The sequence below is a fragment of the Trematomus bernacchii genome, unplaced genomic scaffold, assembly GCF_902827165.1.
Source record: "Trematomus bernacchii unplaced genomic scaffold, fTreBer1.1, whole genome shotgun sequence".
Classification (NCBI taxonomy): Eukaryota; Metazoa; Chordata; class Actinopteri; order Perciformes; family Nototheniidae; genus Trematomus; species Trematomus bernacchii.
Window position 1 is genome coordinate 1,752,564 of NW_022988098.1, and position 60,948 is coordinate 1,813,511.

Here is a 60,948-nt window from a genome sequence, read left to right on the forward strand (position 1 = left end):
CATCAATTGTGATCAAACCGTTTGAGACCCACTGAGATAACTTAGACTAAAGTGAACTATCTAAACACTCATAGTCCTTTACCTGTTGTGCACCGACAGAAATGTTATGGAAGTTTCATTTTCATGTTGATTTATGTTTGTTTTGTCACTCGTCATTTACCTGTCATTCCAGGCTTCCTGATTATCTACCTCTTGTGTGTCTCCCGCGCTCATCAGCACCAGCCCCGCTCCTGATTGTTTCCACCTGTGTCTTGTTGTCGTGTGTTTAAATTCCCAAGTCTCCCAGTGTTCATTGTCAGTTCGTCTTGTCTCATGCCTAGGTCAGATCTATGCTCTCCTTGATACCAAGATGTTTTTGTTCCTCACTACGTGAGCGATTTTCTTTTGTTCACTTTTTGTCATCTCATCAAGAGATTAGAAAGTGTTTATTTCTGTTCTTCTTTTGAAAATAAAGTATCTTACAAATACTTTACCTCTGTCTGCTGGGTCGTGCAATTGGGTCCTATACCTTGAGTTTCTGAGTTTGTAACATTACCTCACTGAGCTGTAGTTATCAGCCTCTGACTGGAGAGGACTCTCCCTCCACATTATTGTAGAAACATCTTCTTCTTATATCCGTTAGAGCAGCTAGCACCAGATTCTAATAACAACAGCGCCGGTACCGGTGCGCTCTTCTCTCTCTCCCTCGCTCGCTCACACACTCACTCGCCCTTTGGCTGTGAGCTGCGGGCGCCAACATCCCCCATTGTCATCACTTACAGTGCCCATCGTACAGGGCAAATGAAAAGTGTAACCGGGGGGAAAAGGGTGTTACATTTTCTTAATTATGAATATTGTTACATCAAGGCCGAAAATTAGGATGAGCACCAACAGTAAAAAAAAATGTGTTTCCCTCCCAGAGCTACCAGCGCAGCGCCTCCCCAGATCTGGTGCCCTAGTATAGGCGAACATCTATAACGCCAGTGCTACGGGCCGGCCCTGGGTGGGGTAGGTACGTTTGAGAAACCGGCTCGAGATATATTCCATGGAATGCTCTTAACATCCCGATAGCAATGAATATCTTAAGTGCTTTGACAAATAATCCATTAAAAAAATGTCATCTGTGGAAGCCGTAATACTGTAAAAAGCACGACCAATCATTTTAGCCGGCCCGGCTAAAATAACTGGATGGCCTGCCTGCCTGTCAGCCTTCCATCTGTGCACAAACTTATCTCGTGCCGTCATTGGTCATGTGCGTGTTCGTGTGTGTTGGAGGAGGGGCTCTGTAAGGAAGTGGCAGATTTTTTCCGGCTGTGTATTTTCAAATTCTAGCGCACTCGAGCTGGTTTCTCCAAAATTACCTACCCCACCTTTAATGTATTTGTTTATTCATACTTTGTATTAGCTTATAACATGAATGTGAAAAGTAACTAGCAACTAAAGCTGTCAAATAAAAGTAGTAAAAGTACAATATTGGTTTCCAAAACGTAAATAGTCTAGTAAAAGTAAATAGTAGTTTATAATGGAAATACCTCAAACTGTCCTCGAGTAAGGAGTACTTAATCACTTTAGAATATTGTTTCTGTACCATCAAATTGGAGACACAAGGTTTCATAATGTTAGACTGGAGCACTCTTTTGTTCACCAGTCAACCCTTAAAATTATGGAGCTTATCACAGATCAAATGAGAAAACATAGTCACTGTATTTTGTAATGTTATGTTAACTATATCCTTGTTGTTTGTCTCACATTTTAGTTTAGTTGCAAATAGAACTGATGTGAGGCCATACAATACACATTTCAGACTTGATCAGACAATGAAGTCTTTCCTATAAATAAGATTACTATGGTGCAGCTGGCCGTGTTCCACTGTGCCTTTACTAGTTGGCACAACATTTCAAGGATCCGTAGTGCTGTGCAGGCAGACAGAAGCTGAACAGTGACACATTTTCTATTATTGGACTGTGTACTGAGGCAGACAGGTTTTGAAATGGATTTGAAAAAAACAACCAAAAAACAGTCTGAAGTGCTGACTTTTTGTGCTAAGGGTTAGGGCCAGTGGCATCGCCTGGCCTGGGCATCCGGGGCTTTAGCCCCGAATGTTTTTTCTGTAGCCCCGGACAATTCTCCCTCAATAATATAATACATTAACCGTGCTTTACGTGAACCTCATCATGACACGAGAGGACGGCAGCACTGTAATTTCCCGTGTTCAGTGAATGCAACAGAGGCATGACACCAGACCAATCAGAGAGTTGCATGGAAATAAACGTGTGCTTGTGTCATAGAGTGGCGAAGTCACGCCCATCTACTTCCGCCCCATGGGACCTTATTTCGGAAAAATAATGTATTGAAGTCAATGGAGAGAGAAAACGTATCTTTCGATCCCGTTTGAATTGTGCCATGAATTACACATATGATGTTTGTCAATCTTAAAAAATAATTTTCATGTCAAAAAAGTCACAGTTTGTCGTAAAACTGTTGAAATATAAGACTATGAAAAATACGCAACTAGAAAGACTACAAATCCCAGAGTCGCGTAAGTGATGTCACAATAGCTAAGATCAGCGCCATATAGATATAATCTATCTATATGGCGCTGGCTAAGATAAGATAACTTTAACAAGATGCCTGTGTGCTTAGTACCAGGTTGTTATCATACCAGCAATGGGTCTTGCTCATTCTTTCGCTTCCCGTCTGATGAAAGGACTAGGAGTGTCTGGATCAAGCTAGCTAGTAGCTAGCACGTTAGTTAGCATTACAGCCGTGTCATTTTTATTAGCCTTAACATGAAGTAACATGAAGTAACCCAACATGTTAAACAGTAAGAGTAGTAGTCATATTTCGTGAACCCTTTGAATAGTACTGTCACCGGTGTGATCATTCTATAATACACAATTTAAGCCCGGGGGAGAAATGCTAACGCTAACGCTAGCGATCTTCTCTACTTCATGCTATCTGCACAAATGGTTGACATTAAACATTAAAACGACCAGGCAGTTCAGAGAGAATCAAAGGCAGGCAGGCAGCTTTGCATGACATTCTTCAGGACGTGTTTCATTGTGGTGATAGTGAGGGTAGTCAATCGTTTTGTTGACAGTAGTGACGGCCATCTTGGTGACGTGTGTTGTTCTGTGAGACCAGAGACGTAGTTCATTGAGCGTTTCACACAAACAAATGTGTTACTTCACAGTTTTACGACACATTTTTTTTTTTTTGACTTGCAAAATTATCTTTTAAATTGACAAACATCATATGTGTAATTCGTGGCACAATTCAAACGGGATCGAAAGATAATCTTTCTCTCTCCATTGACTTCAATACATAATTTTTCCGAAATAAGGTCCCATGGAGGTCCACCGGAAGGGGAGGGACTTCGCCACTCTATTCAAGCTCGGCTCTGTGTGTGTGTGGCAATAGCGCATTTAGTGTGATAGAGAGAGAGAGAGGGAGAGAGGGGGAGGGAGGGACCGGTGCCAGCAGGGACCGTGTTGTTAGCATCTGGTTAGCTAGCTGCGCTAACGGACATAAGGAGCTGTTTGTTCCACAACAAGCTGGAGGAGAGTCCTCTCCTCTCAGACTGAGAGACTCAGGTGAGCTAAAGGACTCTCTGAGTGTTTAGATACTTAACTTTAGTCTAAGTTATCTCAGTGGGTCTCAAACGGTTTGGTCACAAATTATTCAAAAGATTATTTCCGCGGCACACCTTCATATGATCATTATAGTTATAAAAAAAATAAGAGAATAAAAGAAAAACAGTTATGAAATACTATATGGCAGTAAAACAAGAATAGAGTTTAAAAGGGGAGTGATTAGTAAAATATCCATTAGCCGCGTTCACACCAAGTACTTTCCTGTACTTAGTTCCGGCACTAAGAGCCCCGGCGCTTTTAACCCCAGGGCACTTAGTACAGATCGCGTTCACACCGGAGTACTTTTCCCTGAGGGAAGATTACGCAAATGAGCCGCTGACGTCATTTCTTCTTCTTCTGCTTTGGGTTTACTGGCAGGTCACAAACCACTTCACGGCGAGTACAGTAGGTGGCGGTATGCACCTTAAAGTTGTTTGCAATCCGCTGCAAAACAAGAGAAGAAGAAGAAAAACTTCCCGCGTATACTGCGACGCCCACCCACTCGCTGTACATTAGGCGTCTGTTGTTTACCTTCCGACCTCAGACATGATGGAGATGGAGTCGACTGAAGTTGTGCTGTTTGTGCTCATGTTATACAGCTTTGTAACTGAGTTAATGCAGCCTGAGCAACTTGCGTACAATAACAAAACAAGCCGAGCACGAGTGGTGGTGGAGAACGCTTTTGGCAGACTGAAGGGCAGGTGGCGGTGCTTGATGAAAAGAAACTACTGCAAGATGGACAAGATCACAATCCAGGTGGCAGCATGTTGCATATTACATAACCTTTGTGAAAGTAATGAGTACAGGGACGAATGGACTGCCTTACCGGCGACCCAGCTTTATGAGGCATCTGAACAGCGTGTAAATTGTAAACATTTTGACAATAAAGATGATCTTTTGTACAGTGCTTTTGTTTCTCTTTTATTTTCCAGTCAAGACAGGCAACATTACAATAGTGTACAGTGTGGCAATATAATAACAATAAACTGTGCCAGGTGTGTTGTATGCACAGTAAATAGGCTCAGCAGCAAACCCACCGTTATTATTTATCTTAAAAAAATAAAATAATACTTTATTCCGAGTGTTCTTGCTTTTCTCTTTGGAAGTCATCACATAACGGCATTGTAATATACGGTTCGGCTGCATTAAATATTAAACATCTGCCGTAGTTCTTTATTTATAGAGCCCTGATGAGAAGACTTCTGGACAAACATAAGAAGTGCCGCCGAAACTGAATATGTGACGTGAATCTTAAATATATCAACAATTACACAACATCTTACATTTATTTTCACAAAATACATCTCCTTGCAGTATCAACATTAATTCTATTATACTATACTATTTAACTGAATTTTATTACGGTGTAAAAAAGATTTTGTGTTTTATATTAGATTTCTTGTTTTTTATATTTTATGTATGCACCATGACATCAAGTCAAATTCCTAGTATGTGTGAACCTACCCTGTTTCTGATTCTGATTCTGAATTCGGCTGACTTTTATATTTGATCCAATTGGTAGATAGGTTATATTTACACCATAACGGTGCACAGCTGATAGAAAGGGACACCTAGTGGTTAAAAAACGTTATTGCATTTTTTTGTTGAAATTATGTTATATTTTGTTGAAATGATGTTATATTTTGTTGAAATTATGTTATATTTGATGAAATATTAAGAGTACATACTTTCATAGGGGGAAAGTAGAAGGTCAATGATAGAAATATAGAATAGATAATATCAAGAAGATACTGTGATCTCTACAATAAAACAGTTTAGTGCAGGACGTCCAAAGATATTAATAGGAGGATGTGCAAAACAGACAAACTAATAAGGCTTTATTTAAACATTAAAGAATACTTTAAGTTAAGGTCTTCTTTTGAATAAGAAAAAAAACGTTGGGGGTATCCACAGATAAATATTAAGTCTGACAAAGTACAATCACCTTCCCTGAATTTGGCTCAGGTGTAACTTATTCAAATATTTGTATTGAGAAGAAGCACACAAGTGTAAGCAGTAGTATATATTCTTTGGGGTGGAAATCATGCTTCCATTTTTCCAACATAGAAGACAAACATAACAGCCAGCAAGAAATAATAAGGAAGAAAAAACATAGCATGACAGGAATAGCATGATTAATGCCATACCTAATCATAGTGGGAAAGAACATACAAAAAGTATATATCTAATGAAAAAAAACAAAACAGAGTGGTGCAGATGAGCCCAGATTACCCCCCCACCCCTCCCTCCTCGAGCAGTGCCACCAAGCCATTAAAAACGGTTGTTTGTGAGGTGCATTTCAGCCGACCGTCCCTCTTATAAATGAAACCATTGGACCCCACATCCTTTCGAATTCCCCCAGTCTATCTTTTAGGATATATTGCATTCTTTCTAAATGCAGAGTATCAGTCAATGCCGTAATCCAAGTTTTAAAACTGGGCACATCCTTTGATTTCCATAACAGGAGAATAAGTTTCTTTGCACACAGGAGGCCATAGGACAGGAGATGAAGTTGTGCATTTTGAAGTGTGTTACATTGTTCAGATGTGCCCAGTATCACTAACACTGGATCTGGTTGTAGTTGGACTTTAAATGCTTTTAAGAAGAATGAAAATATTGCGACCCAAAAGTTCTGTAGTTTAGGGCATAGCACATAGCTATGAAGTAAGTCTGCCTCTGATTGTTCACATTTATCACAGGTTGGTGACAATTCGGGAAAGATTCTATGGAGTTTTACTTTAGAGTAGTGCAACCTATGTAAAATGTTGAACTGTACAGGCAGTGCCTGGCGTTAAGGGAACAGATACTCACATATTTCAAGGCCTTGTCCCAGGTGTCCTCTGCTATTTCCTCACCAAACTCTTTTTCCCAGTCTTTTTTTATACATTTTGTATCAACTTGTCCATAGTCTTGTAGTACGTCATACATAAATGACACTGTATGTCTCTGCTAAACAGTCTCTCAGACAGTGGTCAAGCTTGTCAGGTGTTGCAGTCTCAAAGTCAAGTAGGTGGGTCCTCACATAATGCCTAATCTGGAGGTATTTAAAGGGGACCTATCATGCAAAATGCACTTTTGTACGTCTTTTATACATGAATATGTGTCCCCGGTGTTCCAGGGAACTCACCAAGTGTCAGAAAACACAACCCTCTCTATTTTCCTCCATACCCAAATCTCTAAAAAAGGGGCTGCAACGGATCTGATAAAAACTGATCCAGATTTGAACACTGTCCTGACGTCAGGACAGTGGCGCTACGGCTATTGGGCCAACTCCACCAATCAGGAGGAGACAGCCACGGCCATTGCCGTTCGAAAGCGCTGGAGACGCTGTAGTACATATGCCAGGCCAGTAGATGGTGCTGTTCTCACTGAATCTGCCCTTGCTAAAACAGATCTAAAAAATGTCAAATTGAGCAAAATGAGGCATGGCTAAAATGCATGATCTGTTTGGTATTTTGAAAAAAAAAAAGTATAAATATGCCTTATATAGGTATGGTCCTACATTATATTATTCAAATATAGCATGATAGGTCCACTTTAAAGAAATCCGCCCTAGCCAGCCCATACTTTTCCTGAAGCTGCTGGAATGATGCAAATGTACCACGGATGTATAAATCGCCGACACTACCCACTCCTAGCTCTCTCCATCTGTCAAAGGTTCCATCCATAATTGAAGGGGTAAACGATGGGTTTGATGATAGGGGAACATTGAAGAACAGGGCCCTAAGTTTAAGTTGTTTTTAATTTTTCTCCAAATCTGAATGATATTATGAATAATCGGGTTATTATTATAGTATGGACCCGTCCAATTCCAGTTTTGGATAGTCTGTCGTGGTTCCATTCCATTTCAAAGAGCTATTTGACGCTCGGCGTAACCTTGTCGCACTGCCACTCCAACATCCAATCACAGGGCTTGAGGACTAATCACGGGGTTTGTAAAGCAAGGCGGATGTTGTAGTCGATAGCTGGGGATTCTGGGTAGTGTAGTGTCTTCGGAAACTCTGTAGTGTCTAAACTCCGAAAAAACTATTTGTTTCTCCGAATCGAAGGTTAAAAACACAAAAGCATTGTACACAATTTAAACCAATCAATATTGTGTAATTAACAAGGATAAACTGATGTTTTTTAGTGGATGAGTAATGCAGATCACTGTGTAATCATTTGACAGTGAGGGGAATACATCCGGTTTTATTATGAAAACTTCGAGACCGTAAAAACTGTTTTCACCCACGCTAACTTTACATGGAAGCTGCCCCATATACACGTTATCCTGGCGAGACCTCAAATCATCTTCGTAATATCTATCAAACTATAGATCCTACACATCGACTGGACGTGGATTCTAAGAGTATATACGATATACACTTCTCGCTAGAAATCGAATCAAAAAGCATTTTAATGGCCAAACTATTCCACAATTTAGGATTTTCCAGAGAGGGTTATTTGTGAATAAACGTCCCTCCGGAGCGTTTGCAATCAAGCATGTTGTTTCTTACACGACAACTAGAGCACCTCTAGTGGTCGTGTAAGAAACAACATACACTTTAAAACGTGTCTCTGGGTCGTAATAAGGGCTTGAACAATCGGCCTATATGGTCGCTTTTTGTAGGAGGACAGGCTGGTACATTGATATACATCTTACAGGGCTATATGTCCTACTCTCTGTCTCTCCCCTTATAAAAGCACTTTTTGGACCAAAACACATCTTTGAAAAAAGCCAGTGCTAAGAGAAGTTAGAGTATCAGTTTAAGTCTGAGTAAATGAATAAAGGTGAAGTGTCAGTTTAAAGGTCCCATGACATGCTTTTCTGGTTATTACCCGTCCCCTTGTGTGTTATGTAGCTTTTTATGCATGTAAACAGTCTGCAGAGTCACAAACCCTCAAAGTGCACCCTGTAGCGAGTACAACTCTAACACAGAAAATACCTGTCTATGCTGACCCAGAACGCCTCGTTGGATTTTTCTTTTTCCATTTTTTTCTTCTTGGGTATGTGACGTATTGGGTGTAGTGACGTAACGGTTCCTCACACACACACACTCACTCAGCCTTATCTTTTCTCAGCTGCAGCTCCGCGGATTTCTCAGCCTGAACTCAGCCTGAGACAGCGAGACACAGCTAAACTCAGCCTGAACTCAGTCTGAGCACACACACAAACTCACAGCCAGGCTACGTGTGTGTGTGTGCTCAGGCTGAGTTCAGGCTGAGTTTCGCTGTGTCTCGCTGTCTCGCAGACCCCACGCAGCAACCAGGAAACGACACCAGTAAGCCAGCTCACATTGTCCGCTCCAGCAGCGAGCCTCGCAACGTCCCGCCAGCACGGCACCCAGACCCCACGCAGCATTCTCATCTGCTTGTCATTGCAGGTGTCATTTCCTGGTTGCTAACGCCATTGTAACACATAATCACTGATGTTCCGCGAGTGGGCGAGCTGACCAATCAGAGCACAGTGGGCTCATAGGGAGGGGGGGGCAGGAGCTCCAACAAGCCGTTTAGGACAGAGAGTGAATACACATACTATACAGAGATGTTGTATGAGAAACTAATGTGATTTTGGAACATTGAACAATGTAAATCTATTCTAGTAGACCTCAACAATGAAATTATGATCAGTAGAAATGGCCATGTCATGGGACCTTTAAGTCTAAGTGTTGAGTGAACCTGAAGTATCAGTTGAGGGAACGGCACTGAAAGGAGTTGACTTTGAAAAAGTTAAAATTAAGACAGAATGTCAGTTAGAGTGTATGTCCTTAAATAAATCAGGGCCAGATTAGATGTTTAAACTGAAAGACTATGTCAATTGAATGGTTACAACAATTTGAGTTATTTGTGTATGATCAATGGAAGTTGTGGGACATCAGGTGCTCCCACATGATGTAAATGTCAGAAGAGCCACCCGAGCCCAACTCCCAACTCGACTTTGATAGAAAGCTTAAATTGCAATGAATTATAAACGGCCATCGTCCCAAATGTTATTGCCTCATTATTGTTGACAGTTTGTGTGAAGAGCCTGAAATATAAAGTTAACATAATAATAGAGATTTCAAATGAAACATTCAAGGTTGACATAATTGGAGGATGAAAGATGCATGTTTCCTGTAGGAACTATTCATATGTAATCTTACATTTCCCATGTGTATGGAGAGATTTAATAACACTTGCTTATTTGCTTGTGTTAAATCTGAACCATTCATGTATCTATTTAAGTGAGTACTTTTATGGTATATTACTGACATGTTGACCACAAAACATAATAAATTAGGCCATGAAATGTACATATGTTTTCTCTTGATTTGCCATTACCATCCAGGGTGGTGGTTATAAAGTATGCCCAACCTGGTCTGACAGTAAGTGTAATTTGTGTGGGTTGAATGTTTGTTAATTCTGTTCAGTTTTCCGCTATCATTAAGCCTTATTTATTGAATTACCAATTTATATATAAAAACTGCAGGAGCATGTTGACAAGGATTGGGGGTTATATAATACAGTTCCACTAAGCAGGAGATTGGCATTTAAAGAAAAAATACTGGATGCTTTGTGGGGAGAACATTGTAATAACTTGAGTAAATAATACATTTACACTTTCAATTATAATTGAACTGTGACAAGAGAACTGTTTTAAGTTGTTATTTTAAATAACATTACTGTCAGCACCTATTTATTATATAATTACACAGTTTCATTTGACTTAGTTGATCACTTTATTGTTTTTATTAATTTTCTCAAGTTATCTGAACTCATTGACCTTCTCGCCTACATGACTTGAGGTGGGAAATTTTTGAAAAAAAGCCAGTGCTAAGAGAAGTTAGAGTATCAGTTTAAGTCTGAGTAAATGAATAAAGGTGAAGTGTCAGTTTAAAGGTCCCATGACATGCTTTTCTGGTTATTACCCGTCCCCTTGTGTGTTATGTAGCTTTTTATGCATGTAAACAGTCTGCAGAGTCACAAACCCTCAAAGTGCACCCTGTAGCGAGTACAACTCTAACACAGAAAATACCTGTCTATACTGACCCAGAACGCCTCGTTGGATTTTTCTTTTTCCATTTTTTTCTTCTTGGGTATGTGACGTATTGGGTGTAGTGACGTAACGGTTCCTCACACACACACACTCACTCAGCCTTATCTTTTCTCAGCTGCAGCTCCGCGGATTTCTCAGCCTGAACTCAGCCTGAGACAGCGAGACACAGCTAAACTCAGCCTGAACTCAGTCTGAGCACACACACAAACTCACAGCCAGGCTACGAGTGTGTGTGTGTGCTCAGGCTGAGTTCAGGCTGAGTTTCGCTGTGTCTCGCTGTCTCGCAGACCCCACGCAGCAACCAGGAAACGACACCAGTAAGCCAGCTCACATTGTCCGCTCCAGCAGCGAGCCTCGCAACGTCCCGCCAGCACGGCACCCAGACCCCACGCAGCATTCTCATCTGCTTGTCATTGCAGGTGTCATTTCCTGGTTGCTAACGTCATTGTAACACATAATCACTGATGTTCCGCGAGTGGGCGAGCTGACCAATCAGAGCACAGTGGGCTCATAGGGAGGGGGGGCAGGAGCTCCAACAAGCCGTTTAGGACAGAGAGTGAATACACATACTATACAGAGATGTTGTATGAGAAACTAATGTGATTTTGGAACATTGAACAATGTAAATCTATTCTAGTAGACCTCAACAATGAAATTATGATCAGTAGAAATGGCCATGTCATGGGACCTTTAAGTCTAAGTGTTGAGTGAACCTGAAGTATCAGTTGAGGGAACGGCACTGAAAGGAGTTGACTTTGAAAAAGTTAAAATTAAGACAGAATGTCAGTTAGAGTGTATGTCCTTAAATAAATCAAGGCCAGATTAGATGTTTAAACTGAAAGACTATGTCAATTGAATGGTTACAACAATTTGAGTTATTTGTGTATGATCAATGGAAGTTGTGGGACATCAGGTGCTCCCACATGATGTAAATGTCAGAAGAGCCACCCGAGCCCAACTCCCAACTCGACTTTGATAGAAAGCTTAAATTGCAATGAATTATAAACGGCCATCGTCCCAAATGTTATTGCCTCATTATTGTTGACAGTTTGTGTGAAGAGCCTGAAATATAAAGTCAACATAATAATAGAGATTTCAAATGAAACATTCAAGGTTGACATAATTGGAGGATGAAAGATGCATGTTTCCTGTAGGAACTATTCATATGTAATCTTACATTTCCCATGTGTATGGAGAGATTTAATAACACTTGCTTATTTGCTTGTGTTAAATCTGAACCATTCATGTATCTATTTAAGTGAGTACTTTTATGGTATATTACTGACATGTTGACCACAAAACATAATAAATTAGGCCATGAAATGTACATATGTTTTCTCTTGATTTGCCATTACCATCCAGGGTGGTGGTCATAAAGTATGCCCAACCTGGTCTGACAGTAAGTGTAATTTGTGTGGGTTGAATGTTTGTTAATACTGTTCAGTTTTCCGCTATCATTAAGCCTTATTTATTGAATTACCAATTTATATATAAAAACTGCAGGAGCATGTTGACAAGGATTGGGGGTTATATAATACAGTTCCACTAAGCAGGAGATTGGCATTTAAAGAAAAAATACTGGATGCTTTGTGGGGAGAACATTGTAATAACTTGAGTAAATAATACATTTACACTTTCAATTATAATTGAACTGTGACAAGAGAACTGTTTTAAGTTGTTATTTTAAATAACATTACTGTCAGCACCTATTTATTATATAATTACACAGTTTCATTTGACTTAGTTGATCACTTTATTGTTTTTATTAATTTTCTCAAGTTATCTGAACTCATTGACCTTCTCGCCTACATGACTTGAGGTGGGAAATTGGAGGTACAGATTTAGCTGAATATCAATTACCGGTACCACTTTACAATAAGACTACCCTTATAAAGGATTCATAAAGGGTTTATTAATTAGGTTGTAAACACTTTATTAATCATTAAGAACCATTTATAAACCAGTTCTAACATAGTTTTCATACGTCAACACAGGCTCACTATTTGGCAAGGTGATTAAGCCTTATATTGGCTACCTAGCTTACTTCGTCTTCTTCATCAGCCAGCATCCTTGGTATCTGTTGTTCATTGAGTTGATTCCCCCCCATCCATCTTGATGTTTCTTGGCATCTCTTTATGACCATTTATTTACGAGTTACTAACATTTATAGTTGCCAAAAGGGAGCCTTGTTGTAAAGTGTAAAACACATTCCCATTTATTAATGAGTTACTACCATTTCTAATAAGGCTTAGCAGTACAGATAAATGTGGGCTCACTATTTGGCAAGCAACCGGTCACAGTTGTCCTGTTTATCTCATGTCTTATAAAAGCTTATTAAGGATTTATAAAGTGTTCACAACCTAATTAATAAATTCATTACAAACTATTCGTAAACCCTTTATAAGGGTAGTCTTATTGTAAAGTGGTACCCAATTACCTGCTCCCATTCACTCATGACCCCATTGTGAATGGGGTCATGAGTGATAACTTAGACTGTGGCAGCCCGCCAGAGTCTATTGACAATGTCTGCAACCCACTAGACTCATCTAAACACACACCACTTGAGCCATGATTTGACAGTGTGACTTTTTTACAATGTCATCACCAAACATAGTGAAAGCATTAATTGTCATATAACAGCTAAAACAAGTATATATTTTTTCCTGGTTAAGTTTGTGTGTGTGGAGGGGGCAGAGTGGAGTGGGGGCCGTGCATTATATATTTTTTAATGTAAATGACACAACTTTAAACTTTTTTTTTTACCAGAAATGGATTAAAAAATGACAATAATCCTCATAAATCAAACCTATTTTAATTCGTTAAGCACCAGATTGATGCATTTACTTTAAAATGTATACAATGGTATAAAATATATGAGAACATCCCCCGGCCCCACCCAAGGCTCCTGTCAACATGAATGTATGTGAATGGGGTTAAGATAAAAGGGACACATGAAAAGAAGATGGATTCCTCCCAGATAAAATAATTGTCTGTCTCTAGTGATCCCACATGTTTATAATAACACACAGCCGCTTCAATCAGAGAGATTCCACTCTGCTTATAACTAGTCTGTATCCAGCTGTCAACATTGCCCGCTTTGGGTTTTTAATGGTATATCATATCGAGTGTATCCGTTGCCGTGAATAATTTGCCCATACGGCTATCAACTTTTTTCCTATTTCAGAAGAAAGGGATCTGATTGGCTGTGAGATCCATGATCCTCTTCTGATTGGTTGTTCCTTGTTTCCGGGGCCCCGCTGTGCCCTCACTGACGTTTCTCGGTCTGCCCCGAGATAGACTGGAGAGAATGGCTGCCAGTGGAGGTTAGCAAAAAAAATCTTCATTGTTTTGTGTAGTAATCTGACTTAAATCATGCTTTTAAAGTTATAATTTGTGTGTTTAGATGCTTGTGAAGTGTCGTATTATAGAGTACTAGAAAGAGTCGTGACATGTTGTATTCTCGTTTAAAAAGGTCAGGCTGTAAACGACTCCTGAAAAGTGTTGGTTATCGTTAGCCTCGCTATGCGGCTAACGTTAGCTGTCAGGCTAACTTTCGGCCGGTTAGCCTGCTACCCACAGCTGATTGTGTAAACACTTGTTTATGACAAGAGACGAATGTTAGACAAGAAGTACTCATACGTACTGTTATCAGCAGTAATGCAGTTGACAGTGTGCTAAATACATATGTGTTTGTCTAAGATTGAGACTGGTCTGGCAGCATTTGAGTTGTAATATCCCTTTATATCTCGCAATGTTGTGTCAAAGAAAGCTTGCTAACATTAGCTTGATACCTAGCTGCTAAAAGTTAAGCTTGTTGTCAACTAGCTAAGGTAACGGGTAGCATTTCTGTTTTTGTGATACTCGGTCATTACAACGAACCATTTTAATCTATGAAATGTTTGGTTTTCTTCCAGTTGCCTTTAAGTTAATTGAGCCTCCCGACACAGTTTCGGCAGTCACCGGGCAATGATCATAGATGTTAGCAAGCTAGCTACCACCTGGTGAGACAGTAGTTTTCAATGCATTCATCGCGAGCCTTTGTCCTGTCAAGGAGTTAGCGTCGAACAACACGAGGTATTAGTTGGAAAACTATGTGCTCCTTGGCTGCTGACATTATAAGACGACCGTGAAACATTAGAGAAGGAATGACGTTTGGCTGCCACTTGTTTAACTTGCCATTCCACGCGTGATAAGAAACGTGTTTACTTTGCAGACACTTCTATAGGGGAACTGGATGCACGAGTTGATAGGCCCATATGTTATCCGTGGGTTCAGTCGGTCAGAGAGACAACAACATTAGCCCGAAGTCAGAAACAAAAATAACTTGTAGGAATGTTTTCTAGTTGCCACAGTCTGGCCAAATCATAATACCTCAAATAATATTGATTTTTTTTAAAGTCTTTTTTGAAACCTTAATAAATGGTCTACCTTTCTGTTTTTAATAGAAAACACTGCCTTAGTAACATTCAAAGTATACAACTAAACCTGTTTATCCATTGTGTTAAATTAATACTAATATTCATCTCGGTGTCATCTCATATTCTCTGTTGTTTAAATGCATGAAACAGTACATGTGTTACTATTAAACCATGTTTTATTTGCACAACCTTTTTAATGTGATTTGAATTATTATTAAAGTTCTGTAAATGAAATGGAACAGGAATGACTGTTTACCAGTAAAAACTGCATGAACTCAAATTAAATCGTTTGTATTTATGATTGAGTCTGGTTTTTCAATGTATTTTTTGATGTCCACACTGTTTTCATGGGTGCTATTGTAATGTTTTTCTCTCTCTTTGCACTGTGTTTACAGAGGTAGGGAAGCTGTTACAAGTACAAAATGGGACACCTCCAAGCAACAACTACAACGGAGTAGATGCTGTTCATGCCTGTCACCTCCTTCAACAGCTCAAATCCTTGTATGATGAAGCACAGCTCACAGACATCGTCGTAGAAGTGGACCATGGCAAGACTTTCTCATGTCACCGAAATGTCCTTGCAGCAATCAGCCCATATTTTCGGTGGGTAATGTTGAATGTTTATACATTTTTGTATTTTCAATATTTTGTAGCTGGTAAAACATTACTTGGCTCTAGAGTGGGCTTCGGTACAGCTTAATCGATAAATGTTAACATATTAAGATTAAACTTCCATGTCAAGTTGTAGCATGTTTGAATTGAAATGCTGTAGTTATGTGATGATTGAAGTATAGTTGCATCATTTGTGTTTTCTCCACCATCACCACCAGGTCCATGTTCACCAGTGGCCTTACAGAGAGCAGCCAGCGTGAGGTCAGAATCGTCGGGGTGGAATCTGAATCCATGCACCTCGTCCTGGACTATGCCTACACATCCAGGGTCACGCTCTCTGAGTGCAATGTCCAGGCCCTGTTCACTGCAGCCAGCATTTTCCAGATTCCTGCCTTGCAGGACCAGTGTGCCCAGTTCATGATCAGCAGACTTGACCCCCAGAACTGTATTGGGGTCTACATGTTTGCTGATGCTTATGGACATCAGGAGTTGAAGGAAAGCTCACAGGACTACATTCGCAAGAAGGTCAGTTTAGGAATGTGTGTCGTTAGTATTATATCCTTACCACACTTACAGGTACTCCTTATTAATTTGGTTATTTATCAATACTCTTATTCTGTTCTTTTTTCAGTACTAAAAATAGTTTTTTTAAATAATCAATTCACAACAGGACAATAATTTATTTTCATTTAAACTACAAGTATATTTTTAATACAAGCAACATTTGTGGCAACAGTCATTTTTACCAAACACCAAAGTCACCATATAGAAGAGAGACTGAATGTTTTGGTGTCATTTATTATCCTGACAAAGCACAGATTAAAAAACCTGTAACGATATAGTTATACAAAATACTGCGTTAAATCATTTAGCTCTAAGACCCATTTAAGACCTGGGGCCTCATTTATAAAGGGATATACGCTCAAAAAATGGCGTACGCCAGTTTCTACGCAATGTTTGCGATTTATAAAATACTAACTTGACGGGAAAATGTGCTGTCCTCCACGCAAACTCTAACCCATGCGTACGCACTAAGCACAAAAACGGGAGAGACGAGAAACTGCGACACCGTTGGCAGAAGGAAGAATGGAGAGAAATATGTGGAAATAATACCATAAATAAAATGTTACCTCATTTATCAAATATGAAGAATTCATTTTCAAACATTGATTAAAGCCAATCTTTAAATGATTAAACAAACGCCTGTTTGAGACTCCTCAGTGCACACAAAAACATAACTTGGAGAAATAAATAAATACAGATATGTTATTTAAAACCACCTCGAATATGTTGTGTTAATGTTATGAAATGTTTTCTCATAAATGATGCGGTAAGCAGGAGGACAGAATAACGTCTAAACTGACGCCGTTTTGCATTTCTATAGGTTGTAGATACGAGCATGGTTTTATATACTATCACGTTTAATCGTGTTTTATGCCGTTTGCCAAGACTTGATAAGTCGCTCGTAAAACACAGGAGGTATGGAAACTAAGAACACCATATGTGGTAAATTGTACAGCTAATATAACACAATCCATTAGTTGTATTTCCTTTAACTGGTGGATTATGGATATATAGTTGCTGATCGACAGCTGGAACACAAACCACCAAATACAACAAAAATAATTCAGATCCAGTCGTCATGACTCCACTCCGGAGGGATTCCCCCATCATTTCTTACAGTTTCTCATCAAGGGGGTGTCTCCTGTCCCCGGTACAAACACACTGCCTGAGGAAGGTTATGTGTATTTTTTTTGTCATTAACTTTTTTCGGACCACTTATTTATTTATTTTGGTGACGATCCGACCTCCATGCTGCTACTCTGGTTCAAACTGCATCCACCAAACAATATGATTTATCTCGACCTCCCCAAAATAACCTAAATCTGACACGGTGTGAGATGTCTTTTTTAGCTGTTCTATCGTCATTTCCTGCGATCTTCTTCATGCAGTCAGTCAGAATGAATGAATGAATGGGCGTTTCTTTGACTATGTATAGGCAAATATGGGCGTTACGAGTCGATTGTGATTTATAAAGGGAAACAGGCGTAGGGAGTGCCGTACGCACTTCCCTCGCCGGTACGCAATGTTTTGTGAATTGGAAAATGGCGGAAAATGTATGTACCTATTTTTGTGCTTTGTACTACGTAAGCAACCTTCCTACGTCAATCCTACGCAAGGCGTTATGAATGAGGCCCCTGGTGTCTGTACCCATCCCCAGTTATTAGTATTGTCATTAAATGTCTACTTCCCCTCAAGGTTCTTTATTGTCAAACTAACATAGCTACAGAGTAATTATGTCGTTGAAATGTAGTCATGCTTTCTCTCATGAGTCTGTTAGGATGCTAAACACTGAAACCTTTTTTTGTTTTTGTCGTAGTTCTTGTGTGTGTCATGGGAGCAAGAGTTCCTCCAGATGAACAAGGAGCAGCTGGTCAGCATTTTGAACAATGATGACCTCAACGTGGAGAAAGAAGAGCACGTTTATGAGAGCATAATTCGCTGGCTGGAGCATGATCTTTCTGGTCGTCAGGCCTCCCTCGCTGAGGTGTTTACCGAATGCATCCGTCTGCCCTTGCTGGATGAGGCCTTCCTAAGTCAGGTACCTGCCCCCTTCGCCTGTGCCCTATCCCTGTCTACCGACCCTGCTGAGGCCAAAACCCGCCTGACTGGCACCAATGGTTGCCCGCAGCGCCTGGGTATGACTGCTTCTGAGATGGTCATCTGCTTTGATGCTGCTCACAAACACTCAGGGAAGAAGCAGACAGTGCCTTGCCTTGACACAACCACAGGACGGGTGTTCAAGCTCTGCAAACCCCCCAATGATCTCCGGGAGGTCGGTATCTTGGTGTCTTCAGAGAACGACATCTTCATCGCTGGAGGTTACAGGCCGAGCAACAGCGAAGTGTCCATAGATCATCGGGCAGAGAGCGACTTCTGGCAGTACGAACACGCGGGCAACCGATGGCTTTCACGCGCTCCGCTGCTGAGGGCCAGGATCGGCTGCAGGCTTTTGCTCTGCTGTGGGAAGCTTTATGCACTGGGAGGCCGAGTATATGAAGGCGATGGACGAAATGCTTTAAAGTCAGTCGAGTGCTATGATGCCAGAGACAACTGTTGGACAGCAGTGAGTGCTATGCCCGCGGCCATGGAGTTTCACAGTGCTGTGGAGTACAGGGACCGCATCTATGTCCTCCAAGGTGAGTCCATGCTGCATGTGAAACTATATGATCTCTACAGGGCGCTGAAGACAATGTGGTCTCGTCATATTTCTCATTAATTTAAACATTCAGAAAATATGTACAGTATTTAAATCTTATATGAAAAAGATTTAAGAGAAAGTATGTTGGAGAGACTGCTTGCCTCAAAATCAGAAGGTTTATTTTATAACTTTTTTCCTGTGTGTTGGATATATCAGTTTTAGGGATGTCTGCCTTCTCTGGAATATAATTGTAACTAGAATGCAATTTCTTTTTGAAAAAAACGTAATAGCATGTGTCTTTCCGGATATCATGACTCGGTTACTCAAGATAACCCACAGACATTTTTGAAATTAATTAAAAATTAATTTATATGGTGAGCACTTTCTTTTAAAAAGAAAATAGTCCCTACATAATGGGCTTAAACGAGGTCTGTGGCGTATATGCGAGAGAAGCCAGACCTGTGTATTTGTATTTCCAAAACTCACCCCAAAACAATCAAGCTTTGATAAATAGCACTAAATGTAGAAGTTCAAATATGTATTGTCGAATGAGAAGAAGTTTCCCTTTTTATTAAAGCAATTGAACACATCTCTAAATAACACCTTTCCTTTGTTTTCAGGAGAGTATTTCTTCTGCTTCAATCCCCGTAAGGACTATTGGAGTCACCTCGCCCCGATGAGCGTCCCTCGGAGTCAGGGTCTGGCTGCCTTGCATAAGAACTGTATTTACTACATCGCCGGCATCTGCAAGAACCACCAGCGCACCTTCACCGTGGAGGTCTACGACATCGAGAAGAGCACATGGAGCCGTAAGAAAGATCTGCCCTTTGACCAAGCCACCAGCCCGTATATAAAGGCCATGGTGCTGCAGGGCAGGCTGCACCTGTTCGTCCGGGCCACACAGGTCATGGTGGAGGAGCACGTGTTTCGCACCAGCCGCAAGAACTCCCTTTACCAGTACGACGACGACGACGACGAGGCAGAAGCATGGACCAAAGTCTACGAGACGCCCGACCGCCTCTGGGATTTGGGCCGCCATTTTGAATGTGTGGTGGCCAAACTGTACCCACAATGTCTCCAGAAAGTGCTTTGAGGTCGCTGGATTTGTGAACCCCAATCTCTGAGGCAGAGGGAGATGTGTGGTCCTGCCTGCCTTGTGCCTGGTGTTTCCTTGGGTTTGCACCACAGGACCATTTTTTGGTTACGTCTTAAGTCTTTCAAACTTTGGTTTAACATGATCAAACTGGGGGTACTTTTAAGGATTGCAGTATTTCTTTATTTTCAGACGGCACCAACTACTCTACATGGATGCTTGTTTAAAAAACAATACAATGAATCATAAGTGCAATTATCATATGTTTTGCTTGTTGTTGAGCCATGTTGTTCTATTTTTTGTTTTAGATAGATATAGGTAAGGATTTTTACAAATGATAAGCATGCAAATGAGGGTATTGGCAAGATAAAAGTGCCCTCTGGAGATGTGGATGCTACGTGTCAGCATAAAGTGAAAATCTATATATATAAATAACTATATAAACTATATATTCATACGGGTAAGATGATCACCATAGCTCATTAGTAGGTTGCTGGCTCTGAGGTTTGTGTGTGTTTTGTTTCCTGTTCTGTTCTCAAGTCTTTTCAGCTTATTTTATAGACTAGTTTTAATTTGAAGTGTGCTTGTGATTTATATTACCTTTGTGTTTTTGAAGCTTGTATGACATTTTTTTAAAGCCCCCCTGTTCCTTCACATGCGTCACTGTGTCAAACAATACACTATGTGTGGCTTCCGAGCTATTTTTAAGTTTTGTTTGAGATTCCAGTTGCATGGGGGCTCATAACCTCCCTCTCTTTAAGTTGGCATCCATTCTGTGTCACATGCGAAGACAACTTAAGTGAAATGTTAGGATACTCACTCTCCACATTGGAGAAATAAGGACGGAGTCAAATTGTGGCAACACTAAGTGGAACGTTCAGACCAACTAACAGGCTTACCTCAGAAACTTCAGACATGTTTGATTAGGAGAAAAGGGACATTTAAGGCTATAGTGATGATGAAGCAACTGTGAAAAGCTCAGTGGAGCATTGAGCTCTGTTGAGGTTGTTTTTCAACGTTGGATTATAATCATTAGAAAAAGGTTAAAAGAGCCTTCCTCTTAAATGCCAAAACAAGCATTTGAGGTCTTGTTATAGTTGATCTGGACATTGAAAATAATTGTGTGGTAGCAATAAGTCATGGAACTGTGCTTAGGCTATATTATATTACCTTAGTAAAAGTGCATTAATTGTTTTGTGTGCTTGTCTCTGCTCGTGAAAATCACAGTAGTTCAAATGATTGTGTGGCTGTTGCAGGTGAAGTGATGTGTCATTTAGTGCAGATTATTTCGGATGCCAATGTGCCTGTGGCTTGAAAAAAAAAAAGAGGGGGGAACAGTATCAAAAACTGCTCCTTGTGATGAAGAATATCTCAACAGTCTTACTCAGCATTGCACTGAATCACTCTCCACTTCAGCGGTCCTTCACTGCAGACTCTCTGGAGCACCCTCCCGAACAAGCAGACTATGAAAAAGCGAGGGTTGCTCTCGGGTCGTGTGCTAATTCATCCAACAGCCATGAATCCGTCTTCAAACACCATCACACCGAGGACACAAAATTGTTGGTGCTGCTTTTTTTTTTTTTTTTGACAATCTTTGTATAGAAGAATTAATACCACCACTGAGTGGCGTTCCCTGTGAAAGTGTGACATTTTTCAGTGCCGTCAATTTCCTCATGCAGGTTCCTGTCATCTTTGCACTACACATTTCTCCTGTATTTTATCTTAGCGAAAAAGAACCCCTCTATCACGAAAAATGTTTGAATAATCACATAGCAATCTAAGAGATTTACATGGAAATTAAGACCAGAAGAGTCACACTCGTTAAGGACTTGAGGATATGACTTCTCCAAGAGAAGATCCACGGTTTTGACTGACTTGGAGCTCATTTTAAACAGCCACATCCACATGTCTACAGACAGCCATTTGAGAACCAGAAACGGAGAACTCTCAGGATTTCTACTGATACACAGTACTGTATTTAAATGTTTTTGTTATGTGTAATATACTGTACTATAGGTTTGCTGTACTTGCACAGTTTTTTAAAACTTCTCTTTAGTTTTCTTTTATAACTTGAAAAAAAATAGATGTGATTTTTTCTTTTTGTTGTCTTCAGTGGCTGTTTTTTTTTCTTTCTTTATGTGTTTACCTATTTAGTTATAGTAGAGTAATCCTGCTCTATTGAGAAAAAAACGATAACCCGCACGAGTGATGCATTTTGATTTCCTCCCCTCAGTAATACAGTAGTATTTCTTTGTAACATCTCACCGAAACTAAGCATTACAGATCGCGTAACTCCACTGAGTGTTACGTCACGTTTTCAAACACCAGTCATGTAATACAACAAGCTAAAAACTGCTTTCTGTGTTCAAAAGTTCTACATAGCTAATTTTGGTCATTACACGCATCACTTAAGGGTGCTATGCCATTGTGCTCATGCTTTTTCTTTGCTGGTTTGTATGTTTCCGGGTTCGGGGTTATAGTGGTGGTTGAGCTCAACTGTGAAATTCACATTGCACATAATTTGAAAATAAAACTATTAAAAGTGAAATGTGTTCCTTTTTTCTCGCCCCTATTTTCTTCTTTTGCACACAATTGTTTTTGTCTAACCCAAGTCACAACTAGAGATGTGTTATGTGAGAACTAGAGTCTCCACACTGTAAACTATATAGACAAAGATGCTGTAACAAGGTCAGACACAGCAGTGTGACCTTTATGATTGAGGACATGCAGAGGAGTCAAAGCTACTAACTAGTCAAAACTGCGAGGAAGCCCCCGGGCCATCAGTGTAACACGTGACGACACTTCAAATAAGGCAGGAGGAGGTTGAAACCATGGATGTATAAAGAAAGCTGTTGAAAACGAGACGCTCATTCAAAGGTAACATATTTTAAACATGTGTATTCGCGTGTCTGTGTTTAGTTCTTTAAAAGTCATAAGTTTAAAGCAGCAGTGACGTGTTATCGCTGATTTCGCTCATTGTCCACGTGTGTGAGTATTTCCTCCTGTACGACTACTACTCACGATACTTTCTTTGATTGGAAACTTATATTTTGTGTTTGCCTTGACACCTTGTTGTGTTACAGTTGTACTGTTTTTGGAGGAAAAGCTCGTTAGGAGGACAAAGGGGTAACGTAGCGTCTCTCGCTTAAATTATTTGTTATATATTAATTTTGTGAATTCAGTCAAATATCTGACGTAACTTAGGATGTTTGCCTGTTTCAGCACTAGACACACACGACTGAAAACTTCAGTTTTAAACTGCTTTTAACAGACTTAAGTTACTCTTTTGTCAACGTTGTGACACTCATTATTTTGCACACTGTCACATGCTAGCTCTGTATTCGCCATTAAGGGAGAATTTACTAAACATTATCATTTAAAGGCGCAGTAAGTAAATGATCATGAATGACCGGCGTTTTCACATTTATGTAAAAAAACGTTTCACAGTCACCTAAATGTACTTGTCATATGCCTATATTGTTAGTTAATGTGTTTAGTATGTATTGTTTGGAACTTTATACACACTGTCACATGCTTGCTGTTTATTTGCCATCAAGCCGGTCTTTTATTTTGAAATTCGGCAACACAGTTGTGTTTGCAGAGTGAATAGTTAAGGCAAAGGGATCAATTCTGCATTCAAATATTCTACTTTTTTTTCAGGATACAGCTTATATTTTGTTGTTTTAATAATAAACACTTCATGTGTGTTTTCCTCTCCTTGAACAGGAACATGTCCCCTGCTCCAGCAGATGAGTTGGGCCGCAAACCCCTGGATGGAGGTTGGGGCTGGATGGTTGTTGTCGGGGCTCACATTTCCATAGGATTTGCATACTCCACTCCCAAAGTGCTATCCATTTTCTACAAAGAGATACAGGAGAATTTAGGGGCCAGCTCCAGTGAAATAGCATGGATTTCCTCCATCATGCTAGCTGCCATGTATGCAGGCGGTGAGTTGACTCAATCCGACTTGTTTCTTACAACAAAACCATACACACACAATGTGTTTTGGTGAGGTACAATGCAGACTACCTGTCTTTTAATTGACTCAGTGCAGTATCTTCATTTATGCTACGGCATTTGTAATGATCAGTGTTATTATCTAAAAATGTAGACCACATTGTTGTTGTGTTTTCTTATACATCAGTAGGACGTACAGTTCATCTTGTGGTGAGCACGGTTTAAAATATGTTTCACCTTATTACAAACAATGTAGTCTTCTTTTTTCGATTGGGATAAATGTTGATACTGCTCATCTTTCAGGAGATTTTTTTTAATTAAAAAATGTAAACAAAAAAGGAAAGAATCAATCTCCAAAAAGAATACACTACACTACATATGCAAAACTTAAAAAAAAAAAAATTGTGACCATGATATTAACTGACTAGGACAATTTTTTTATTGATAATAGTTCTCTCTGATGGACAAAGTAAAGCACCTCAAACATGTCTCGATATATATTTATCAATATATACTGTGTATATATGTACTGTATATAGTTGTACTGCTTTAAAAAATTAAATTTGGCTCACATATACGTGATATGTGCACCTGAAATAACCTTATATCACCAGATATAGACACTATATATATATATATATATATATATATCTCTCAAAAACTCCATGGTACTTTAAATACAATAACTTAAAACCCAGAGTTGCCGCAGAGAGGTTTTGAACTCTGTTAAAGTTCATGTACCTTCAAGCCATCATTGGTTCTGCAGCCAACACCTCTAAATCAATCATCTTAACATGAGTTGAGAACATCTTTGTCCTGCGGGTTAGAATTCTGAGCATTTGTTTTTCTGTCTAGGTCTCTTTGTATTGTATCGTGTGCTCTCAGCGCTCTTACACACCAAGTTCACCTCCACGATATACCTCTGATAATCGTCTTCTGATCAAACTCCTTAAATGCCTCACATCTCTTCAAAGTTGCACTTGAACACACCACAATGGGTTAAGGGCCAGCGTCTACAGAGTAAATACCAGTTTTACAGCAAATCATTTCGGTATTGGGCCATCATGTCTACAAGTATAACAACAGTTGTGCTGTATAGTAATTTGGACCTGATAGATAATGTATAAATTGTCTTCACATGACTAACTCCACCCACTCAAATAGTGTTAGGCTGCCTAATAAGAAGAATGATGTTTGCATGTGTTGCTCACCTGACTCAAATTTAACTTTCTGCCACTGACAGGTTACTTTGAGTCATTTATGAGAAGTCTTCAACTTTAAGACTTAACTAGAAAGAGTTTTGCTGAGATGAGACCATATCTTGTGATCCCTTCAGACATACCACTAAACGCAGCCAACAACACAACACTTCTCTGCATTTGCAATATGGGGGTGCCAACACACGTGCACATGCAGGCTTGGGGATGCATTGGCAAATGTAACATGTGCAAACCATAGACCACATGTGTCAAACTCAAGGCCCGGGGGCCAAATTAGGCCCTTGGTGGATTTAATTTCGGCCCGCAGGATAATTTGTAATTACTATTAGATCTGGCCCGCCGGTATATTGCACGCACACCTTCACTCAATCCTGAGGATCTCCTCAGCTCAGAGCCTGAGCCCAAACATTGATGACCTTGCACCCAAGATGAGATGCCAAGTATCTGGCTTGAACTAGCATCACAGCAGCAAACTGAGCTCAATGGATGTTTCCTTCTGCACTTTTTTTCTTGCGACAACAGGGCATGTTTGTTTTTTTTTATGAGGGAAATTGTTTTTTTGAAGCTGTTGTTGGCCTGTGGAAAAATGTAATCATAAGAAATGCTGCAGATAGAGCCATAAGAAATGAATGCAACTGAATATTTAATGTTTAATGTTGTTTTTATAGGCAATAATTTAAGCTTTGTTAGTTCCAGGTTTAATATGTGCAATAAGTTCATTTCAATAAGTTTTGCAATAAACATTGAACCAGTCCGGCCCTCGACTAGTACCCATTTTTTAATTTTGGCCCACTGTGTATTTGAGTTTGACACCCCTGCCATAGACTGTGTATATATAAAGGCACAAGCTTAATTATTGGTAAATTACATCGTAATGGGATTGTTGTGTTTTTATACTTGGCATAACACAACCACAGCTTTATAAGTTCATGTTGGTATCGTATTTGTTTTTTGTTCCCTCAAGCTAAAACTGGAATACTTGGAAAACTCATTAGATTACATACAATTAAAATAATTAGAGGTCTCGTGGAAGATTCCCTTGAATAACTAGCTGCTTTCAAGGTTACAGCACGAACTGGGTGTGTGGCTCACCTGCACTCAGCTCAGAGAGGCCTAACTGGTGAAATATTCCTCTCCACTGTGGCTCAGGCAAAGGGCTTTATCATATTGTCCTTGGCAAGGCTTCAGCAATGTCACCCAGTGGAGGAGAGAGACAGGGGGAATATATCAGAGGAAGGTTCAGCACACTTGGGTCTGACTCCAGGGTCCCATGGGAGAGACATGACGGCCTTCTCTGAGAACCTCTGACTCAAGAAGTCAGAATGATAAAGTTATAATGGAAGTAGAAATGGTGGCAGTGCAGGAGACGCCCTATTGTGACACAGCTACAGTGGGAGAGATGATCTATCTTTGACCCCAAGGGCTGCTGGTTAACTGTATAAACAGCAGGATGGATATTTTTATTTCATGTGGTGGAGTGAAAGTGGTACAGCAGGTACAGTTTTGAGGACAATTCAGCAAGAAGTGGTTCAAGGAAAGACAAAAACTATCTCTCCATTGGGACTCAGCTGTGACTAATCTGACCCCGGTGTTCATGCATGAAAGTGGCTAAAGAATTTCAGTACTAACTTCATTAGTTCATTAGTTTAGGAAAAAATACCTGCAACTATTTTAAAATGTATTTACAGTAAGTTGTTTGTCAGTCAAAGCCACTTATTTTCTGGTTCCAGTCTGTAAATTGTGAGTATTAAATGGGTTTCTGTGAACTAAGTTAAATTGAACTGAATATCTTTAGGGTTCGAACAGACTCTAGGAGACTGTGACTGTTAATTCTTTGTGATATTTCACATTTCTTTTAAGCTTTTATAGACCAAACAATTGATTTGAAAACAATTAGCAGATTGATTTATAGTGAATAAAATCCTTATTTTCAACCCTATATCTTGGAACAGTGTACTTGGGCAAACACCAGTTGATTACCCAGCAGCGTGTTGACATCAGAATGAGCTTATAGGCAGGTTGACATGCTAACACACTCGGTATGTAGTAACAGCAGTGGTTCTGCAGCAGCCTCAAGATGTACAGAAAACTGAGGGAAAAGAAAAGAGTAGAAAATACATTCAAGATGTTATGTTCTGTTGTTGACATTCAAAGCTGTGTTTAATGTAGATAAACTAATATGTCCACTCTTTAAATGAATTCAGAGCACACATGTTTAGTATGAGATTACATACATTTACATACAACAGTTTCCTTACGCAGTGAGTCATCAATCATAAGCCACGGTGAACATGTTGCTGAAGACAGTAGGTGTCTTCAGCAACATGTAATCCTCTTACAGCTTACTGGCTTGTTTTCAATAATCACCCTCCACACAGAACCTCTACATTCAAAAGCCTCTGCATGTTAAGGTTTCAATAATCATGGCAGCCCATTTAGCAGTTTGATTGATTCTATGCCCATTTTTCTATATAGATCTTGTGAAATAAATATATATTCAAATGATTGGTTTTTATGGCAAGGAGAAGAAAGAAGTTTTCATTATGACATGCTGCAGAAAGACTGGTGGTGCAATGTCACTCTTTCAGGCAAGGTTATGAATGCAGGGAAGACTGACAGCATATAAAAAGCTTTTTAATTGCTGATTGATCACAGAGTGTAGCATTTTACATCATATGGGGAGATATTAATGAGTCGCCAAGATGTGTCGCAAAAGTGTGGTTGTTTTTCATTATCCTCTCTGATGTCCTTCTGACCTTGCTTTAATCCTAGAAGGAGAACTGCTGTGTAAACCCTTGATCAAAAGCAGCCCTTAATTTAACCACTAACTAGCTACTCACTTTAAAGTGTAACACGATCATTCTGAATCTCTCTCTTTGCCTTTCTCCTTGCAGGACCGGTGAGCAGCATGTTGGTGACTCGCTTTGGAAGCCGACCAATAGTCATGGCGGGTGGATTGATGTGTGGGGTATCTATGGTAACCGCTTCTTTTGGGAACTCCATGGTTTACCTCTACCTTTGCATTGGCATCATTGGAGGTATAGTGCTTGGATTTATTTGTATGTATTACAACGTCCTGTGTCCTGAAAAGCTTAAGATTCAATCAATCAATCAAAGTTTATTTATATAGCCCAATATCACACATTTTACATTTGTCCCAGTGGACTTTACAGGTGGTACAGAATATGAATACGACACCCTCTGTCCTTGGACCCTCAATTCAGACAAGGAAAAATTCCAAAGAAATCCCACAGTTAATGGGGAACAATTGAAGAAACCTAGCAACAGAGGAGGGACCCCTCTCCCAAGACGGACAGCCGTGCAATAGATGCTGTGTGTAAATTGAAAACATAATACATTTACAACATAGGTAGTCCAACTGCTTGAAAACTCATGTTATTCTGCAGCCCCTATTCGAAGGCAGGGCCTGCCATACCAGGTGCAAACACCCAATGACACTAGGGATCAAACCATACATTTTCCGATTTATAGGACAACCATCTGCTGAGCCCCAGCCGCCCCAATATGGATTTTTTTACCCCATAGCTTACTATTCCCATTAGCCCGGGTTAAGCAGCTCCTAGGTTAGAGAAAGTCTGCATCTTTCATATCCTTCCAGACGCTCTGGTTTGCCAGATCTGCTTCCCCTGCTGATGGTCGGAGGCCCAGGGCATCGGCTCTGGCTCCCGAGGTGCTGTAAGAGCACCTAGGGGACCAGGAAGGTAATTAAGACAGAAGCATCCCTGATCCCAGAGAGCATGGTCTTCCGTGGCCCTTTGTACTCTCCCGTAGGCTCCCATCACGGCCGTCACATGGGGTCTCCCTGCCACCCTGCGAGCCTCATTACCCTGCCAAGGACTGCCGTGAAGGATTAATAGGCCCAGCAAGTGCCTGGGCCAAGTGCGGGGCCCGAGGGCGTGTGTGTGTGCCCGGCTCTGCTCCCCTGCGCCCGGGCACACCTAGCAGACGTGCAGACATATGCTTACACACGTGCAGACTCAAATACACACATATAGTCAAAGTCAACTTTATTGTCAATCTTTCCGTTTGTGTGTATAGACAGAGAGATCGAAATACTGTTTCCCACAATCCCGAATACAAAAACAAATATATATAAAAATATGTATATACCTATATATACACAATCAAAGACACATTTATACATATGCACACATTAAGACCTAAATAAAAGCACAACAATCAATATATACAAAAATAACAGTCACTTTAATATCTTTGAGAATGTACATTAGTGCAACACTGTAGCAGCGTTAAAAAAAACACAGACCGTGAGAAGATTTGAGTCAGATTTATACAGCTCAAGATTTGTTATACAACTCAAGATTTGAGTCAGATACATAAAGCTCCTTGCCCAGATTTTTTATTTTAATTGAATTCATATTTGTTTCCCCTCTGCACCTTTTGCATTTGAAGAGATGGTGGTGGATCCCTTCACTAGGGAGTCATATTGGTTGGTTAGTGTAGCTACTGTAGGTTCAAGGTTCTTTATTGTCAAACTGACATAGCTACAGAGTAATTATGTCGTTGAAAATCTTATGTCACAGGCTTCTCCAACAATGCAACATAATAATAATACAGATAGTAAAAGTAATACAAAAAGAAAAATAGTTCTAAAATAAAGTGAGCATGTGGAATAGTGCAGTACGAGTCTATATAAAAGTTATTGGAATGATATATATTAGATAGTAGATATATATTACTAAGTAGCAGATGAATGTTTTGAAATTGTACTGTAGCTAGTGAAGTTAGCAGTGAAGAGGATTGTGAGAAAACAGGCGGAAATAGAAACACCGTTGATTAGAGGCTGCTCGGGGGGCTCTGGCTGGCTGATGGACTTTACACCATGTGATGATAATCTGCCCCACCAGTAAACACACCAAGATAAGGTGGAACAGGGTGGAGTATTCCTTTTTAACAAGACTAAATGAAAACCAAACGGTCAGAAGTTAACATATGTATATCTACCATTTGTAATCAAAGTTTGTAAATGAGTTTTGAAACTTTTCATTTATAAGGTTTCATCCATTTTACTCATTTATCTTAATCTTCCTTCATTTAATTTGTTTTCAGCTTCCCTCCACACATTCTTAATTAAAAATGATGATGAGTATCTTCTTAACATTTACTGATAAAAGGTGAACTGTTGTAAATTAAATAAAGTCAGCCTAAATAATAATGTATTCCTTCATAAAATCTAAAAGAGTATTGTAAAATCATGATTTATTTGTATATTAGAAAGCTAGTCTACTCTATACATGTTTTTATGAATGATCTGTTTGGACACACTTTGATAAATTCACAAGAACACAAAAGCCCTTTTTCCTTGTGCTTCATCGTGAGACCAGAGAAGATGATTAGATTGACATTTGGAGAGGGAGAATATAGCACCCTTAACAATCTACCTGTAGCTCTTCATGTTCATGGAAAATAAGGTGCTATTAAATTGAGTTTTTGGGTAAAGAGGCAAGCGAGGGAATGTATTACCCAGGCTCTCTAATTTATTTCTACTTAAATGGAGAAATTATTTCTGCAATAATTCCAGCTTTCTGTAATGAGATTTTATCTAGCCGAAGTGAAGTGAGATGGAACCTTAATGAGCACCAAGCAGAATCAGTCTTGATTTAATTTAGAGTACCCTTTGGAGTTTAGGTTCAGGATGGTTTTCTTACTTTTCAATCTCTCTCCACACAGGCTGCGGACTCTCCTTAAACCTCAATGCCTCTCTCACCATCATCAGCAAGTATTTCCTGGTCAAGCGGCCGTTAGCTAACGGACTAGCCATGGCCGGGAGTCCCGTGTTTCTGTGTCTCCTGGCCCCTCTAAACCAATATTTACTGTACACATATGGCTGGAGAGGAAGTTTCCTTATCCTCGGGGGTCTGATGCTCAATTGTTGTGTCGCTGGGGCCCTGATGAGGCCTGTCATTGCGTCTTGTAAGACATCCAACTGTGCACCACAGAAGAAGGTGGAGGACAAGCCAAATGAGTCCAACACCAAACTAAAAGAAAGCTGTATGAAGAGTGCTAAGAGCTTCTTGGATTTGACCTTCTTCAAGGATAGAGGCTTCGTCATTTACCTCATTGGGAGCATAATGTTCATCTTCGGCGCTTATGCACCAATTGTATTCCTATCAGCCTATGCTATAGACCAAGGGGTAGATGAATTCTCCGCAGCCTATCTGCTCACTATCATGGGCTTTGTGGACATGTTTGTTAGGCCTGCCACCGGCCTGATAGCCAGCAGCAAGAGGGTCAGGCCCAGGATCCAGTACTTCTTCAGCTTCGCCTTGGTTTTCACCGGCACGGTCCACTTACTGTGCCCAATGATTACCGTGTTCAAAAGCTACTCCTACACCTTCCTGGCGACCTACGCTGTCTTTTTTGGCGTTGGGTTCGGCATGGTTTTTGCCCTGATATTCGAATGCCTGATGGACCTGATGGGAAATGAACGCTTCCCCAGTGCTGTTGGACTGGTCACCATCATCGAGTGCTTCCCCATGCTACTGGGACCGCCTGCTGCAGGTAACACACTCAACATGCACTATCCATTCAAACACATGACCGAATCCTACTGACTCACTGAAAAATCAAAACCTCTTTGAAAAACACGTCTGGATTGCAAAGTTTGAAAAGCTTAAATACTTACTTTAAAGGGGACCTATCATGCAAAATGCACTTTTGTACGTCTTTTATACATGAATATGTGTCCCCGGTGTTCCAGGGAACTCACCAAGTGTCAGAAAACACAACCCTCTCTATTTTCCTCCATACCCAAATCTCTAAAAAAGGGGCTGCAACGGATCTGATAAAAACTGATCCAGATTTGAACACTGTCCTGACGTCAGGACGGTGGCGCTACGGCTATTGGGCCAACTCCACCAATCAGGAGGAGACAGCCACGGCCATTGCCGTTCGAAAGCGCTGGAGACGCTGTAGTACATATGCCAGGCCAGTAGATGGTGCTGTTCTCACTGAATCTGCCCTTGCAAAAACAGAGCTAAAAAATGTCAAATTGAGCAAAATGAGGCATGGCTAAAATGCATGATCTGTTTGGTATTTTGAAAAAAAAAAAGTATAAATATGCCTTATATAGGTATGGTCCTATACTATGTTATTCAAATATAGCATGATAGGTCCACTTTAAACTCACTTTGGATTGCCTTACACTGATGCTTTCTGCAAATAAAGGGCCAAGAGAAGAGAATAATGTTCACAAACTGTACACAAACATAAGACAAAACTCAGTACACTGAATTTCAGCTGTCTTCTCCCATCCCTATCTCAGTCACTGGGTGTCCATTGTGTTGCATTTGAGCTCTGTCTGCTCGAGCGTCATTTCTCTAAAACAGAGCAGGATTATCACTGATTGATATTACATATAGGATATTTAAAACTACTGTCAATAATTCTAACAATAAAGCCTCTCTCTTGAATCTTTGAAAAAACCAAAAAGATGCCAAACTGTAGCCATGTGATCCTTTTCAAAATAAAGTTATGAGAATATTTAGTGTTTGATATAAAAGTGAAAGTCTCCACACCACCATAACTTGGAAAGATCATTGGCTGTCACAAGATGGACCCTTTAGTCTTCAATGGATCATTTATATATATTTTAATAAATATAATATTGATCATAAAAGAGGGACTCCCTTACCTTATTTGTTTTGTTAAGCATCAACCCAAGCTGAACTGTGTTTGCTTACCAGGACGGCAACAAACAAGACAGTCATTTTTCCTCTGCTGTCTTTATCTCCAGCGTTGGTTTGTCTCTGATAGAGCTTTGGACTGAAGTGTGGGACCGCTCCCTTCATGGTGTAAATAACTGTGTAATCAGAGGGATATTGTTCACCCTCTCTGCTTCATTGCCATTTTCAAGATTAGTGTACTTTTGAAGCCAGCACTCTTCATGGCACATAATGACAGTAACTGGTTTTGAAAAAGGAGTTTCAGAGAAAATAGTTTTAGTGACAATTTTTCAAAAATGGAACAAAAACTCTTTGAATTGAAGTCTTGCTTTTGTCTTCAGTGCCTGCAACAGCTGCCAGAGTGAAACGCAGAAACACAATTCTTCTTGCATTCAAATGTATAAATGCTTTCTGCCGAGGTCACTACGTTGTTGTGAAATAATCTTAAAGATGTTAGGTCCATGTTTTGTAACAAACTGCACAAAAAGTAGTAGCACCACGCAGTGTCAATGCATTTTTAAAGTTACGAGCAAAGTGAGGCTCTTTTAGGGATCTGTTTAAAGCCTGAAAGATTCATGATTTTTTTACATGACAGTTAAATTAGTCATTGAACAATTGCAGTTATATTTACAAGAAAAAGGTAATTATTGAATGTTGCACTATAACCATTTTGATAGAAGCCTGCCATTTTTCCCAGTTGCAGACTTTTAGAAGATGTTGAACAAAAAAAAAACCTTCAGACTTATCTACAGTGAAACAATTGAGAGGGGCAGGACCTGGTCAAGTTATTTATAGAGTACAAACACACTTTTAGCTGAAAAAGCTGTACAACACTTTCTTCCTTTGGTTAATCAGTTTGGGATCAATTCATTTCAATAAGAAGTTTAGGACAATTAATTCAAGATGGTTTGTATCATTACGGATCATTATGTATAACAATAGAGCAAGATAACAAACCAAAACAATACCAAAGTTTCCAACACCACCTTCACATTTTGCTAGCAATTACACTAACCACATGCAGTGTATCTCTAAAATGTTAACATACAGTTTTGGAAGTATGTGTGTTAGCAGTTTCAATAGAATAAAAGTATCTCTCTCAACGATAACGCTAGTATAGAGTAAGTTGAAACTGCTTTAGAAACAGTTGGACACAGAATAAACTAGCTATCAAAATGTATTTAGCTTTTATTTACCACTCAGCTTGTTCATCAATCAATGTGTCAACTTTCAACAGAGTTCTCTGAGTAAGTACACTGAGGATGTATCTGCGCGTGACTTCATCAGCTGTACACATTAACGCTGCTCCTTTGCCTCCACCCTGAGTTTTAATGAGGTGAAAATGTGTAGGCCTCCCCAGTCTCATTTAATAGGGTAAATAAGCGCCTCCCTGCACGTCTAACGCTCTCCTCCAGAGGGCACAATCGTTATGTCTCCCCTAACTATTCTGCTTGTTACTGCACCCCCAAAACCTCCGGGTCAATCCAATTAGGAGGAAGTGAGGTAAGTGGGTGTAATTAGTCTCTTGCTTTGGGTGTTTAATGACGCTCAGTTCAAACTCTCATTGAAGTCCTGTACCTGGGCCATAATTAAGCTGTGAATGCATTAAAAAGAGAAAGAGGTAACTATGCCAGATGGACTTAATTACCCCTCAGCCAATCAAGGGCTGCCTTAATGAGGGTGATGGTCATTGTCGTACACGTGCCAGATGAGTGCTATCAATCAGGTGATGCACGTCCAAAAACAAAGTGACCCCTCCTAGTGTAGCACTGCACAGGACAAGCACACACCATTATATCATTGTTGTTGTGAAGATGGTATTTAGTTTGGTGATAATGTATATCAAGTACAAAGAATGTCTTTTTTTCCTAATTGAATAATGCTGATGCCGAGTAAGAGATATATCTTCCTTATACTGAAGTCATTGAACTTTTGTTAGATCATTTTGCATAACGTTAAATAAATATTCCTTTAAGATGATTCAGATATACGATCTAAAATGGTATGAATTAGGTATTGTAACATATGGACAGATAGACATACTGTCAAGATAGCGCCAGTCAACCATGGACCCACGTCTCGAGGCGGGGGGGTACGAGTGCGGTTGAGACTCTGAAAACCTGGAGGCCTAAATCTGATCTAAACTACATTTGTCACTTTTCTGCTCGATATTTATGGCTCTGAGAATGGGCTTCTCTTCTGATTCGTTTCGGTAGCGGCCGTCCAAATTGCCTTCCCGGAGACGCAGGGAGAGCCAGTGAGGGGGTAATGGCCCTCTGTCATATCCGACATGGCTCTCCTCAAATTGGCTCACTCTCACTTGCGCACACACACACACACACACACACACACACACACACACACACACTCACACTCACAGAAGCCAAATCAGAGTTTAGTCTTGTTCCTCACCTTCAAACTTGTAAAGTGGCCGAATGAAGATCCTATTCCGTGACATATTTGTGTTTTGTTTTCCATGGTGTTCAACTATTCCAAGTGTTTTTTTGTTTAGACATAGTGAGGCATAACATGGGCAAAACTGACACTTGTTTGATGAAATATTCTTATCACGCTTCTATCTTTCTCCACACAGGCTTACTGGTGGACATCTTCGGTGACTACAAGTACCTTTTCTTCATGTGTGGCACAGTGATCTTGACCGGCGGGCTCTTCCTCTTCATCATGAACATCTACAACTATCACATGCTGGAGAAAGAGAAGCCAGGAAAGGATGGAGAGCAGAACCAATTAAACGTAGAGAGCCAGGAGCATGTGAGCGCCTTAGAGGTGGAGATGAAACACACCCCCGAGGCAGAGATGGAACGAAGTGAGCCCGAGGCTAAAGAGGCAAACGGAGTCCAGAGAGAACCACAGCCGGAGAAAAGTGCAGAAACACCACATTAATTGGGAGTCAAATGTAACTCTCCAGTCGGGTGCTTTTTAAAGCTTGCAGGTGAAGGTGACGCAATTAAACGCACGCCAGTCCAACCTGGAAGTTTGGAGAATTGCTCTTAGGTTCTCCTCGGCCGCCATAAGTGTTTTCTGTGGAAGTTTGTGTTGCATAAGTAACACTTCATGTACACCATGACTTATTCACAAAGTCTGTTTTCATTTCATTTTGTCGCATTTTAATTTGCGACCAAATGAAATGAACAGGTGCACACAAGTTCAGTCATTTAACAAGCAACAACAGTGAGAGCCTATAGTCATGCTTTTGACTCTGTTAAGCGGTATGTCAGCACAGAGGTGTGTGCTGACACTGATGGGTATGCCATTAGTCTTGCAATTATTTGTTTTACTTCATTTGTAGTATTTCTTTCATTTCCTTTTAACATTTTGACCGGCTGATGGTGTCTGGGGACGCTTTCACTTTTCTTCTGAGTTGTTTTGATTAATCTTTTAGGGGAACATCCGTGTCTGTACTAAATTCCAGAGCAATCACTTTAAATGTTGCTGAGATATTTAAATTAAACAAGTGTCAGCTACATGGTGACTGCAGAAGTCATAGGCTTTCTTGTGTGGGGACCATGGGTGTTTTGGTACGAAATCCACGCAGTTTCAGAGAATGCACACATCCTTGATATCTGGAAGTGAATGTTTGCACTCTGAACACCTTTCTCTCCCATAATTATCAACACACACTTTGTGTTTTGTCACTCTTGTGATATTGTTCATTAGAGTCTTATGAATTTGTAATTGTTCTTGCGTTAATGCACTTAATCTCAGGAGACTATCACAAGATATTTTGCACTTGCAGTGTTTACATAACGAAACTGACAATTGGTTGAACTCATTAAATACTGTAGCTGCCAGCAAAGACATTGACATATTTAAAGTGTGTCTTGGAACACAACCTGTAACAGAACCTGAAGTTTATATTGACTTAAAATGATTCTCTAAAGTAAATAATACTGTCTTTAAATAGCTGTGAGCATTTATTTAATTTGAATGTTGATGCTGTAACATATTATAATCTACGATGTGTGTTCTGTAATCATTTTCTGTTGACATTTAGAAGTGACATTTGTTTTTTTGGGCGAGAATGGATTTCTGCGCACTGTTAATTGATCTGATGCTGTGTGTGTTTGCATTAAGTGAATGAGTGACTGACAAAGAGTGTGTGTGTGTTTTAAGATAATCCTACATTTAGATAATGTGGAGTTTTCATTTTTAGCTTTTAGATTTGTGTTGTTTAGAATTCATTTAAAGGGGACCTATCATGCAAAATGCACTTTTGTACGTCTTTTATACATGAATATGTGTCCCCGGTGTTCCAGGGAACTCACCAAGTGTCAGAAAATACAACCCTCTCTATTTTCCTCCATACCCAAATCTCTAAAAAAGGGGCTGCAACGGATCTGATAAAAACTGATCCAGATTTGAACACTGTCCTGATGTCAGGACGGTGGCGCTACGGCTATTGAGCCAACTCCACCAATCAGGAGGAGACAGCCACGGCCATTGCCGTTTGAAAGCGCTGGAGACGCTGTAGTACATATGCCAGGCCTGTAGGTGGTGCTGTTCTCACTGAATCTGCCCAGAGCTAGAAATTGTCAAATTGAGCAAAATGAGGCATGGCTAAAATGCATGATCTGTTTGGTATTTTGAAAAAAAAAAAGTATAAATATGCCTTATATAGGTATGGTCCTACACTATATTATTCAAATATAGCATGATAGGTCCACTTTAAATTTGAATTATTAGTTTGATTATTAGAGCTGTGACTACTGACGTCTTATTCGCACATGTGTTAAACGATGTACCATGGATAATATGGATAACACTACTTTGTTAAATTAAAACACATGTCTTCCATTTTATTCATATAATTTATTTTGTCATATCAGAAATGTGGCTTGCCCCAGTAAAGTCAGACCTATTTGTTGTGGGCGATGGTTTTGTTCTGCAAATGAGGACAACACATAGTCCAGTCTCATTTCTTGCATCACTTACTGTAGAATTGTTACATTTCACATCCAAGCAACAAGGTAAATGACACCCAGACATGAGAGAAATGTCGTCAACATCAAGATCTACCACGCAGCTTCTCAATGTTGGTGGCCGTGTCCAATTTTTCACGACAATTAGAATACTGGGGAACAAGTTTGGAAATGTCAGCAGCTTAAGGGCGTGAGCACCTAATGAAGCGGGGCCGGGTGTTCCAGCCTGGTGCTCCGAACTGAGCCCCACACACATCAGCAAATCAGTGGGCCAATAAATTAGTAATGCACGTGCAACACACACACACACACACACACATTGGTGCGATGTCCCATCCCATTGCTGAGTGTGAGGCAAGGTCTTTGGACATGACAAGGTGGAAAGGTACCCCAGAGAGAAGGCGATGGGCGCTGTGACCGGAAATCTGTTAATCATTATTATATTTTCCTCTCCCCTCCTGTTCCCCTCTGGCCTGCTGACCCTCCTCTACAGCCCCCCCCCCCCTGCAATGTGTGTTCTCTATGAACTTCATGACTGTTGTCCTCCATGCTAAATGGTAGAAAAAAAGACTGGGGTCTCCAGAGTCTTGTAGAGTTAGGTGGCATTGCTTGGAGAAAGAATATATAAATAATTGTGAATAACATGCCTTTAGGTAGTTTGCTTTTTAGTTTAGACATACTTGCTGCGGTGTTATGCTGTCAATAAACACAAATCACATCTCACCTTAGGGAGGACAACTCCATTTTAGCTTTGGAAACCCTTGCATTTTGAGTTCCATTGCCTTGCTAAAGACATTAGGATGGTTGATGACATTGTGGCAACATTTAATTGAATTTGAAAATAGCTTGGATCACACTAATTGATATCCATGTCTGCAAATTAAAAAAGGTGGGTTCATTAACTGGAAGAGAAGCTGTGATCCCATTTCTTACTCATGAAGACTACCATTAGAGTTTATCACCATGTGTTAAGGCTAATTGACAGCCATCAGTTAACTGTCAGCCTCTGTTAAACTAGTGGCAAACTTGGGAGTGCGTTATAATAACTATCTCCTCAGGAAATCAACCCGCCTGTGTGCGCCAAACATTTTGACTTCATCACCATCTGCCTTCATAAATGTAGCGAGAGCGGACAAGCGCCTGGTGTCTGGATGTTGGTTATCGGCCCCATCTCCTGACCTTTGGATCTGTGAGAATCAGATCTCAGTTGTTTACAATAGGTGGCTGACCTGATGAATCTGGAGAGGTTTTCCACAAGCGCGGAGTGGGACAAGCGGGAAGGAAAGAATGTGCTCCCAGAGGGCTCAAAGAGCACCGGCATCTATCAACAGAAGAAATTGAATGTGATGTTTCAGCGCGGCGGAGATTAGATAGGCCCTCGGTGTTGAGCAAGCACGGGCTACCAATGTAAAGCTTCCCTCGTCAACCTGAGATCAAACTTACAGAACACAGTGAGAAAGGAATAGTACACACACTCACACACACTGGCCTTTGGTTTTGAAGTACAGATGCTTTGTTATTTGTTCAGGGAATACACTGAGGGATAATGCTAGCTAACACTAGAGATGTGTTATTTCCACCTTTGCCTCGTCTTCATTAGTAGGTGAGGTGTACATGTCCGGTCTAATGTGATTCCCATTGGAGAGTCTGTATTAACATCTGTGAAGAAGTTCATCAAAGAGGGCTTACATCGTTTCATCAAGCGTCTTCTGAAATGTCACAACGTGTTCCTCTGCAGAAGGTGATATTTGTTTTTCACAAATAATAAGTTTCTTTTATTAGGCTCCAAATCTTTGCATGAACATAAAGAACACTTTGAACCTTCTTCATGTATAACTATTCAAAGGTACAGTTAAAGGTAGGGTAGGTAAGTTTGAGAAACCGGCTCGAGATACACTTTTTGTTATATTCCATGGAATGCTCTTAACATCCCGATAGCAATGAATATCTTAAGTGCTTTGACAAAAAATCCATAAAAAAATGTCATCTGTGGAAGCCGTAGTACTGTAAAAAGCACGACCAATCATTTTAGCCGGCCCGGCTAAAATAACTGGATGGCCTACCTGCCTGTCAGCTTTCCATCTGGGCACAAACTTATCTCGTGCCCTCATTGGTCATGTGCGCGTTCGTGTGTGTTGGAGGAGGGGCTCTGTAAGGAAGGGGCAGATTTTCTCCGGTTGTGTATTTTCAAATTCTAGCGATCTCGAGCCAGTTTCTCAAACTTACCTACCCTACCTTTAATTCTGTTATGTGACACATCATTAATTATTCATAATCAGCCCATCTGCACAATGGCGTCTGAACTGTGTATTTTTACATTATGGCTTTGTTTGTCAATTCCACATTTTTTTTAAGTTAACTAATATGCAAAGGCGAGGATGGTAGGACTATCTTTTATGTCATACTTAGGTATGAAATGTTTTCAACTTTTTCTGACATACTTAAATGTGACTGCAACAATTTTTTTCATATGCCAATCGGATCGCTAGATGTAAGCCGCCAATCTTAAGACTCGTCTCTATAGGCCAATCAAATGACACCTGGTAATGGGCTTATCAAATAACTCCTTTTAATGGGCCAATCAAATTGCTCCATTCAATGGGCTAATTAAGGTGCTTATTTCAATAGGCCAATCAAATGACTCGTTTCAATGTGCAGATTAATGACTTGTTTCAATAGGTCCAATCAAATCTATAATATTTGTATCTTTTTTAAATGAATAATATACTATACTTTTACTCTTTTATGATGTTTTTTATAACGTATTAAACACACTTTTAATAATGGCATAGCCGACCTTAGTGAGCTTTCGAGGTGCTGGTGAATGTTTTCACCGTAACACCGAGTCAGGCTAGCTGTCAAATCCTCAAGACAGAGAAAAGCAGTAACTAGAAGAAGATTATTTCTACTTCTCAGGCCTCTCCTGAAATCATAATCCATTTTCATGCTGTCGAAAAAGGTTAGACACCCCCACTTTACCTACTACCCAATTTTCTCCCACTATCTTCTTCATGTGACAAAAAAAATACTTAAATAATGGGTTTTTGTGAGTGTAGAGAGACAAAGTGAAAGATAAGCACAAAATCAAGAGAAGTTCATGCGAAAATAAAGAATGAAAGGGCAGCGAAAAGGGTTAGAGAAATTAAAAGAGGGGGCGTTTAGTACTTGGAGGTATAGCGAACCCCTTTCCATCCATCATGCCTGTCTCTGTCTCTTCTACTGAGCAGGGGAGGTAATGAAAGTAATTTAACGTACATCTATAATTAATATGCTCTCTTTGGGCGGTGTGGTTGGGCTGAACGGGTGATGGAGTGTGTTTATTATGTGTGTGTTAGGGAGCTGGCATGACAGGGCACTGGGCCACTGACATGGTAATTCACCAGCCATCACTCCAGCAGTGCAGAGGTCAGGTGGGTGCGGCTATATGGGGCACCGCCGGCCTCAGAGCTCCCATAGGTACGGGTGGAAAGTGGGTTTTTGTTCTTTCTCGTCTCCTCTCTTTTTCTTTCCTCCCCTCTGAGTCTCCTGAAGAAAGGGGAGAAAGAAGGCACGTAGCAGCGCCCCGGGCCAATGTTCTCCCTCTATGTGTCCTGCTCTTTCTCTCTTTCCGTCTCCCCCTGACTTTCTTCTTCTTGCCTTCCAGTCCACGACTCCTTCCTCTCTCTTATTCCTCTCTGGTCGGTTAGTAAACTCCCTTTCTCCCTTTCTGTCTGGCTCCAATGCTTTCTCTTTATTTCTCCTAATATTCTCTCCTCCTCCAAGAAAACGTATTGAATTTCATTTTTTTTTAAAGGCAGACTGCTTTGCACAAACACAGTTCAAACCCGACTGCCCTCAGTGCTGTCTCCTTTTGAAACTCCCTGCTCTTTGAATACTATCCGTTTGAAGAGAATGCCCTCTGCATTTCTTTTACACAGTCACTCAAGTGGGCTCGCACACTCTTTTGCATTTTCACACAGACACAAACACGGGCACATTAGGCTTACAATCCTGCATGCACTAAAGCCCACTGACTCACATCAAAATACACATGCATGCACACACACCTACATCAACATTCAGCACTGTCGTTTGTAGAGGGAGTGGATTTCTCATCCACTTTGAACTCACACGCCCTCATTTCATCTCTCTGTCTTTCAGGCCACACTTATATGCAAGGCCTTACTCTGGCTACTGGCCATTCTCCAGTAAAGGTCTAATTCAGGTTAAACTACTTACAAGCTTCTTTTATACTCTACAATTGAGAATTAGTGTTGTTGCCTTGAATAAAGCAGTTAAAGGCTTGGTTCACTTTAGGATACAATAGCGTTTCCCTACCTACCTCCAACAGAATCGACAGATAGTTTTGGTTTCATTTGCCCACAAACGGTCTTTCTGGTGACAATGGCATCACTACTCTGGAAACTCCAAACATTATGTTGTCACCATGTTTCAAAGAGGAATAAAGTGATGTAAGATGAGACAAGAGGAACTTTATAAAAGCATATTGACACAGCAGCAGAAGTACAGCAGTAGTTGCATAATCAATAATCTGTAAACATACACCAGGCAGCAACAACAACAGTAATCATATTAAGTTTAAGACAGAAAATCGTGGGCAAAGCCAAGAAAATTGCAATATAAAAATTCATACTGTGGACAAAATTGTATTTGAGGGAATCAAATTGTGTGGTTGGAAAATTGTTTTGTGTTGCATACAGCAGTTAACATCTAAAAATATAGTTATTGTGAGGACTGTATGGTAAAGTAGCCCTGCTTAGTGAGGTCTATGAATAATGGGAAACATAGTTCCGGAAAAAACCCAACTGAGTGCTGTAATATTTCAATGCTGTAAACACAACAATCAATTTCCCATTCACCTACATTTAATTTTGGGGGAAAGCCGACATCTCGGGGAACGATATTATAAATACTGTAAGGTAGTCTGGTGTTATTTATTATATAAAAACCAAGAAAAGAAAATGTTGTCTGTGAGGGCAACATTTTGCCTTTATTGTTAAACAAAACCCTTTTAAAAACAGTTACATTGATCCCACATGGAGCATTCTGCTTTCATGTAAACTAGAACCTATCAATCTCTGTTAAAGTAGTCACCATCATTTAACATTTTACTGCTTTTGTACTAACTTTTTAAGGCTTGGGGCTAAGTGCTTCAGTCAAGGGAGGAAGGTCAGATAATATTGAGATACTCAGGGGTCCAATTGGGCCCGGGCTCTCCGGGGCAACACATAGGCCAATGCTGTTTCGTCATAAGCTTTGCAAATCTTCAACAATTTGGTTTATATGAATTAAAGCACTTTCTAATCCAACAGAAATAGAAAAGCAAGTGTTAGAGATGTTTTGACTTCACTTTTGGCAAGATGTCACCCCAGATCTGCAACTTGCTTAAAGGTGGGGTAGGTCATTCACTTCAGAAACACTTGTTGTTATATTCCATGGAATGCTCTTAACATCCCGATAGCAATGAATATATTAAATGCTTTTACAATAAATACATACAAATATTTCATCTGTGGAAGCCGTAGTACTGTAAAAAGCACGACCAATCATCTGAGCCGGCCTGGCTAAAATAACTGGATGGCCTACCTGCCTGTCAGCCTTCCATCTGTGCACAAACTTATCTCGTGCCCTCATTGGCCTCATCGCATGATGTACTATTGTTAGATGTGCCAAGAGCAAGGACTGTCTTAGGTAAGACAGCTTTTATGTGCGCAGCGCCACTTGCTTGGAACAGTCTACAGCTAAAATTGAAACTGAGCAATTGTATTCCTCTGAATGTTTTTAAAGCAAATCTAAATGAAATGCTCATTGGGTATTTGTAAATGTTGATAAGTATGTAAATGTAGCTTGTAAATATGTTGTATGATATCCTCTATTGTTTTATGTTGTTTTATGTTTCATGTGGAACCTAATTGCTGCAGGTCTCCCTTGAAAAAGAGATCTATGATCTCAAGGGACAATCTGGATAAATAAAGGTTTGAAATGAAATGAAAATTGGTCATGTGTGTGTTGGAGGAGGGGCTCTGTAAGGAAGTCTGAAGGAAGGGGCAGATTTTTTTCGGCTGCGTACTTTCAAATTCTAGCGCACTCCACGGTTTCTCCATTCTTACCTACCCTACCTTTAAGTTGTTCAGCTTGGTGAAAGTGGCTCTCTGTATGTTATTTAAAATATATATATATATTATATGTTATTGTATTTCGAAAAAGTCAGACTTTACTATATTAAAACAAATGGTAAATAGTAATAATGTATGTAAAGAAATGAAAAAAATATCATAGTACAGTATATCGAAAAAAAAGTCATGGTATAGTATGTCGAATAAATTGTTAAAAAAACATAGTATAGTATTTGGAAAACTATCATGGAAGTCATAGTATAGTAAGTTGAAAAGACACATTGATCAAAAGCCAGTTTACCTAAGTCTCCAACAAAGTAAATTCTCATTGTAGCCACAGTTTCTTGCTGCTTTCCTTCCCCTGCCGACTGTCCTTTCCCCTTCTCCGTGCTGCATGTGTTTAAAGCTTTGTCAACAGATGTGGTCGGGGCCACTAGGTGATGGACTCTGCCAGCCTGGGGCCCACACGTCTGATTTTAATGGGCAGCATATGGAGGTGGTGACTGATGAGCGGGACTGGGCCGGTGACAGGTGCTGAGTTGTCTGTCGCGCTGACCCTCGCCCCACAAAGGACCAAACCAGAGGACACCTTCATTTAGCAGACATGACCCTAGCACACACACTCCCACACACATCTGTCTGACTTTACATTTATTAGCTAACTCCACACTGGTAGAAAATAATACTCACAAATGATATCTCTGTGTGCCAGCCAGAGTTCAAGAAATGACTCACTTATTTTTGAATAATGCTCTGATGTGTAGGGTTAAAATTCATTAAAACGGTGTGTGTTCAAAATGTGGACTTTCACAGAACTCTGAGCAATGTTGTTCTTAACTTTTGATAATAAGAAGACAGGAAAATACATAAAAATCCCACATTTGGAGCTTACCTTGGGCACTTTTGTTCAAACACAGAAAACTAGACAGTTGTGAGGCACTGCGCCGTTCATGGTACAGTGTACATTAGTCTTCATGTAATGATTAAAGTAGCAGTGGAAACTCATCAGCAGAAAACCTCTCAGTAATAATGAGATACTAAAAATCAGTACCCGGTACACCAACTTAGAAGCAGTTTGGGGAACCCTAAAAGCCCACATTTGACCTGGCACACTCTGCACACCATTCTTGATGTTACTTTTTCTTTAGACCATTTTTCTTTTGGCAGGTCTGAGTGCCACCGACACCAATTCAGGAAAGCTCTCTCATGCTGCTGCTCTCACCTCCTCCGCTAGTGAAACCTTTTTCAGCCGTGGCAAACTTGTTTCTGTATTACAGGCTTGTTGATACTCTACCCATAAAGCTTTCGTCGGTCAGATTGAGAAGCCAGCAAGACTGAGCTAGTTTGAAAAAATGATCCAACCTAAAAAACCAGCCCAAGTAGCACTAGCTCCAAAATCGCCATGTTGGCAACATCTACCATAGGCCTGTATTTAAAGCCAACTTCCAAAAATAACGTTATAGGCGTAAACATATAATTATGAACTACAAACAGGGAATTGGTCTATTATTAGTTCTTACAGCTGTCAAGTTAGCAGCATGTTGAAGACTCCAGAGACCAGCAATGAGTGCATGGGCAGACATGTAGGAAGGCTTGGAAAGCAACACATATCTTATTTTCTTTTGCGAATAATGAGTGCTGTTGAAATATTGTTTAGACAAATATCACAACAGGTTGTTAAAACATACTTTAACCATTGTTGCTTCAAGGTAAAAAAGATATACTCATTACTGAAACACACAGTCAGAGAACATACGTACTTGTCTGCCTAAAACAACGGAAACACTGTATGACTAAATAAAGGTAGAGCTGTGTCAACAAGTCAATATCTCTATTCCCAGTGAAGAGATTATTGTGTTTACAGTATAATTTTCTAGGGTTATGACCTTTAAACTTCTTATCCTTCAGTTCCTCTCCCCTTTTCCCTCTTTGCTGTGATTCAGCGATGGGAGATGCTTTCATCAGGGCACAGAAGATGATCTCGGAATCTATGGCAACTGGCGCCTGCAATAAGGTCGCATAGGAGGTGTTTAATTAGTGGGCCACAGCCGTCCCTGCAGAGGAGCTTTTTATTACCTCAATATGTCATAGAGAGCAGTAGCTTGCAACCACACAAACACACACATATGCTCGGAGGCAGGCGCACACACTGTGCTGCCCTGCAAGAGGATGGCAGGGCAGAAAACAAACAAACTGTGTGACAGAAAAAAGAGGGTGAGAGAAAACGAATGAGAGACTTTAAAAAAGGAACTAGAGGAAGAGGTTGAAAATAGAAAGACTGAGCGAGGGTCAGCGAAATATCAGCTAAGTAAGGATCACCCCTAAAAACTGGCAAGAGCAGAAAAAGGACGAACAAAAAGTAGGAGAGAAATGCGGCCACTGCAGCCTGGCTCCACGCGTCGCTGCCGCCCAGCAGAGCATCCATTCCTCTCATTACCAGCTTGCTGAGATTTTTAGGTGTTTAGCCAGCTGATTGCCGGGTCACTTTGGCCAGCAGAAATGAGTGGCATCTGTTCAGTCCTGACTGTGTGTGCGCCACTAAGCCAGTTGGATGTATCACTTTAGCGTGGGCGTGGGGTGCCAGGGCCATTAACTCATGCCAGCCCTGTGAATGGCTACGCAGCTACACGGTGCGTGCCAGTACATCATTAGCCGAGGCAGAGGAAGACTGTGAGACAGTAACACACACGCACACGTGCACACACACACACACACACACACACAGAGGGGGTATGTTTTTTGAATTGGTCTCTGATAGCTGTTTGCTCATGAGATCTTTTTAGGTGTGTTGAACAAACACACAGTATGAGAATAGGCAAATACAAAAAAGTAATGAGACAGAAACTGAGTGTGTACATCAGATTTGTGTGGATCTTGTATTTCACAGTTACAATATGTTATACTCTGCCACGAGGGGTTTCTCAATAAACAAGGACAAAAGACAACGTTTTGTGGCGTTGAGAAGAAGCGTGGGATCATGGGAGTTGTTGTCCTCACCACTATTGCTGTCATTGCAGTCGACTTCTCCCCGGTAATGATTCCTTTCCTTCATTGTTCATCGTTGAGGTTGGAGGTTATTTTTCTAGGAGCCACATTATCCTCAGAGGTATCCTCCTCTCTAAAACAAACACCCCTGAAGATTAAAAATGGTACAAATATTGAATAAAGTAGTTTTAGATCAAAAATTGTTTCTGTATTATTGTCTGGCTGCGATAAAGTTTGCCCAGCATGTTTCTCTGATAAGTCAAGATAAAGAGGTGCAAAGACTAAATTCCCTAATACGGTTAAAATATGTATAGTTTAAAACAACAATCATAAAGGTGTATTGTAAAAATGAAGCTTTAAACTGGTTAAAAAGTCACACTGACCCATGAACAAGGGCATACAACGCCATTACACAACTCGAAAAACACTGAATGTGACACTTACTTACTATATCTGTAAGCAATCACTTGAGTGCATGGTTGAATAACTAATACAAATGAATGTAAAAGTACTTAGTATAACTCTTTGTTGTCCATGGCACCCCATGAAGAGGGAGATATTAATGAGCACGCCTGTGCCTATGTAGGACCCCAGGGGGGGGACCGCTCTCTCCTCACCAACACGCTGCTATCAGCTTGAGGTGGCATCCTCAGTGCCCGTCTGAAAATCACTGAAGCTTTTAGAGGAGAATGGAGTCGTGCCAGGGGGTCCTGTAGGAGAAGATGAATGGTTTTGTGTATATGTATGAGAGAATCCATGCCTGTCATCTCGTGTGCTCTTCTCTCCCCGTCTCTCATTTCCAAGTTCACTACAAGGTGTGCACAGTATAGCCACGTTATTAACCGGAGAGCCCCGTTAGCTCTCCCCCGATGACCTTTCCCTGTAACTGCGGCAGTGGGGTGTTAAACTGTGGACTTCATTGTGGGTGGCCCTCTTTGGAGCGCGTGATTGATTACATTTTTATAAGAGCAATGTAGAACCTGAGCCAGTAATTGGCGCAGTGCTTTGTGTTTTTTTGGTATTATTTCTACTCCTCAGCGTGTTTGATCTATGTTCCCTCTCACTCACATGGCTGGGTGATTTAAGAAAGCAATTTTAAAGCCGCTGGTGGGGATTTAAAGCGTGTGGCAAACACTGACAAGAAAGGTGTGTTTGCCAGCAGAGGTCAGTGTTGCTCCATTGATGAAGTTACAGGCCTGTAACCTCTCTCTACCTGTCATCCTTTTGTCAATCCCTATCCCTGTTTTCTATCTTTACTGACTCAATCTGCTTCTTTTTCTCACGCTTTCCATTTATCCGACACTCTGGGAGTACTGGGAACAGTATCATAATCCCAGTATAGCACACATATCTTCTCCCCCTTATATACACTTGCTCTAAAACGTAATTGCATTTGACTCAACTTAATCTAATGGCTTTACGAACAATGGAACATAAAAGGCCTGCTTTAAATGAGGAAATCCAATGAGCAACAGTATGGAGAAATTAATAGAATTGTGTGTGAGAGATGCTAACAGGATATTGACACACATTAAGACACACACATGAGAGAGAAAGAGATTAAAATTCCACCATCAAAGCATCCCTCCCATCCTATATTGATTGGAGAATGTGTTGTTGTCAACGTTTAGATTTGATTACCGCTGACACGCAGAGCCGAGGCTGAAACACAAGGCTGGTAATGGCCGCTATGCCTCGTGCATATCAAATATAGCACGAATCCTACCGGAGTAATTAATATCGCACTGTGGTTATGAATTTCCTGGCATAAACGGCCAATCGGATTTGCATGGCTTGCTCGGCGGTAATTAAGATGAAGCATCAGGGAAAATGTTACATGAATGTTTCAGCTAATTCCCCCTCTCTGTGTTTCTTTCTCTCTCTCTCTCTGGACTTCTCCTTTAGTCACAGTTTTCGTAAACATTTGCAGAGAAAACGAGGTGTTGACATTTTGCCTTTTCGCCGACATACAGTTCAGAAGAGACACATCGGGGTAATTTCACAGCTCTGCCCGGTTAATGGCAAGGAGCAACACAGGCCATGGCCAGTTATTTCTAGCACTACTTAATTTTCCTCAGAGAAAGAAGGCCTCATGGTTAGGTTGTCACAAAATGCTTTCCACAGCTTTGATTTTCACATGTTTCAGCTCCCTTCAGGCGGCTTGGAGTGCTGTGTGTCCCTCTGGGGGGGATTTGGTCTTTTTTTTCATTTTTAAACCTCCTCTGTCCCATTTTGCACTGGATTGTATGTCCTGTGTGCTATTGGCCCAAACCTCTTGGGAATTCATGGCGGTTTCTCAAAAATCATCTCATCAAAAAGCTGTCAGTGTAGTTTGAGATCAGTCGGTGATCATCAGGTGGGGGCAGATATTGACCTTGTGGTAGGTAAGCTACACCGCACATGACTATTTCCCGCCCATCATAGGGAGAAGTGGTGGTTATTGGGTCATGTTAACGATCGATTTCGTTGCAATCTTCTTGTCAGAAGGTACAGCGTAGTGATGACCTCAACACGATTATGAGCCCTATGACTCTAAATAACGATCCATTACTTGCATACATTTAAAATTATACTTTTTGGCACACCTAGACACACGGAGGACCATGTCCCAAGTTTGAATCATTTGAAATGCATGTCAATCCCACTTTGTCTTTCTCCACATTTCCTGTCTCTTTCCATTATCACAATCCAATAAAGGCAGACAATGCCCCAAGATAAACATTGTTAAAAGCTGTAAGGAACACAACAATGATTCCATCTCAATTGCATTGGGATAGATGCAGGAATCGGTCCAAAACATTTCAAAACCTACACATGTATTCACACACAGTATTAGGCTTTGTTTTTTATGGGGACAGGAGATGTGAGTGTTGGCAAGAATTGAAGTTCCTTTTGTTACAATTTCATGCAGAAATGGCTGATATCCCAGAGATTTTTATTATTAAGGAAACATCTACGTACATAGATAAGATAAGATAAGATGGACCTTTATTAATCCCCGTGGTGAAATTCATCTGGTTTCTTTTACTACTGCGGGTGTGAAAAAACATGCTTCTACAGTATATGTATTTGTAATTTTGGTGAACGCGGCCTTTAAAAGCTGACAAACTGAATAAATACTCACGTTAGGCAGAGCTAAAGAGATCAAGTGCCCCTTATGTCCTCGGCCCACATCATCCCCAGCATAATCCTTTATTCAACCCATATTTAAAAAACACACATAAAATATGATATTCTGGTGTGTGTGAGAGAGAGAGAGAGAGAAGGGGCCATGCATGCATTTCCCATGGTGAGTGTGTGTGTGCCCGGAGGTGGAGCGATGCGTCTTTGTCCTTCCTCCTCTCCCCCTGCAGAAGATGACTGATTCTGTAGTATGGGGGCTCTTCCCTCACACTGTGTCATTTCCAGGCCAGCGCCCCCCCAGGGACCCTCCACGACGTTCCCAACCCAGCGGCCCCTGGAGCCCCCGGGGGCCCGAGGACACACATAACACATTGGCACTGTCACCGCCACAGCTTATTTTAGAGCGGCCTTCTTGGCTGCCGGGAGAACTTTAACTCTATGTAAATCATATTAATACATTTGCTGGGAGTTAGGGGAAGGTGAAGTCGCTCTGAGGATTTCTGCACACATGCCAGCGCCAGAAGGTGAGCGGGACGGTGACAGTAAGTTGACAGATGAAAGAGGAGGGGGGAGGGGGAGGAGGAGGAGGAGGAGGAGGGATGGCATACAGTACGGTCCAGTAAGTAGTGTGTTGGTGGTCGAGGTCAGGATAAAACTGTTTTACAGCAACCTGCAGGTAGGGATTGTTATGTCCGGTGATTTTATAGGTACAAACATGAAATTGAAGCCAAATGATTGATAACGGAACAGATACAACACACTGGCTGTAAAATCTGTATAAGTAGTGACAAACCCTAACATTTAATATAGCAAAAACGTATTTAAAAACAATAAAAAAGACCTCACATATATTGAAAATATGGGTACCACTTTACAATAAGACTACCCTTATAAAGGATTGATAAAGGGTTTATAATTAGGTTAAGAATTAGGTTGCAAACACTTTATTAATCATTAAGAGCCATTTATAAACCAGTTCTAACATAGTTTTCATACATCAACACAGGCTCACTATTTGGCAAGATGACTAAGCCTTATATTGGCTACTTAGCAAGAATCAACTCAGTGAGCAACAGATACCAAGGATGCTGGCTGATGAAGAAGACAAAGTAAGCTAGGTAGCCAATATAAGACTTAGCAGTACAGATAAATGTGGGCTCACTATTTGGCAAGCAACCGGTCACAGTTGCCCTGTTTATCTCATGTCTTATAAAAGCTTATTCATGATTTATAAAGTGTTCACAAGCTAATTAATAAATGAATTACAAACTATTCGTAAACCCTTTATAATGGTAGTCTTATTGTAAAGTGGTACCCAAATGTGTCTTTGGAATGCACCACTCTCATTCTGTGGTTCTTGCACTGGAGTCATGATAATTAAGGAATCACATCCCGTACGTGTGTGCATGTTCCTGCATTTTCCGGATATCATTTGATAGGATTGCACTCAGTCTGTTATGTGAAACCAAGCCGGCACTGTGTTTTTATTTGTTCAATTGAGCCCCTGCTGCTGTCTTCTAATGGCTCTTTCCACTGAGCTCATCTTCTCTATTTCATCTAACACCTGCCTCCCTGTCACAGACATGGAGAGAACATGACAGACGGCCAAATCATCTCTCCGTTGAGGGCCAAATGATTGCAGTAATTCCTGATTTCCATGTTCTTTTCCTCTCCCCTTGAATCATTAAGATGTATTAATAAGAGGAAGCCCACACATTTCATGTAGACAAAGCAGCAGTCCTCCAGATAAGAAGCCAGAGAGATAGTGGTGTTAGATGAAATCCTGCATGTTGAGCACAGCTCAGGCAGGCACAGAGAGCCATTGATCGGCGAGCTGGAGATACTAATGCAATCGATGCAACACACTGATGAGGGTGTTTGCAGGAAGTGAAGCCCATCATCTTCCTCTCTCACCTCATCTGACAATCCCAACAGGGAGGAAGGTTTAAGAGACAGGGGAGGAAAATGTGAACAGAAGATGGCTGAATGACAGACAGTTCACCTTTATGTACTCCGGATTATATATGATGAACATGCAGACTCTGACAGTGTGTTTAGGGTGCAGTTATGCACATTAGGGTTAAGGTGATTATGAATACATGATGTATGGTTATTGCAAAATTGTTACTTTTGTTAACGGTTTACTGTATGCCTTAAGAATAATAACACATATATTTTATTGGTAGATTTTTAAAAAGTCATTCTCTGAAAGTTTTCGACAACCTATGCCGATCGTTGACGTTGTATACAAGATAAAGTGAAGTTTCTACAATATCATATTGTTCATATAAAATGTGGTTAGGATTGAGGTTATGTTTAGCCAACTAAAATGCTTGGTTATGATAAAGGACATATTGTTCTATGAAAAATAAATAAAAAAGCAAACCGAACTCATTCACCACATTGAGCTTCACACTTCTTAGTAGACCTCTACCACAGCAGACATTTTGACTTGTCAACATATGAAAAGCAGAGGTGTATTTTATAACTTTAAAAATGGCTACATTCCACTTGTGCAGGTACTGTACATGCTGGTGTACTGGAAAAGCTTTTCGGAAAACAATTAATGGTACTCAGCCACTGTTAACGTTTACATTTCATCTGTGCTTAACCTACTATGACATGACAAAATGTCTGCCATGAAACAACCTGTTTCACTTCGCTTCATTAATGGAACCCTTCCTCCTGATCTGGCACTGGCACAGGAAGTGGCACCAGATCTGTCAAAAATTAAAATAAGTATTAAGTCGATTTTCATTTACATTCAAGATTTCATTTCAATTAAGCTCGACTGGCATGAAAGTCTCAGGTCTCAGTTTCCTGGTAATGTGTTGCTAAAGCATTAAAATACAAAATAATTCCTTCTCTGCAATATGTGTCCTGGTCAGAGTGTTTATATAACTGCAACCTTTTGAACGGAGAGAAAGGGAGAAGGTTTGGTGGACTATGTGGAAGAGACTCAAAATATAGTACAGTGCCTGTGTTCATCATTATAAAAGATCAGAAAATAGGCTCTATCATGCTTTAGGAAACGCAGACGCAGTTGGTTTTAGTCTTTGCATAATATTTGTCGACAATAAGAAAAATATACAAAATTGCTGCCTCACAGTTTAGGATTTCCATTTATTAAATAAGAAAGAGGAAAATGGATTTTCCATTTTATTTTCAGCCTTAATCTGTCCGTGTCTCGCTTCATTACCTCCATGGATAATACGCACTCATTTTATTGCTGCTCCATTCATAGATGCACACGCACACACGCACACGCACGCACGCACCCACGCACGCACCCACCCACCCACGCACGCACGCACGCACGCACACACACACGCACACACACACACACACACACACACACACACACACACACACACACACACACACACTCTCCTCCTGTGTGTGGCTCTTAATTACAGGCAGCCTTTGGTGGGATGGGAGTGACGGCAGGCAGAGAGAGGCACCCAGAGGGTCACTGTCACACCGCTTGCTCAGTTTACTGACGACCACAGACGAATACTGATCACGTCTTACTCACTGGAGGCTTTACACAAGGGGAGAGAAAGAAAATGTGTTTGCTAATGAAATTAATTAGCCTCTGTCAGCCACATAATGCTGTTTGGGTCAGTTGTATTCACATGACAACTGTTTGGATTTGTTTTTGTGTGGCTGTAAAAACAGAATAATCCTGCCTGATCACACACTGTAAAACTGATTTAGTTTACACCGAGGAGAAGGAGCCATGAAGCTATTTTTTTTTTAATGCTTCTTGGCTTCTATCACTGAGCATGTTTGTGTCATTTGGATTCATTCGTGTTGTGGTTTACCTTATTTTCCTCGAAACACAGAGGGAAGAAGAAGTGCTTTCCTTCTGGCAGTAGCAGGAGCCCATGTGTTGATAAGGCCCGGCACACATACATATGTTCGCTGTCGGTCTGGCTCAATATGATACAGGCTGGTTACACGCTTTACTAATCATTCAACAGCACAGGCTCTCCAGGGACTCCAGCCAAACTCTGTATATCAGCTCACACTTCATAACGGAGCCACCATAGAAATATTATATTATGGGATAGAAAGACAAACTCTGCTGCCTGTCCTCATTTTCTGTTTTTGTAAAGTGTAGTATCAGTCATTTTGAAATATGATTGAACCGAGTGTTTCTTTTGCTGTGTTTTTCAGAACTTAAGAATAAGTGTCTGGTATATAACATATCACAACATATAACTTAATGCCTTTGATAGTCTCCAATAGCTCATGGTTACAGCTTGACATTGTTTGTTTTGTGAAAAAAGTCCAAAAGATATTCAGCTTACCGTTGAATAACAAAAATAACAGATAATACTCACAACTGGGGAGATAGTTTCAAACAGACTTAGCATATTTGCATTACAGGTTATTTGCATTTGAAGATTCATTTCCTGGTAATAGTTTTAATTTATTTTCAGCTCTAGAAATATGTATTAGCTTGTATCAAAAATAAATGCATGATACACCATTAATGGGATGACATGGAAACAATTGCAAAAGCACAACAAATCCAAATCCGCTAGATAAATAATCACATAATCTCTGAATTTCACATTTGAGTTCAGCTGTATTTAATTTTGTGATGCATGCTAATTTTGTTTATTGTACTTTAAAATGCCTGATATTCTTTTTTAGGATATTGTTTGAATATTCTTCAACCTTTTAATTTAATTATTTTTTAACTTTCTTGTTAGTTGGTTAGGGACTCTAAGATCTTCTTACAGGAGTACAGCTATAATTGTTTTCTATTGATTGGTGATCATACGAACGTGTCAGCAGATTTCTCAGCCTATTGATTTCAAATACATTTACCCAAAAGATCAACAAACAACAAGCTGATTATTAAGCTGTTTTTGTGCCCTGGAGTAACGCCTTTTTCCATGACTTAGTTCAGTAGTTTCTCTTCTTCTAATTTACGTTTCTTGGTGCCTGGTTACCGTTTTATCTCTTAGTTCCTGTGTGTAATTCTGCTCAAATACACCATCGTGAACATGAGCTGTAATTGACTTCATTAAGACGAATCACACTATGAAGAGAGCATCTGCTCGGACACATAGGAGCATACAAAAACAATGATTCCCTAATCTTAAATCAAATACTTTTGAAAGAAGCTATGTTAACATGAGTGCAGCTAAAAATCACTTTCCTTTATTTTAATAGTGATACTTTCCTCTCCTAACTCAGCGAAGAAAAGGTAGGGTCATATTAGTGCAGATTTCTAGTTGATACATAAAACTAGTAGCCACTTTTACTGTAATCCCTCCAGGATGAGAGTATCCCTTATCCTGACAGGAACCATGCCTGTCATACATCATACATGTCTATTATTGGATGGCAGGATTTTGCCACTACAGGTCAAATTCTTTAACATTTTTCAACTTCCATAACATTGGTAAATTGAATTGTTACAAGTGCTGACGTGCAGGAATAAAAGGCTCCAGTACGTCGTATAAAACTTGGTCTGTGTGTAAAGCTCTCGGTCTCTGTGGCGTGAAACTGTAGGGGCAGAGCGTTCAATCATCTTCACCCTGTCAGCACAAAGACAAAGAGCTGCCTCCGAGCAAGCAGAGCTGGTCATAGGTGAGTCACACACACACACACACACACACACACACACAAACACACACACACGCACACACACACACACACACGCACACACACGCACACACACACACACACACACACACACACACACACACACACACACACACACACACACACACACACACACACACACACACACACACACACACACACACACACACACACACACACACACACACAGAGATACACACACAGACCCACTCCCACGCACACAGCGAGCCACCAGAGACAAGGTTGGCTGGAGGAGTGGCTGGCTGGAGTGCCCTTGGCTTGATCTTCAGGCCTGGCCACTGTTAATGGAGACAGTGAATACACACCGCCCTCTTTTTACACACGCACACACATATGTGGTCTCATCATTCTCCACCATCCACTGACCTTTGTTGTCCCTCTGACCCCCCACCTCGGGGCCTCTGCTGTCCTGTCACACTGCGGTGAGGTCACCCCCAGTGTCCTGCTGGGCACTCGGGAGGTGGTGATCAGAGTGTGTGTGTTTGTGTGTGTTGAGGGGGAGAAAATAGGACTGGGAGCATGTCACGTCTCTGTGGAGCTCAACAGTGGCAAACCAGCTGATGTCTTGCACACTATCTGTCTATTATTCCACTTCTCCTTTCATTCTATCATCTCCACCTCCGCCCAGTCTCCAATGGAGTCCTGCAGAGTTGAGAGGTGTCCTCCTCCGGTCACCCAGCGGCTTGTATGTTTGTTCAGACTGCATTATTCATAAAGCTGCTGGGCAGGTCATGTGATCACCTACTACACACCATCGCTACACACTGGCAGCAGCGAGAGTGACCAACACAGTGTAGTGAGGAGGAGGAGGAGGAGGAGGAGGAGGAGGAGAGGTGAGAACACCCTGTGGTCACAGACCCTGACATGTGTTCTCTGCTCTCATCCAATCACAAACTGCAGAGCGGACTCTCTCTCTCTGTTTCTGTCTGTCTTCGGGGAGATGTTTCGTGCGACCATTTGCAACAAGCTGTAGGAGTTGTTGTTGTAACCACTTTAAGTGTTACAACCAAATAACTGTCTCACTTCAACCCTAAACCCCTAGATAGATCACGTGGAGCTCAAAACAACATTTATTTGTCCATAAAGTCTTGTGCTCTCTTTTGCGTGGTGATAGGGTCGGTGGGTGAAGTTCGGCAGAACGGAAATAGTTCCTACATGAAACTTCCCTCAACAAGATGTGTTGATTATCTTGAGTAACAAAATCAGGTCATGATATCTGGAAATATGAACATTTGTTTGAGACAATGCAGACATCTCTACATCTGATATCTACAACAATCGGCAACTAACAAAAAAAACGATCTAGATGAATAAATAGCACTACAGGTAAGAATCACAAAACACGTTTGATTTTTAGGCGAACTGTCCCTTTAAGTACCTTGAATTGCAAGTGAGTTTAAACTCTTTCTTAAAGGAAACCCTAAATCTTAAAATACTTTGATTACCTTATTCTAAATACATTTCTCCATTGCTGCCTAATTGACTCTTATCTCCAGGAAGATAAAACACGTTTATATATAATTATAAACTGTAATATTAGGAGTTGAAATGTTTATTCAGTGAAAGAAATAATCCCAAATATCAATAGTGAAACGTTTCTTTGATTGATTGCAACATTGCTTTGAAAACTGACTCTTAAGCAAGTCTGTATTGAAACATCTAAAGAGACATTTTAAGCCCTCCGTCGGTTAATGATACATTTCCAAATTCTCTATTGTGAACGACACCGCTGATTTATTTATGTGCAGCCAACATCTTGGCAGCTGCCCTTTTAAGCTGGGACCACAACTGTATTAGAGAGATATGAGTGGACTCTGTAGGAAGTGTCTCCTGAAGGGGTATTTTGGGGGGAAAGATTACAGTGTGCTCAGTAAACCCCGCTCAGAGGGAGGCAGTGGGCAGCGGACGGATTAATTGGTGAGAGTCCTCACTGGGTGTCCTCTCCATTATTTCAGACTTTTTAAGGAGTGTGTTTTCTCACATCTTGGCGTCAGCAGTTTCCTACTTTTCAGTTTTGCAGTGTTCAGTTCCCTAACCTTGGCTTTGGCGCACAGTTTTGTTCTGTTGTTTCTCTGTTTATTCACCGCTGTGTGTTTCCTCTTTTTGAAAACCCCTGACTCTGCTAACCCGGCTAGTGTTCATAAAAGTGTATTCTACCTGGTGTGAAGGAATCTCAAGTGACTTTAGGAATGTGCTGGCTTGTAGTTCCACTCCTGTATGCATAAGGTCCCTCCATATGCACTGACACATGTATGTACAGTCAGCCATGTGTGTGACAAGTTCCCCTAGCTCCCCTCCCTCCTTCTATAGAGCAGTGATTCCTGGGCAAAGCGGATCCAGTCCCGAGCCGGGGGGACCTGCCCTCTGCAGCCTCCTCCTGTTCCTGCTTTGATTTCCAATATGTCCTCCCATCACCACAGATGGCTGTAGAGGAAACATTTCCTCGGCCGACGGTGCTAGCAAGGCCCTTGGGCCCCCGAGGCTGATAGGGGGCAGAAATTGGAGAATAATGTAATAGAATATTTGATTGGGCTCTGATGGGCAGGACACTGGGAAGACTGCCATGGTAATGTGCCTGGGCTTGGCTGGAAGGGTGCGTTTCTCCCCTCCACCCCTTCCTCCCCCTCCTCCTGTTTCTCATCTCTGTCTAGCTGCAGGTTGGGATTTAATAATATTTGCTACTTGGCGCTGCAGTTCAGGGGTTCGGGGGCCCGGAAACAGGAGCCCCCGCATCCTGTGGGCTGTCAGAGAGATGCTAGCAATGTGATAAATGGTCCGCCAGGCTGTAGGAGAATCTGAAGATGAGTAAATGGAGGAGTCAGCAAGGGATTAAAGGCTGGGGAGGGGATCGTCTACCTGGTTAGGGTCACATGCATTTATCTTTGTTGTTCTAATTATATGTGTGTTGGCACAGAAACAGATTCACGTGATTCAGCTGCTTTGTTTCCCCTTAAAAGGTGTTAATATGTGAAAATGACTGGCAGTGGTGAGTAGTCAAAGTGTTATTCTGTAACAACCATTTCTCCCACTGTGCAGAAGCTGTTGCTGGATGGTATCAGAGTTCAGGATAATGTTAGCAGCTCTGTCTGGCTCTATTGAATTTGAAGAAGTTAGCTAATGCTCCAGCAACAAGCCAATATTTCATTCGCCAAACACAAGGACAATAAACTGGGTTGAATACATATCTGGATATGCAGACTGAGACATTGATGTTGTCTTATGTTTAAGAATATTCCAAGAATACATCATGGCTTTGAGATTGCATTTCAGTTAAAGCATTTTGCCCCTATGCTCCCCAGAAGGACAGTTTGCCTGCATTTTTGCTCAAATGTGATCAGTCAGTTGGCCTAGTAACTAAGGGGGGATGGGCTTCGGAACATTTAGTTTTCTTGTGAATTGAGTTATAAACTATGAATTGTCTTTTCTCTGCTGTGTTCATCCTCCAGAGTTTAAGCCAAACAAGTCTGAGGACTGAAAGCAAGAAAACAATTACAACTAGCAGCTCCAGTTTTGAATAAAAGACAAAAATGCCTCTTTAAATAACAGCCAGAAAGAAACCCCTCCCCCACCCACCATCATCTGCTCCCACTTCCACTGAGACAGGTGCCCAAAAAGCCATCCATCAGCAGGGACAGGCGCAGCCAATCACGCCTTCTTCAACCAGCCAGACGTTTACCCTCGCTCCCAGGTGGGTGGGCGGTAATTGTCAGGCACAACTCTGCCCACCTGGCAAGCTGCCATGGGACGCAAAGATGCAGGGAGAAGTCTGTCAGCAGGGAAGGGTGGGAGCGAATGAGAGAGATTTCTGTGGAACAAACAGACGGTCAGGACTGGCATGGAGAAGTGTGGCTGAGCAAACCTGATGACTCATCTGAGATACGCAGTACGACACTTCTAATTCCATTGTTAAGTCTTGTCTTGGCTCCTTGCTGAGTTTGGCTCATGGTTCTTCCCCCTGTAAACACCCCTGCTTTGTGTCTGCCATCCTGAGGCACTACGGTGATTGTCATTATGCTGCCTCAGCAGAGCGGAGCCCCTAAGAGAAGAGCGATCACGCTGGTGGAGGATTTTAAATTTCACACCCGTGCTGTGGGAGGGAATAGGACATGGGGGGCTATGGACAAGGTGCTAATTGAGGAGGCGATATACAACACCTGTGCGTGTTCCAAGGCGAGCATTCATCCAAAGAGCTGATGCAGGGGCTTCAAACCAGGCGGTGAAGTGAGGCGTCGGCTCACTGCGTTCCTGGCCCACAAGGATGCTGAGAGAAGCTTTTCTGAATGAGACCCAAGATATGCTACAAAATCCTTCTTAATTGCACTTGAATGTGGAAAACAGCCAGCTTATTGTTATTTCATAACCACGTGGGTGTAATACAGCACAGACATCCAAAGGCGCTAATGTTTTCCATTGCACAAGCATTTTTCTCTCAGATTTTCCACTCTTTCAAAGTGGTGCAGGCAATGTGAGGAGTGAGATCTGCCTGTGGTTGTGGCATTTGATGGCGGAAGGCCCGATTCAGATGTCCGCCCGGCGATTGGAGCCGTCAGATAGGCCGGTCGGAGGAAATCAGAGCAAAGCTGAAGTGTACTCCTCCAGTCATCCATCACCTGCCCCCAGTCAACGTGCAAGCCAATCCGCCCAGGCCTCAGGCTTCGGGATTCATCAGAGGGGACAAGGCCTGCCATCCAGAAAAATGAGCTCAACCTTCCACACGTCAGGAAACATCGCTGCCCATGACTCGCTGAGCACGAGGATCTACGCTCAAAAAGGATAAAAGAGATAGAAAACCTGTATCCATACTGCCTTTTCCTCTGGTTTGTTGACTTTCTTGCAATTTGACCCCTGCGATCCACTTTCCTTGGCGAGATATTGCAGTATTGCATGTGTGTCTGTGTGTGTGTTCATGTTTCTCACCCCCTTACCCCTCACACACACCCTTATCCGTGCTGAGGAGATGAAGGGGAGAGTCATCGGGCTGCAAATGATTAATCTCCCTTTTTGTCCATCCTGGCATCTGGAGCACATCTGCCCCACAGGGGCCTGGACGGATATGGTACCCGCTTCAGGGATTAAGCCCCCCCCCCCCACCCAGCCACTCCCCACCCTCTCTCCTGAGGCTGCAGGTACAGTAAGGGTTCCCCCCCCCCCCCCCCCAAACACCCCCCAGTGTATCGCAGTCCGAGCGCACCTCGGAGCACATTAAGCGGGGATGATATTTATGATGTGGAAATGGCCTGCTATTTATTCAGCGTACGGTGGGATGGTCCCTCAGACTCCTCTTCCTCTCTCTCCATCTTTTTCTCT

At 41.0% G+C, this 60,948-nt stretch overlaps 2 protein-coding genes across 3 annotated transcripts; both read left to right on the forward strand.

Moving 5' to 3' along the window:
• Window positions 1-13,884: 13,884 nt before the first annotated feature.
• kbtbd8 (kelch repeat and BTB (POZ) domain containing 8) lies at window positions 13,885-19,951 on the forward strand. Its single transcript, XM_034121831.1, has 5 exons — window positions 13,885-13,949; window positions 15,440-15,647; window positions 15,875-16,181; window positions 18,037-18,856; window positions 19,479-19,951. The coding sequence occupies exons 1-5, from the start codon at window positions 13,934-13,936 to the stop codon at window positions 19,949-19,951; spliced, it is 1,824 nt and encodes a 607-aa protein (XP_033977722.1). The 5' UTR covers window positions 13,885-13,933.
• Window positions 19,952-22,692: 2,741 nt separating this feature from the next.
• On the forward strand, window positions 22,693-36,756 carry LOC117475400 (monocarboxylate transporter 2-like). Of its 2 annotated transcripts, none has more exons than XM_034121547.1 (5): window positions 22,693-22,828; window positions 23,678-23,898; window positions 28,023-28,166; window positions 30,841-31,671; window positions 35,428-36,756. In XM_034121547.1, the coding sequence occupies exons 2-5, from the start codon at window positions 23,682-23,684 to the stop codon at window positions 35,736-35,738; spliced, it is 1,503 nt and encodes a 500-aa protein (XP_033977438.1). In that variant the 5' UTR covers window positions 22,693-22,828; window positions 23,678-23,681; the 3' UTR covers window positions 35,739-36,756. The 2 variants fall into 2 exon arrangements, with proteins under 2 accessions (XP_033977438.1, XP_033977440.1); XM_034121549.1 differs by lacking the exon at window positions 22,693-22,828 and adding an exon at window positions 23,034-23,077.
• Window positions 36,757-60,948: the final 24,192 nt, after the last annotated feature.

Bases quoted from the DNA above. Each gene is read 5' to 3' on its own strand.
- kbtbd8 (XM_034121831.1), top strand. The intron at 16,182-18,036 runs GTCAGTTTAGGA...TTTTTGTCGTAG, and splicing joins AGGACTACATTCGCAAGAAG to TTCTTGTGTGTGTCATGGGA. The intron at 18,857-19,478 runs GTGAGTCCATGC...CTTTGTTTTCAG, and splicing joins CCGCATCTATGTCCTCCAAG to GAGAGTATTTCTTCTGCTTC.
- LOC117475400 (XM_034121547.1), top strand. From the start codon at position 23,682: ATGTCCCCTGCTCCAGCAGATGAGTTGGGCCGCAAACCCCTGGATGGA. The intron at 28,167-30,840 runs GTATAGTGCTTG...CTCTCCACACAG, and splicing joins TTGCATTGGCATCATTGGAG to GCTGCGGACTCTCCTTAAAC. The intron at 31,672-35,427 runs GTAACACACTCA...TTCTCCACACAG, and splicing joins ACTGGGACCGCCTGCTGCAG to GCTTACTGGTGGACATCTTC.